Below are 72,089 nucleotides of genomic sequence, written 5' to 3' on the forward strand. Positions count from 1 at the left end.
ACCATGCCCGCACGCCAAGTCAACCATGCCCGCACGCCAAGTCAACCATGCCCGCACGCCAAGTCAACCATGCCCGCACCCCAAGTCAACCATGCCCGCACCCCAAGTCAACCATGCCCGCACCCCAAGTCAACCATGCCCGCACCCCAAGTCAACCATGCCCGCACCCCAAGTCAACCATGCCCGCACCCCAAGTCAACCATGCCCACACGCCAAGTCAACCATGCCCACACGCCAAGTCAACCATGCCCACACGCCAAGTCAACCATGCCCACACGCCAAGTCAACCATGCCCACACGCCAAGTCAACCATGCCCACACGCCAAGTCAACCATGCCCACACGCCAAGTCAACCATGCCCACACGCCAAGTCAACCATGCCCACACGCCAAGTCAACCATGCCCACACGCCAAGTCAACCATGCCCACACGCCAAGTCAACCATGCCCACACGCCAAGTCAACCATGTCCACACGCCAAGTCAACCATGCCCGCACCCCAAGTCAACCATGCCAACACCCCAATGCCAACACCCCAACAACCCCATGGTTGACGTGGCGTGTGGGCATGGTTGACGTGGCGTGTGGGCATGGTTGACGTGGCGTGTGGGCATGGTTGACGTGGCGTGTGGGCATGGTTGACGTGGCGTGTGGGCATGGTTGACTTGGCGTGTGGGCATGGTTGACTTGGGGTGCGGGCATGGTTGACTTGGCGTGCGGGCATGGTTGACTTGGCGTGTGGGCATGGTTGACTTGGCGTGTGGGCATGGTTGACTTGGGGTGTGGGCATGGTTGACGTGGCGTGTGGGCATGGTTGACTTGGCGTGTGGGCATGGTTGACTTGGCGTGTGGGCATGGTTGACTTGGCGTGTGGGCATGGTTGACTTGGCGTGTGGGCATGGTTGACTTGGGGTGTGGGCATGGTTGACGTGGCGTGTGGGCATGGTTGACTTGGCGTGTGGGCATGGTTGACTTGGCGTGTTGGCATGGTTGACTTGGCGTGTGGGCATGGTTGACGTGGGGTGTGGGCATGGTTGACGTGGCGTGTGGGCATGGTTGACTTGGCGTGTGGGCATGGTTGACTTGGCGTGTTGGCATGGTTGACTTGGCGTGTGGGCATGGTTGACTTGGCGTGTGGGCATGGTTGACTTGGCGTGTGGGCATGGTTGACTTGGCGTGTGGGCATGGTTGACTTGGCGTGTGGGCATGGTTGACTTGGCGTGTGGGCATGGTTGACTTGGCGTGTGGGCATGGTTGACTTGGTGTGGGCATGGTTGACTTGGCGTGTGGGCATGGTTGACTTGGCGTGTGGGCATGGTTGACTTGGCGTGTGGGCATGGTTGACTTGGCGTGTGGGCATGGTTGACTTGGGGTGTGGGCATGGTTGACGTGGCGTGTGGGCATGGTTGACTTGGCGTGTGGGCATGGTTGACGTGGCGTGTGGGCATGGTTGACGTGGCGTGTGGGCATGGTTGACTTGGCGTGTGGGCATGGTTGACTTGGCGTGTGGGCATGGTTGACTTGGCGTGTGGGCATGGTTGACGTGGCGTGTGGGCATGTCTCTCTCTGTAGAGGTTGTTTTGTCAATAAACAGGACCTTCCTGGATCCCTAAATAAAGAGGGATCATATTGCTAATTAGGGCTGGGAATCGCCAGGGACCTCACGATAAGATATTATCACGATACTTAGGTGCCGATACGATATCTATTGCGATTCTCACAATTTTATATTGCGATTCGATACTGTAATTTTATTGTGATTGGATGTTCCAAACACATTGCTCAACATAATGTCTGCTGCAGAAGGACAAGAGAGAGCCACGAGAAAACAAGTTTTGATCAGCCATGGAAATATAGTGGCCCCAAAAACAAATGTACCTCCTTTTTTAAACAGAAAATGGAGAACAAGTAATGAATGAAAAATAATGGAATTTTAGTGCAGGAAAAGCAAACTAAGGCAAAAAATAATATTGTGATATTGTCAAAACGATACGATATAAAATATCCCGGTCTGTAACTGAATCAATTTGTTCCCCATTACTATACGAGGTGAGAATACACACACACACACACACACACACACACACACAGAACCCACCCTACACACAGGGTTTTTATCCATGGGTTGGTCAGTAATACTTGCCTGATACCCTCCGTTTCGACTTTATGCCTAATACGTGCATTCACCTCAAACCCCGTGTGTGTGTAGGCCCTAGATGACATTTATACCCACCGCTGGTGGATCACCGGCTGCAGTGCTGTGACAGGAGAGAACCTACTGACAGGAGTAGACTGGCTACTGGACAACCCTGGGTGTAGGTGTGTGTCATTACAGCTGAACCTAGGGTATGGCAAAGTGACAGGGGTGGATGATGGGGGGGGGGGGGTATCCCCTCCCAAGGATTTTATTATCAAATATAAGCTCATTTATTGCATTTCTATACCATTTAAGTTGCCTTTTAAATCGGGATCGGAATGATTTTAGTAGCCTATTGTAAATGGTTGGTGTTGAGCTAGGGTCGCGTCTCTGGCAACAGAACCGATAGAACGTGGCAACCCAACCGATAGAACGTGGCAACCCAACCGATAGAACGTGGCAACCCAACCGATAGAACGTGGCAACCCAACCGATAGAACGTGGCAAGCCAACCGATAGAACGTGGCAACCCAACCGATAGAACGTGGCAACCCAACCGATAGAACGTGGCAAGCCAACCGATAGAACGTGGCAAGCCAACCGATAGAACGTGGCAACCCAACCGATAGAACGTGGCAACCCAACCGATAGAACGTGGCAACCCAACCGATAGAACGTGGCAACAGAAACGATAGAACGTGGCAACCCAACCGATAGAACGTGGCAACAGAAACGATAGAACGTGGCAACCCAACCGATAGAACGTGGCAACCCAACCGATAGAACGTGGCAACAGAAACGATAGAACGTGGCAACCCAACCGATAGAACGTGGCAACAGAAACGATAGAACGTGGCAACAGAAACGATAGAACGTGGCAACAGAAACGATAGAACGTGGCAAGCCAACCGATAGAACGTGGCAACCCAACTGATAGAACGTGATCCTCCAGAAAGTGGAGAGCAACACTTATGCAGCTCCACTACACAAGACATATTTTTTTTAAAGCCGCGTTCAACAGGATCACCAACACAGAGTGACGAGCTTCTATGGCAGACCAATCCGAACTCCTCTCTCTCGGCATTGTCCAGCCCACTCATTATCTCAGCCAATCATGGCTAGTGGGAAGGTTGCTCTCTTTATCTGTGGCTTATAACCAACAAGGCTCGTAATTTAACTATTTTATTTGTATTTACAGATGGCGTACAAGTTAGTTATTAAGGCACATGGATGTTCACATGTTCAAGAAGGCATTTCTGCCCCCCCAAAAAATACGCATCTTGACCCCAAAAATATTTTTTACGTTCAAACGGCTCTCCTGTGAAGTCGTGTGACATACGGCTAGATTCCTGAATCGGGTCACGTGCTGTATCTTGCCCTAACAGTGGAGGGGGTGTCAAACCAGGAAACAAGTCCCAGAAGTGCCAGAGGAGCACTTTCAAACGACATCTATTTCAACATAAAGGACAACTGTTGTCCATTGGGAGGTTTTAAGCTTGTCATTAGGAGGTTTTTGTTGTCTTATTAAGTCATAAATTATGGACAACTAACCTAAGCACTACATATCTTACGGCATAACGATGATTTCTATTGTATTTTGTGGGTCACAAAGCAATGCACAATATTAATGAGACATTTAGGAAACAGTTTTATGTTTTATCAATTTATTAAATTAATGACATTACTATACTGATCAACAAAATGTATTAAACAAAACATTAACTACATTACTGCATTGATCAACAAACAAACATTAATACTCCTCCAAAACATAAACAAAAAACATGAATAACATTACTGTACTAATCAACTAAATAGTAACAACATTTATTAAACAAAACATGAATTACATGACTGTCAACAACATATGACAACAGATGGTAAATATAGTAACATCTATTTCCCACTAAGGTGTAAGATGTTTTGCTTACCTGTAATTGAAAAAAATATATATTAAAAAGACTACTAGGAAACGAGGTAACACTTCTTTTGTTTCCTCAGTCTTCAGTAAGGGTGAAACGGCTGTGTGTGTCCTGGGCTGCAAACTCAGAATGTTCTCCTTGCACTTCTCACATTGTCCACTACGGGAAAGTAGAACATGGGCTGTACCATTCCCACCTCTTGACTGGCTTCTAACGCCACTACTGGTAAGTTATGAGAAGAATATAACATAGTCTCTACACTACTTTGAATATTAAATAAAAAAAGACCTACACCAAAATCAGATATAACATTGAAGTGAGGTCCTTTAGAATCAAAGCCATTTTCTCAGTCGTTGAGATACAGACCATGACACCCCACCAATTTCCTATGAATACCTGGGAGTTCAATCTTGGTGGAGGACAATAAAGTATATCATATAACATATCTCATCTCTTCCACTCATTCCAATCTATGGAGACAAAGGATGCCAGGAGAAAAGGTTAAGGTGAGTCCATGTGTTCAAGTACATCAAGTAAGATGCAAATAAACCCTTAAAGGGATAGTTCACCAAAATGTCGAAAATACATATTGGTTTCCTAATATCGGGATATTGACTTGCATTGGTTTTGCGCCACAAATGCTAAAAAGTGGCAGTGGCCAGGTAAGCAAAAACAAAGCATGGATTGCTGTCTTAGCTTTGTCCATAGACTGCTTACAGGGTAAGGAAACCAATATGTAATTATATAATTTGGGTGAACTGTCCCTTTAACCCCTTCAATAAATAACATTGGTTCATCAAGCAAGACTCAAATGCACCTCTCCCCCTTCGTCACAGACGCACACAAGACAGCTGGGAATGGGACCCTTAACATGTCATTGAGGGACACGGTCTGGTATGTTCAGATCTAGAAGCTAATTACAGAGGCCCGAGGTTGAAGCTAGGCACAGGTGTGAAGTTGTAAGAGTCAAACGGACTCCAAGAGTTTACAGAAGAAAATACAGGGCATTAACCCCCTGCACACACAGGTCTCGAAGGAGGTAACTTTCTTTCCAGCTATGTCAACCCCCACATTACTATCATGTAGACAGCTTCACACTTTCACTGTCTCGAAGGAGGTCACTTTCATTCCAGCTATGTCAACCCCCACATTACAATCATGTAGACAGCTTCACACTTTCACTGTCTCGAAGGAGGTCACTTTCTTTCCAGCTATGTCAACCCCCACATTACAATCATGTAGACAGCTTCACACTTTCACTGTCTCGAAGGAGGTCACTTTCTTTCCAGCTATGTCAACCCCCACATTACTATCATGTAGACAGCTTCACACTTTCACTGTCTCGAAGGAGGTAACTTTCATTCCAGCTATGTCAACCCCCACATTACTATCATGTAGACAGCTTCACACTTTCACTGTCTCGAAGGAGGTCACTTTCTTTCCAGCTATGTCAACCCCCACATTACTATCATGTAGACAGCTTCACACTTTCACTGTCTCGAAGGAGGTCACTTTCATTCCAGCTATGTCAACCCCCACATTACAATCATGTAGACAGCTTCACACTTTCACTGTCTCGAAGGAGGTCACTTTCTTTCCAGCTATGTCAACCCCCACATTACTATCATGTAGACAGCTTCACACTTTCACTGTCTCGAAGGAGGTCACTTTCATTCCAGCTATGTCAACCCCCACATTACTATCATGTAGACAGCTTCACACTTTCACTAGTGTCTTCTCACAGCCGCCGCGTCTCAGACAAAATTATTACGTTTAACATGCACACTGATAATTAGATATTTATCTGATTATGGCAGTAGGGCCGATTTATGACACTAGTCATGTAAACACCTTACTCTGCTTTAAATCGGTGTTCCAGCGGTGTATTTGATCTGAGCATGTGCAGCGAGTGAAGTGAATTATGGAAAAACTTAAATTATGCATCTTAGAAATTATTTTCACAAACAAACTTTATACGTCCAAACTCAGAATAAAATAGGCTTCTCAACAACAAAAAAATCGACTTGTATTTTGATTTAACATTTATCCGAGTGCCGCCATGACTTCAGACGTGTCCATGGAAACAGTTTTAAGCATGTAAACGTTTTACTATTAACTATTAATCTGACTTCCCACAATGATCGCATTATTGTGTGCATATAAATCATACTCAATTGAGACCCCTAGTTGTTTTCTTCTGAATAACAACCTTGCCTGGGACCTTGTGGCACACAGGTCAAAAACATTTGTTACTCACCTGATATTGTATTGGCCACCAGATAATGTAACAACTTAGGACATTATCCAGGAAACAGTTACATATCAGCTCAACCGCTTTATTAAATTAACTGGCTTTTTATGACATTATCCAGTGTTATTACATTATAAAATAATACGTTATTAAATTATTCAGTTATTGGATAATGTTGACGTTGGCCCAATTAAAATTATCTTAATGTCCAGATTAATGAATGTCCTGTCTGTCTGTCTGACTCCCTGCCTGTCTTTCTGACTCCCTGTCTGTCTGTTTGACTCCCAGCCTGTCTGTTTGACTCCCAGCCTGTCTGTCTGACTCCCTGCCTGTCTGTCTCTGTCTGTCTCCCTGCCTGTCTGTCTCTGTCTGACTCCCTGCCTGTCTGTGTCTGTCTGACTCCCTGTCTGTCTTTCTGTGTCTGTCTGACTCCCTGCCTGTCTGTCTGTCTGACTCCCTGCCTGTCTGTGTCTGTCTGACTCCCAGCCTGTCTGTCTGTCTGTCTGTCTGTCTGACTCCCTGTCTGTCTGACTCCCAGCCTGTCTGTTTGACTCCCAGCCTGTCTTTCTGACTCTCTGCCTGTCTGTCTGACTCCCTGCCTGTCTGACTCCCTGCCTGTCTGACTCCCTGTCTGTCTGTCTGACTCCCTGTCTGTCTGTGTCTGTCTGACTCCCTGCCTGTCTGTCTGACTCCCTGTCTGACTCCCTGCCTGTCTGACTCCCTGCCTGTCTGTCTCCCTGCTTGTCTGCCTGTCTGTCTCCTTGCCTGTCTGCCTGTCTCCTGCTTTTCTCACACTCTTTACTCTTTGTACTGTGTGAAACTACACAATGTCTTGCGTGAACCTGCACAATGTTATTACAATACATTATTTCTATACATTATTTTGATATATTGTTCATCTCAGACACCATCCAGAAAATCATTCTGGACTGCACTAATTTGGGAAGGCGTGTTTTTGGAGAGAGATGGAAGGAGATGGACCAAACTCATTTACATGCATACATTGGGGTTCTTCTCCTTGCTGGTGTTTTCAGATCCAATGGGGAAATCCACTGAATCCCTGTGTGATGCAGAAACTGGCAGATAACTTTTCAGTGCAACAATGTCTCTGGAAAACTTCCACATTATTTCCAGGATTATCCGCTTCGATAATCGAGACACCGGACCAGCTCGGCGGCAGAGAGAGAAGCTAGCTGAAATCAGGTCAGTGTGGGACAAGTGGGTGGACTGCCTTCCCCTGTTTTACAACCCAGGGCCCAACGTTACTGTGCAGCTTATGCCCTTCAGGCAATACATACCGTCTAAACCCGAAAAATATGGAATCAAGATCTGGGCTGCCTGTGATGCTGCTTCATCATATGTGTGGAACTTGCAAGTGTATACGGGGAAGCCAGATGGAGGAGCCCCTGAGAAGAACCAAGGGATGTGGGTTGTCCTGGACGTGACACAGGGACTCCGTGGCCACAACATCACATGCAATAACTTTTTTACTTCGCACAAGCTGGGACAGGAGCTCCTCAAGAGGAAGCTGACGAGGGTAGGAACAGTACGGAAAAACAATGGTCGGAACAGTACGGAAAAACAAGCTCCCACCTCAGCTGTTGAATACACTGAACAGGCCTATCAATTCCTCGAAGTTTGTGTTCACCGCCGACACATCCCTAGTGTCCTACGTGCCAAAGAAAGGCAACAATGTGGTATTCATGAGTACGCTGCACAGGGATGGGAGAATCTGTGGCCAGGAACATCAAAAACCAGAACTCATAATGGATTACAATGCCTCAAAAGGAGAGGTGGACAATTTAGACAAGCTGGTGACTGGCTATAGCTGCAAAAGAAGAACCCTACGCTGGCATCTTGTGATATTCTTCAACATCTTGGACATCTCGGCGTAGAACGCATTTGTCATCTGGATGGCGTTGAACCCAGATTGGAACAGAGGGAAGCTCCAGAGGAGACGTCTCTTTCTCGAGGAGTTGGGCAAGGCATTGGTAAGACCTCAAATCCAGAGGAGGCAACATATCCCAAGGACCCCAGCTTCTGCAGCCATCGTGAGGAGGATTCAGGAGGAGGATGCTGGTGCCCCATCCGCCCCGACCCACAGAACCAACAACTACAATACAGGAAGTAAGTGTGAGTGATGTTGTTGCATGTGTGTGAGTCTGACTCTTCAACCTTGGCCTGCTGTAACTACATAAACTCAGCAAAAAAAGAAACGTCCCTTTTTCAGGACCCTGTCTTTCAAAGATAATTCGTAAAAATCCAAATAACTTCACAGATCTTCATTGTAAAGGGTTTAAACACTGTTTTCCCATGCTTGTTCAATGAACCATAAACAATTAATGAACATGCACCTGTGGAACGGTCGTTAAGACACTAACAGCTTACAGACGGTAGGCAATTAAGGTCACAGTTATGAAAACTTAGGACACTAAAGAGACCTTTCTACTGACTCTGAAAAACACCAAAAGAAAGATGCCCAGGGTCCCTGCTCATCGGCGTGAACATGCCTTAGGCATGAGGACTGCAGATGTGGCCAGGGCAATAAATTGCAATGTCCGTACTGTGGGATGCCTAAGACAGTGCTACAGGGAGACAAGACGGACAGCTTATCGTCCTCGCAGTGGCAGACCACGTGTAACAACACCTGCACAGGATCAGTACATCCGAACATCACACCTGCGGGACAGGTACAGGATGGCAACAACTACCCTAGTTACACCAGGAATGCACAATCCCTCCATCAGTGCTCAGACTGTCCACAATAGGCTGAGAGAGGCTGGACTGAGGGCTTGTAGGCCTGTGGTAAGGCAGGTCCTCACCAGACATCACCGGCAACAACGTCACCTATGGGCACAAACCCACCGTCGCTGGACCAGACAGGACTGGCAAAATGTGCTATTCACTGACGAGTCGCGGTTTTGTCTCACCGGGGGTGATGGTCGGATTTGCATTTATCGTCGAAGGACCGAGGCCTGTACTCTGGAGCGGGATCGATTTGGAGGTGCAGGGTCCGTCATTGTCTGGGGCGGTGTGTCACAGCATCATCGGAGCTTGTTGTCATTGCAGGCAATCTCAACACTGTGCGTTACAGGGAAGACATCCTCCTCCCTCATGTGGTACTCTTCCTGCAGGCTCATCCTGACATGACCCTCCAGCATGACAATGCTACCAGCCATGCTGCTCGTTCTGTGTGTGATTTCCTGCAAGACAGGAATGTCAGTGTTCTGCCATGGCCAGCGAAGAGCCCGGATCTCAATCCCATTGAGCACGTCTGGGACCTGTTGGATCGGAGGGTGAGGGCCATTGCCCCCAGAAATGTCCAGGAACTTGCAGGTTGTCACGCCCTGACCTTAGAGTTCCTTTTTATGTCTCTATTTTGGTTGGTCAGGGCGTGAGTTGGGGTGGGCATTCTATGTTTTTGTTCTATGTTTTCTATTTCTATGTGTTTGGCCGGGTGTGGTTCTCAATCAGAGGCAGCTGTCTATCGTTGTCTCTGATTGAGAACCATACTTAGGTAGCCTTTTTCCACCTGTGTTTTGTGTGTAGTTGTTTTCTGTTTTGTGTCTGCACCTGACAGGACTGTTTCCCTTTCGTTTTCCTGTTTGTTGTTTTTGTTCAATGTGGTTTTTTGGATTAAATCATGAACACTTGAAACGCTGCACCTTGGTCCACTCTTCCTTCAGCCCACGAGAACCGTTACACAGGTGCCTTGGTGGAAGAGTGGGGTAACATCTCACAGCAAGAACTGGCAAATCTGGTGCAGTCCATGAGGAGGAGGTGCACTGCAGTACTTAATGCAGCTGGTGGCCACACCAGATACTGACTGTTACTTTTGATTTTGACCCTCCCTTCGTTCAGGGACACATTATTCCATTTCTGTTAGTCACATGTCTGTGGAACTTGTTCAGTTTATGTCTCAGTTGTTGAATCTGGTTATGTTCATACAAATATTTACACGTTAAGTTTGCTGAAAATAAACGCAGTTGACAGTGAGAGGACGTTTCTTTTTTTGCTGAGTTTATATACGTGAGTGAATGAATGAGGTGTTAGTAAAATGCCTGAACTCAGGGTTTTTATCATTCTAGATTGCAGCCGGTAGCAACAAGAAGAAGAAGCGCTGTGATGTGAAGGAAGAAGAAGAAGAAGGACAGGAAGACACAGTACACATGCATCAAGTACAAGAAATACATTTGCAATACACACACAGTAAAACTCTGTCCCTCATGTGGGGTGTCGACCGGCCTTAATTTGTGTTCAATTTGTGCTCATTTTTCATTTCCATAAAATACTGTACGTAAAATTTGTCCTTCAAATTTGTTCAGTTCAAAGCAATAAAAATCAATTGTGATGAAAACCTTGTTTAATTTATATTTGTTCAAGATAAACATGATTTATTCCACCCCTGTCTTGATTATAATTAATTTGTTTACAAAAATCTAATTTGATCAACAACAAAAAAAAACGAATAGCGCTTTTATTGATTGATGTGATCTAGCAGGTAAATGGCAAATATTAACCTTGTAATGCTGTCTATATTGCTTGTAATTGATATAAGTCAACATCTAAGTATGAAGTATTTTGATGTAAATTGTTATGGCTGTATTGTTTTAAAAACCCTATAATGTTGTGGGTGAATAACAAGCACGTGAACACCACACAAGGGTTAAGGAAGGCGCCAAGTGTTCTTTCACGTATGGCCTAGATGTATTTATGTGAGACCTTTGCGAACAGGCCACGGCTATCACAATGTCAGATGGCGAGGCCCAGACAGTCAAACACATTGAAGTGCCTCAGTTGGAATCCAAGAACAATTTCACAGGTTTATCTTTGTCCTCAAGGATAAAGGGAAGGGACAAAGACACGTAAACAAGATGGGGCCTAGGGTTATACTTACAGTGGCTGTTACTCTGTGACAATGGATCGGACGGTGACCTTGTCTTGGCGAACAAAGGAGTACAGATGCAGTTGTCTTGAAATAATCTGAAATGTCCTCTTGTCAACATGAAACCATCTCATAGTGACAGTGCAAATTAGGAGGGTCCTTCTTGAATTGTGGTGGTAATGCTGTGCCTGGACTTTAGCACCATGTGGAAAAAACACTTTAAAATGTAAAAAGAATGACAATACTGTTATTTAATAAGAAAACATATATGTAAGTCATTTATACTTGGGGGCGGCAGGTAGCCTAGTGGTTAGAGCGTTAGGCCAATAACCGAAAGGTTGCTGGATTGAATCCCCGAGCTGACAAAGTCTTCCTTGAATAAGGCAGTTAACCCACTGTTCCCTGGTAGGCTGTCAATTTAAATAAGAATTTGTTCTTAACTGACTTGCCTGGTTAAATAAATAAATACAATTATACTGTAAAAACTGGTGGGTAACAAATTGTCTTATCCCGATGCTGATGTGTAGATATGTAGTGACACGATTTGATTAGATACTTATTTAATGAATTAAACAAAAGCATTTTATTTACGGAAAATATATCGAGAAAAAAGTCAACAATTCTTACAAAATAGTTTAAATAATTTGTGTCAAGTCATTGGTGTTACATTGTGTCAGTGGTGTTACAGCACAGGTTATTGGTGTTTTGGAAGGGGGCCACATTCTATGTTGCACAATACAATTTTACTTTACACATACTGTTCCTGATTAAGATCAAATACATTTCCTGGTGGCTAAAATTCTAATAGATCACATCATTTCAGTTTGTGACAAAAGCAATTATAGTGTTGAGAATCATTGTACCATCGAAACCACTTCGAAATATATTTTCCATAACCAATAATATTGTATTTTTCCAGCTGTTTTGAAGCTGGTGTACAAAACTGAAAGTAAAAGATGCAAAAACAAAACTTAAGAACGGGAAACATAGAAATAGCGGAGATAGAACAGATCTACCACGTCTTAGACTTGCTTTCGATGAGAACGACAGCTCTATAACAGATATTTCTATGTGCATTTGGTCTGGGTCGCCCAAAAAGTGACGTACCGCAGCTTTAAGCTAGAGATATCGTTCCTTCCGCACCTGCGGTGGAAGACGGCCGAGCAACAGGAAGTCATCCCAAAAACAGGAAGTCTTCTCACAGAAAGTGTTGTGCCCCTCCCAATAAAAGGGATAAACGTGTCAAAGAACAAAAAAACTATTTCCTAAGCATTTTTATATATCTCCTAGAATTAACACTTCAAACCTGTATTCCTTATTATTTATGATTTGACTGTCTTTTTGCCATTTATGAATGTGCTATTCAATGCGTTTCTATGTGCTATAGTAGTAAAGGCAAAATTCAATATTTGATCAAATACATTTTTTATTATTATACCTACAGGGGTCCTAAAATTCTAAATCAAATAGATAAATGATCCGTGGTATGACCATTAGGAGTGCTTTAAAAAAAAAAAAAAAGCACTATTATATAATACAAATGAACATGAGATTGTCATTCTGTCCTTGCTCAAACATTACATACCATACATGCACCATACTTGGATGTACATGGTGTCAGACTGACCTTCGGAGGAGGGTGCTATTGTCATCGTGAAGCCATAAACAAAGGGTTACGCACCCTGGGGGATTTTGTCCCCTCCTCTGCCCTCATGGATAGCCTGCCTTATACACACACCTCTGCTTCCAAATACAGATCTTTTAAAATAATCAGAGTAACTTTTGCATCGGCCCATCTCCATATAGGGCTGAGCAACAGCCTTTATAAAGAGGCATGCAGGTCTGGAGAGAAACAGACCAGGGAGACACAAAGCACCGGACTGGCATCCTAAAGGTAAGCACATAGTCTGCTGAGGAAGACTCATGATTAAAGGACCTAACAACTATGATTCCCACAGCATCACAAGGCACCAATCAGCAAATACATAACTGGTCAGGTGATTGATGTTGATCTTTGTATTTGTCTATTTCATTCTCAGCAGAGATCCTTTCTACCAAACCAAGAGGTGACCACTGACCAACAACAGGTAAGGAACGTGACCTTCCACACTAAGGTTGTGGAGTGTAGATACACTCTCTTGACTAAGGCTCAGGCCTACCTATATATATTTAAAGTCATGGCATGCATTTTCTTGTTTGTTGAAGTTGTTGTTGTGAAATAGGTTTTATAGTGGTTTACAGCAGTACATTTTGCCTTACCTGTATCTGCAATGAATTGAATTTGGGCCATCAAAAAGCCTGACTGGGATGAAGGTGATTAAATGTGTAAATCATTATACTAGAGCACGTGTTGAGGATTGAAGACAGCAGTCTCTCTAGCTTGAGATAAACTTGTTATTCAGGTCAGTCTCTCTAGCTTGAGACCAACTTGTTATTCAGGTCAGTCTCTCTAGCTTGAGATAAACTTGTTATTCAGGTCAGTCTCTCTAGCTTGAGATAAACTTGTTATTCAGGTCAGTCTCTCTATCTTGAGACCAACTTGTTATTCAGGTCAGTCTCTCTAGCTTGAGATAAACTTGTTATTCAGGCCAGGTCAGTCTCTCTATCTTGAGATAAACGTGTTATTCAGGCCAGGTCAGTCTCTCTATCTTGAGATAAACGTGTTATTCAGGCCAGGTCAGTCTCTCTATCTTGAGATAAACGTGTTATTCAGGCCAGGTCAGTCTCTCTATCTTGAGACCAACTTGTTATTCAGGTCAGTCTCTCTATCTTGAGACCAACTTGTTATTCAGGTCAGTCTCTCTAGCTTGAAATCTACTTGTTATTCAGGTCAGTCTCTCTATCTTGAGACCAACTTGTTATTCAGGTCAGTCTCTCTATCTTGAGACCAACTTGTTATTCAGGTCAGTCTCTCTATCTTGAGATCAACTTGTATTTCAGGCCAGGTCAGTCTCTCTATCTTGAGACCAACTTGTATTTCAGGCCAGGTCAGTCTCTCTATCTTGAGATAAACTTGTTATTCAGGCCAGGTCAGTCTCTCTATCTTGAGATCAACTTGTATTTCAGGCCAGGTCAGTCTCTCTATCTTGAGACCAACTTGTATTTCAGGCCAGGTCAGTCTCTCTATCTTGAGATAAACTTGTTATTCAGGCCAGGTCAGTCTCTCTATCTTGAGATCAACTTGTATTTCAGGCCAGGTCAGTCTCTCTATCTTGAGACCAACTTGTATTTCAGCCAGGTCAGTCTCTCTAGCTGGAGATCAACTTGTATTTCAGCCAGGTCACCAATTGAGAATCCTAGCCAAGAGTAACATTTTATTGAAGCCATACAAATATTATTATGACACGATCATTAAGCATTATAAGACTTGTCATAAGTGACTATGAACTGCTTATAATATGTAAGTATTGTTGCGAACAGCGGGGCAGGGAAGCGAACCCGGGTCGCTGGGGAGAACGTCAAACACATCACACTGATAGGGTTAACTCACTTAGGGGTGAATTGTAACACGGCTCACATTAGTGAGGATCGTTACACATCCCGCTGATAGGGTTAACTCACTTAGGGGTGAATTGTAACACGGCTCACATTAGTGAGGATCGTTACACATCCCGCTGATAGGGTTAACTCACTTAGGGGTGAATTGTAACACGGCTCACATTAGTGAGGATCGTTACACATCCCGCTGATAGGGTTAACTCACTTAGGGGTGAATTGTAACACGGCTCACATTAGTGAGGATCGTTACACATCCCGCTCCGAACAGGAAAGAAGCATCCCAATGCTTCGACCACATCAGCCCCCTCACACGTCTGTCTATGCGTTCCCATGGCACCCATCCCACTTCTAACACCAGTGTTGACCTACTTGGTGAGAATTGTAACGTGGCTCATATTAGCGAGAATCTCTACAGTATTCTATTACAAGAAGCTAGAGTTATTATCAGTCATTTAGAACCTATTATAAATTGGCACATAGAAAGACAACATATATGTTAAGTTATGAAACATTGTAAGGACTCATACATATAACAGTCATAACAATACATTATAACTGTACACCACAACCCATTAACACTAAATAAACCATGTCAGAATCTGTCAGCATCTCATTCAAAATGGAGTTTGCTAATACGGGGGTGGCAGGGTAGCCTAGTGGTTAGAGCTTTGGGCTAATAACCGAAAGGTTGCAAGTTCAAATCCCCGAGCTGACAAGGTACAAATCTGTCGTTCTGCCCCTGAACAAGGCTGTTAACCCACTGTTCCTAGGCCGTCATTGAAAATAAGAATTTGTTCTTAACTGACTTGCCTAGTTAAATAAAGGTAAAACAAACATACAGTATTAACCATTACTTAATGATTCTAAGGTCCAATCCAGGTCCAGTCCCTGTGATGTAAAAAAAAATAACTCCCTTCTTTAGCATGTACCCAACAAAAACACGTATTCCCTGTGAAACAAAACGAAAGGAACATACAACTGCATATCAATTCAAAAAAGCACAGGATAAATACTATTTTAAAACTATCCTGAGCAAGACAGTTTTCAATTTTGATTCAACAGACAATTTTCAGGTTTACTAACTAATGTTAATGTCAGAATGGGATCTTTTGAATGACACTGTGGATGGATGTAGATATTCTCTGTTCCTCCCTGAACAGATTTCAGGATGGGATCTTTTGAATGACACTGTGGATGGATGTAGATATTCTCTGTTCCTCCCTGTACAGATTTCAGGATGGGATCTTTTGAATGACACTGTGGATGGATGTAGATATTCTCTGTTCCTCCCTGTACAGATTTCAGGATGGGGGATATGGTTATGGAGGAGTTCGGGGCAGCAGCTCCCTTTCTGCGTAAACCAGACAAGGAGAGGATGGAATGCCAGACTAGACCTTTTGACATAAAGAGGGAGTGCTATGTTCCTGACCCCGAGGTTGAGTACGTCAAGGGCACAATCACCACCAGAGACGGGGACAAAATCACAGTTAACACGGAGTTTGGGAAGGTGAATGTTTTAATAAAAAAGATTTTTAACGTGGATAGACAACAGGAACAATATGTAGTCTATATAATGATTCGTGTTCTATTTCCTTTACCGATATTAAATAGAATAGTACTTTGAAAAATGAAATGAAACAAACTGTGGAAATGTAATTTGCTCTTCTTTCAGACTGTTGTCGTGAAGGAGATTGACTGCCACCCCCAAAACCCGCCAAAGTTTGATAAAATTGAGGACATGGCAATGTTCACCTTCCTGCACGAGCCCGCCGTGCTGTTTAACCTCAAAGAGCGTTACGCAGCCTGGATGATTTACGTAAGTCATGACCTGCCTGCTGATATCTCCATTATATCTAAACATGGATTCAAATGAATATAACTTAAATCTGCACCTCTCTCGTCTTCCACAGACCTACTCAGGGCTGTTCTGTGTCACTGTCAACCCCTACAAGTGGCTGCCAGTGTACGATCAGTCTGTTGTCAATGCTTACAGAGGCAAGAAGAGGACAGAAGCTCCTCCTCACGTATTCTCCGTCTCTGACAATGCCTACCAGTACATGCTATCAGGTCAAATGCAACTGTTGTATTCTAAGTAGATTCAAAACATCAAACTATATTTGGAAAAGGGCTATTTACTGATACTTCCTTTCCTTTCAACAGACAGGGAAAACCAGTCTGTCCTCATCACGTAAGTACCTCGACCAAAGGTTATATCAATTGGAGGCTATTTCCAATTAGGAGAAATGTTCAATCATCAACGTTTGTATTTCCATTCCCAGTGGAGAATCCGGTGCTGGAAAGACTGTGAACACCAAGAGAGTCATTCAGTACTTTGCCAGCATTGCTGCCGTCGCTGGAAAGAAAAGTGCAGCAGAAGAGAAAAAGGTCGACAGAATGTCCATCCTAAATGAAACCCACTTCCTGGTTGTATGAGCATGTTGACAAAGATATTCACGACAGAAATGTAACACTGTATGCGATGTTGGTTTGTAGGGGACCTTGGAGGATCAAATCATCCAGGCCAATCCTGCCCTGGAGGCGTTTGGTAACGCAAAGACCATCAGGAATGACAACTCCTCCCGATTCGTACGTTCCCCCTCTTGTTTGAGAACACGTCTTTATTATCAAATCCTATCATCATATTATCTGGTGTATATACACCCATTCATTAATATGTTGGTAAAACCTTTACAGGGTAAATTCATCCGAATTCATTTTGGAGTCACTGGGAAACTTTCCTCTGCTGACATTGAGACTTGTAAGTAAAAGTTACATTTGATCAGGTTTGAAGAAATCTCTTTGACAACAGATTCAATAAAATACACATGTACTTTTTCATGCATATCAGATCTTCTGGAAAAGTCACGTGTCACTTTCCAGCTCAAGGCTGAGAGAGACTACCACATCTTCTACCAGATTCTGTCCCAAAAGAAACCAGAACTGCTGGGTGAGTAATACAACACTCAACGAGGTACTGAACACTATATCAGTGTCTCTCAACCTCAGGTCTGTGGACTAGCACCAGTCCTTGGAATGTTACTGATCGTTGTCAGTAAATTAGCTGCCACAAAAAAGATTGAGAAACACTGCATAATAAACAGTACCATAGACACATTCAACTGTTCTTTTCAGAGATGCTCCTCATCACCAGCAATCCCTACGACTACGCCTTCATCTCCCAAGGAGAGATTAAAGTCACTTCCATTGATGATTCTGATGAGCTAATGGCTACTGATGTAAGTCAATTTTCATGACAATTTCCATTTATCTCTCCTCGTTTATCTGTCCAACTTTCTATCCAATGCAAAAAAAAAAATACTTTATTCTGCACTAGGATGCCTTTAATGTGCTGGGCTTCTCTCAAGAAGAGATTAATGGCATTTACAAGCTGACCGGGGCCATAATGCATTACGGCAACATGAAGTTTAAGAACAAGCAGAGGGAGGAGCAAGCAGAATCTGATGGCACTGAGGGTGAGGATATAAAACCTCTCGCTTTAATATATAGTAATCTTAGAAAAATCTGACGGTCAGAATGCCTCCTCCTACAACCATTAAAACCTCTCCTTTCCAGATGTCGACAAAGTCGCATATCTGATGTGCCTGAACTCTGCGGACATAGTCAAGGGGCTGTGTCACCCAAGGGTCAAAGTAGGAAATGAATGGGTCACCAAAGGTCAGAGTGTCGATCAGGTGAGTCGAAAAAAAAAAATTGTACATTTCCAAGAGCTAATAATTGTGAGTATAAAAACTTCTGTTTAGAGTTGCTAATATTTTAAATGAGTGATTCCCCCATTGAGCAGGATGTTTAGTCCAGGACTAGGCCTAATCTGTGTCTGGGAAATAGTCCCAATTCGTTCATGTTGAACCTATGTTTTAGTAATTCATTCTCTCAATATTTTGTAGGTGTACTACTCTATTGGTGCACTGTCAAAGAAAATTTACGAGAACATGTTCCTGTGGATGGTGATAAGAATCAACCTGACTCTGGACACTAAGAACGCTCGGCAGCATTACATTGGTGTGCTGGACATTGCTGGCTTTGAGATCTTTGATGTGAGTGTTTGATGTAGGCTATATTTCATAAAAATAACCAATCGTGGGCCTCCCGAGTGGCGCAGCGGTCTAACGCACTGCATCGCAGCGCTTGAGGTGTCACTACAGACACGGGTTCGATCCCAGGCTGTGTCACAACCGTCCATGATCGGGAGTCCCATAGCGCGGCGCACAGTTGGCCCAGTGTTCGGCCGGGTTACGGGAGGGTTCGTCCGGGGTTACGGGAGGGTTCGGCCCGGGTTACGGGAGGGTTCGGCCCGGGTTACGGGAGGGTTCGGCCGGGTTACGGGAGGGTTCGGCCCGGGTTACGGGAGGGTTCGGCCGGGTTACGGGAGGGTTCGGCCCGGGTTACGGGAGGGTTCGGCCGGGTTACGGGAGGGTTCGGCCGGGTTACGGGAGGGTTCGGCCCGGTTACGGGAGGGTTCGGCCGGGTTACGGGAGGGTTCGGCCCGGGTTACGGGAGGGTTCGGCCGGGTTACGGGTGGGTTCGGCCGGGTTACGGGAGGGTTCGGCCCGGGTTACGGGAGGGTTCGTCCGGGTTACGGGAGGGTTCGGCCGGGTTACGGGAGGGTTCGGCCGGGTTACGGGAGGGTTCGGCCCGGGTTACGGGAGGGTTCGTCCGGGTTACGGGAGGGTTCGTCCGGGTTACGGGAGGGTTCGGCCGGGTTACGGGAGGGTTCGGCCCGGGTTACGGGAGGGTTCGGCCGGGTTACGGGAGGGTTTGGCCGGGGGGGGGGTTTACTTGGCTCATTACGCTGAAGCGACTCCTTTTGGAGAATGACTCGACCTTCACCTCTCCCAAGCCCCTCTGGGAAATGCAGCGATGAGACAAGATCACAATTGGATATCACAAAATTGTGGAGAAAATGGGGGGTAAAATACAACAACAACAAAAAGAAGAAAAAAAAAAACCCCACATCAAACGATTTATCTAAAACATTACAGCTGACAAAAATAAAGTAACTGTGAACTTGTATTTCAGTTCAACACCTTTGAGCAGCTGTGCATCAACTTCACTAATGAGAAGCTGCAGCAGTTCTTCAACCACCACATGTTTGTGCTGGAGCAGGAAGAGTACAAGAAAGAGGGCATCGTCTGGGAGTTCATTGACTTCGGCATGGACTTGGCTGCCTGCATTGACCTCATTGAAAGGGTTGGTGTCTTCAGTCTTTGGTAGTCGTTTATATGAAGTGTCCTGAGATATCTTTGAGATTTCAAACATTTAATGTGAGTACTTTTAAAATGAGCATTACGAAGGGGAAAATCTTCATAGACAAAATGGTTCTGATATTTATTCACTATGCTTTTCTCTTGGTACTAATGGATTTTCATTCCTTCCACCAGCCCATGGGTATCATGTCCATCCTTGAAGAGGAGTGCATGTTCCCCAAGGCCAGTGATTCTACATTCAAGGCTAAGCTGTATGACACCCATCTGGGCAAAAACGCATGCTTCCAGAAGCCCAAGATTGTTAAGGGAAGACCGGAAGCCCATTTCTCCCTGGTTCACTATGCTGGCACTGTTGACTACAACATTGGTAACTGGCTGGTGAAGAACAAGGACCCGCTGAATGAGACTGTGGTCGGACTGTTCCAGAAGTCAAGTCTTAAGTTCTTGTCCAATCTCTTTGCGAGCTACGCTGGTGCAGAAGGAGGTACTATATGTTTCTATCTGCAAAGACTACAAACCACTAAAGTAAATGACATTTGACATGATAGAACTGAGGAGTGGCAAGTAGCCTTGTGGTTAGAGTGTTGGGGCAGTTAACGAAAGGTTACATGTTCGAATACCTCAACCGACATGGAGCAAGGCACTTAAAACTAATTTACAACAAAACATTTCACTGCACCTATCCGGTGTATGTGACAATAACAACATGTATAATCTAATGGTTATCAGGTGAGGACAATAACAACATGTATAATCTAATGGTTATCAGGTGAAGACAATAACAACATGTATAATCTAATGGTTATCAGGTGAGGACAATAACAACATGTATAATCTAATGGTTATCAGGTGAGGACAATAACAACATGTATAATCTAATGGTTATCAGGTGAGGACAATAACAACATGTATAATCTGATTGTTATCAGGTGAGGACAATAACAACATGTATAATCTAATTGTTATCAGGTGAAGACAATAACAACATGTATAATCTAATTGTTATCAGGTGAGGACAATAACAACATGTATAATCTAATTGTTATCAGGTGAAGACAATAACAACCTGTATATTCTAATTGTCATGTGGTTATCAGGTGAGGACAATAACAACCTGTATAATCTAATTGTTATCAGGTGAGGACAATAACAACATGTATAATCTAATTGTTATCAGGTGAGGACAATAACAACATGTATAATCTAATGGTTATCAGGTGAGGACAATAACAACATGTATAATCTAATTGTTATCAGGTGAGGACAATAACAACATGTATAATCTAATTGTTATCAGGTGAAGACAATAACAACATGTATATTCTAATTGTTATCAGGTGAGGACAATAACAACATGTATAATCTAATTGTTATCAGGTGAGGACAATAACAACATGTATAATCTAATTGTTATCAGGTGAGGACAATAACAACATGTATAATCTAATTGTTATCAGGTGAGGACAATAACAACCTGTATAATCTAATGGTTATCAGGTGAGGACAATAACAACATGTATAATCTAATTGTTATCAGGTGAGGACAATAACAACATGTATAATCTAATGGTTATCAGGTGAGGACAATAACAACATGTATAATCTAATTGTTATCAGGTGAGGACAATAACAACCTGTATAATCTAATTGTTATCAGGTGAGGACAATAACAACATGTATAATCTAATGGTTATCAGGTGAGGACAATAACAACATGTATAATCTAATGGTTATCAGGTGAGGACAATAACAACCTGTATAATCTAATGGTTATCAGGTGAGGACAATAACAACATGTATAATCTAATTGTTATCAGGTGAAGACAATAACAACATGTATAATCTAATTGTTATCAGGTGAAGACAATAACAACATGTATAATCTAATTGTTATCAGGTGAGGACAATAACAACATGTATAATCTAATTGTTATCAGGTGAGGACAATAACAACATGTATATTCTAATTGTTATCAGGTGAGGACAATAACAACATGTATAATCTAATTGTTATCAGGTGAGGACAATAACAACATGTATAATCTAATTGTCATGTGGTCATCAGGTGAGGACAAAGCGGCTGGAGGAAAGAAGAAGAAAGGTTCTTCCTTCCAGACTGTGTCTGCACTGCACAGGGTAGATCCCACATTAGATCAATCTATCTTTTCACATAGCATTACATTACATTTGAGATGTGAGTATGTTGTGGATTGGCACGTCAGCATTTAATGCCGTTGTGACTCGTGAGGTACTCTGAGACTCATGCACTGACGGAGAATTTCTACATTTGTCATACTCACAGGAGAACTTGGGTAAACTCATGACCAACTTGAGGTCTACTCACCCTCACTTTGTGCGTTGCCTCATCCCCAACGAGACCAAGACTCCCGGGGCCATGGAGAATCCTCTGGTCATGCACCAGCTGCGCTGTAACGGTGTGCTGGAAGGCATCAGGATCTGCAGAAAGGGCTTCCCCAACAGGATCCTGTATGCTGATTTCAAACAAAGGTAAAATAAAAAAAAAGGTTATACATTTTCTTTCTAACAGGAAAGAAGGGCCTTTTGAGTCCCTTTGACTATTTAAGTAGAACTAGTTTTAAGCTTGTTATATTAAATGAAGTGCCCTTTAATATAGACCACATGGAAAATTCAATAAATCAGATTTGCAAAAGTACAACATTCCTGAAGCTGTGCATCCTATGCGCCCTCTCGGGAAGATTTTAACCCACTTAATAGCAAAATGAATCCAAGTTTTCACCATCATTCTAAAGCCCTAGTTAATTTGTTTCTTTGACAAAGTAATATCTCAAGAGTATTATTTATTTAATGTGATTAGTGATTCATAAAAAAATGTAATAATAATAAATATCCCTAACATTAAGGTCAACTCTGTTACGTGAACTAAACTGAAACTGTTCCTTAAAAATGAAGAAAATTAAAACATGGACATCCAATAGTCAAATCATAGTGTAAATGAACTGGTTCTACTCTTTTTGGTCATTTTCTGATGTTTTGTGGTGGAAAACTGAGTGGGTCGAGCACAACATGTCAACACTGTTAGCCGTAGATAAACAGGCTAGAAATGTCCATTTCCTTGTGAAGCTTTGCATTCATTTGCCACTCCCTGTTGTACACAATGAGCTTCCTTTCCCCCCTCACAAGGCGAATTATGGATGATTTAAGATTAGGTCGTCAACCCTATGACGATAACCCTGTTCCTTTATTTGGTACTTATGATAGTATTTTTATTTATTTATTTAACCTTTTTGAGATGGGAAAACATGTTTTTCTTAAGTTGAATATGTGCTCTTTAGGAAAGAATAAATTAAAATGTACACTACCAGTCAAAAGGTTGGACACACCTACTCATTCAGGTTATTTTTGAAACTATTTTCTACATTGTAGAATAGTAGTGAAGACATCAAAACTATGAAATAACACATATGGAATTCTGTAGTAGCCAAAAAAAAGTGTTAAACAATATATTTTAGATTTTTCAAAGTAGCCACCCTTTGCCTTGATGACAGCTTTGCACACTCTTGGCATTCTCTCAACCAGCTTCATGAGGACTTATTTTCCAACAGTCTTGAAGGAGTTCCCACATATGCTGAGCACTTGTTGGCTGCTTTTCCTTCACTCTGCGGTCCAACTCATCCCAGACCATCTCAACTGGGTTGAGGTCGGGTGATTGTGGAGGCCAGGTCATCTGATGCAGCACTCCATCACTCTCCTTCTTGGTCAAATAGCCTTTACACAGCCTGGATGTGTGTTGGGTCATTGCCCTGTTGAAAAACAAATGATAGCCCCACTAAGCACAAACCAGATGGGATGGCGTATCGCTGCAGAATACTGTGGTAGCCATGCTGGTTAAGTGTGTCTTTAAATTCTAAGTAAATCACTGACAGTGTCACCAGCAAAGCACCCCCACACCATCACACCTCCTCCTCCATGCTTCACGGTGGGAACCACACATGCAGAGATCATCCGTTCACCTACTCTGCGTCTCACAAAGACACAGCGGTTGGAACCAAAAATCTAAAATTTGGACTCATCAGACCAAAGGGCAGATTTCCACCGGTCTAATGTCCATTGCTCGTGTTTCTTGGCCAAAGCAAGTCTCTTCTTCTTATTGGTGTCCTTTAGTAGTGGTTTCTTTGCAGCAATTCGACCATGAAGGCCTGATTCACGCAGTCTCCTCTGAACAGTTGATGTTGAGATGTGTCTCTTACTTGAACTCTGTGAAGCATTTATTTGGGCTGCAATCTGAGGTGCAGCTAACTCTAATGAACGTAGCCTCTGCAGCAGAGGTAACTTTGGGTCTTCCTTTCCTGTGGCGGTCCTCATGAGAGCCAGTTTCATCATAGCGCTTGATGGTTTTTGCGACTACACTTGAAGAAACATTCAAAGTTCTTGACATTTTCCGGATTGACTTACCTTCATGTCTTAAAGTAATGATGGACTGTCGTTTCTTTTTGCTTATTTGAGCTGTTCTTGCCATAATATGGACTTGGTCTTTTACCAAATAAGGCTATCTTCTGTTTACCACCCCTACCTTATCACAATACAACTGAATGGCGCAAATACATTTAAAAGGAAAGAAATTCCACAAACTAACTTTTAACAAGACACACCTGTAAATTTAAATGCATTCCAGGTGACTACCTCATGAAGCTGGTTGAGAATGTCAAGAGTATGCAAAGCTGTCATCAAGACAAAGGGTGGCTACTATCTCAAACATAAAATATATTTTGATTTATTTAACACTTTTTTGGTTACTACATGATTCCATATGTTTTATTTCATAGTTTTGATGTAGAAAATAGTAAAAAAATAAAGAAAAACCCTGGAATGAGTTAATGTGTCCTAACTTTTGACTTGTAATGTCTATTGAAGATAATTGTTTGGTGATTTTAATTCAGATACCGCATCCTCAACCCAAATGCTATCCCCGAGGGTCAGTTCATTGACAACGTGAAGGCGGCAGAAAAACTGCTGGGCTCTCTGGACATTGACCACACCCAGTACAGATTAGGACACACTAAGGTAAGTTCTCTAAATAGATGGAAGGCAATATGGCCTGTCGGATCAGGAGGGAAAGATAGGACCAACAAAAAGGGTCCTAGCAACATATTGCCATTACACCACTATCACCAAAACCAGGCCAAACTGAGCAATACCCATAGAGTTGTACTAGAGAACTGATGCACGCCCACTTCTATGACAGAATGGCCAGCGCCATTGAGGACTATCTATTTTAAAGAAGTCAATTACGTTTTCTTATATTTCCATGAGTGTATTATTGGAAGTTTGTAAATAAACTGAAAAGGTTCATACAAGCGCCTACTGAGCTAGAGTGCATCACCTAGAGGTATAAAAACCACCTGGTTGGTGATTTACTGCCCCCTGCTGTTATTGAGTGCTCAGGAATATAATTAATTGGCTGGCCCCTCCAGCTGATCTGAATGGAATTCTGTGATTCGTCCTTAACCATATACACGGTAAAATCATTGATCTGTCTGTCTGTCTGTCTGTGTCTGTCTGTCTGTCTGTCTGTCTGTCTGTCTGTCTGTCTGTCTGTCTGTCTATTCACCTTTATATGTCTCTGTATATCTTTATTAGGTGTTCTTTAAGGCTGGTCTCCTGGGTACCCTTGAGGAGATGAGAGACGACCGTCTCGCTCTCATCATCACTGGCATGCAGGCCAGATCACGTGGTCTACTTGCCAGGATTGAGTTCCAGAAAATTGTTGACCGCAGGTTGGAAAAACAATAAATAGAACTTCTGCAGACAATATGGTGGAGGTGGAAAAGGTTGTATAACAAGCTAATTTTATAACAATTCACAGGGATGCTTTGCTTGTGATCCAATGGAACATTCGTGCCTTCATGGGTGTCAAGAATTGGCCCTGGATGAAAATGTTCTTCAAGATCAAACCTCTGCTGGTTTCAGCAGAGACTGAGAAAGAGATGGCCAACATGAAGGAAGAATTCCTGAAGCTTAAAGAGCTTTTTGCTAAAACGGACGCCCGTAGAAAGGAGCTGGAAGAGAAGATGGTCTCCCTTCTCCAAGAGAAGAATGACCTGCAAATGGCAGTCCTATCTGTGAGTAAAAGTCACATTTCTAAACGACTTTGATGTAACTTTAACTCGTCCCTTTGCTGCAGTCACATCCTGTGTAAATAATGGCCTTTCGAGTTCTTAGCATGACTGAGGTCCAATCCCAAACCAGCCTTAACTCCTTTGAAGGTTCATCTGTTGCCACACTTGCTGGCAAACCTCAAAGGGTGCCTTCCAGAGCGGCATGGAATTAACCCGGTCCAACTACAGGACACATTCGTGACTTCAACGATGCAATTTAAGGAAAAAAGTACAATAATGAAAATGTATTTTATAAATTCTTTCAAAGATATAACAAGATACAAGATGAACAAAATCTTTAACCTCAATAACAGTTAAACATTTTCATTTTGTTACATGTTTCACACCTCGATAATAAGCCAAACAAATGCACATGTCATATCATTAGGCAAGACTTTCCATTTTTTCATATGAAATTGGGCCAAGTCCAAACATGATGCATGTTGGGATAGCACTTTGCCCTGGAGCCTACAGCAGTGCTGGTTAAAGTGGCTATCGGAGGGTCTCTAATTAGCCCTTACCCCCTTGATAATTCTCACTCCCTCAGCTTTGTGAATATGGCGGAAACACTTGTGAACGTGCAAATCGAGGGCTTTACGGGAAGGGACTGGTTTGGGATTCAGCAAGAGACATGGAAAAACAAAGAGAGGGATAAGACATGATTTGATAAATCAATATGTCATACAATTAATGAATACAGAATATTTTACAACCAACCAAATTTCTGAAATTTGAAGGATTTGATATATGCTTACAATATGTTGACACGTTGACAGTCAGAAGACACTCTTGGTGACGCTGAAGAGAGATGTGAGGGGCTGATCAAGAATAAGATCCAGCTTGAGGCCAAAGCCAAAGAGCTGACAGAGAGACTGGAGGATGAGGAGGAGATGAATTCAGAGCTGACTGCTAAGAAGAGGAAGCTGGAAGATGAGTGCTCAGAACTCAAGAAGGACATTGATGATCTGGAGCTCACTCTGGCTAAAGTGGAGAAGGAGAAGCATGCCACAGAGAACAAGGTCAAAGTTTCTCTTCATTCTTGGGTTGTTAAAACTACAAATAATTGGTGTGGATGAAAGTGTAATGACACTAGTGTATTCTTTAGGTTAAAAACCTGACTGAGGAGATGGCAGCTCTGGACGAAATCATTGCCAAGCTGACCAAGGAGAAGAAGGCTCTGCAGGAGGCTCATCAACAAACGTTGGATGACCTACAGAGTGAGGAGGACAAAGTCAACACGCTGACCAAGGCCAAAGCCAAACTGGAACAGCAAGTTGATGACGTGAGTATCGAAATTAGTATTGATAAAAATGACTACATATTTAGTCATATCCTAAAGAAATAGGCTACAGCAAATGGTTTACTCCTAGTATTGTTTAAATATATCCTTTATCAGCTTGAAGGGTCTCTGGAGCAAGAGAAGAAGGTGAGGATGGACCTTGAGAGAGCCAAGAGAAAGCTGGAGGGAGATTTGAAGTTGACCCAGGAGAGCCTAATGGACCTGGAGAACGACAAGCAACAGATGGAGGAGAGGATGAAGAAGTAAGATCACAAATACATTTAACTGTTTACATACTAATATTATTTTATAGCAGAAAAGACCACAACTCACAAAAAATCATTAAAATATTTCAAATAAACCTTTTTTTTTTACTCATCAGGAAGGACTTTGAGATGAGCCAACTCAACAGCAAGATTGAGGATGAGCAGGCCATGAGCGCCCAGCTTCAGAAGAAACTGAAGGAGTTGCAGGTATTTCATTATTGTTGAAAATATACTCTTTCTGTTACACTTGATTATGTTCTGCTCTTACCAGAAAAGTTTAATTCCGACCATTTCAGGCCCGCATTGAGGAGCTGGAGGAAGAGCTGGAGGCTGAGAGAGCTGCCCGTGCCAAAGTGGAGAAACAGAGGGCAGACTTGGCCAGGGAGCTGGAGGAGATCAGCGAGAGGCTAGAGGAGGCTGGTGGAGCCACTGCTTCCCAGATTGAGATGAACAAGAAGAGGGAGGCTGAGTTCCAGAAGGTGCGCAGAGACCTCGAAGAGGCTACTCTGCAGCATGAGGCTACAGCTGCCTCTCTGAGGAAGAAAAATGCTGACAGTGTGGCTGACCTGGGAGAGCAGATTGATAACCTTCAGAGAGTGAAGCAGAAGCTGGAGAAGGAGAAGAGTGAGCTCAGGCTGGAGCTGGATGACGTGGTCTCCAACATGGAGCAGATTGTCAAGACTAAGGTCAGTGGATTAATGATGAAATACAAGCATTTTCTGAGATCAGATAGATATCGCACATGGCACTGCACATGGCACTGCACATGGCACTGCACATGGCACTGCACATGGCTCTGCACATGGCTCTGCACATGGCTCTGCACATGGCTCTGCACATGGCTCTACACATGGCTCTACACATGGCTCTGCACATGGCTCTGCACATGGCTCTGCACATGGCTCTGCACATGGCACTACACATGGCTCTACACATGGCACTACACATGGCTCTACACATGGCACTACACATGGCACTGAGTTTCAGAAATATGATCTATCAAGGTTGCGCCGCATTATATATATTTTTAAAACATGTTTTCAGACAAACTTGGAGAAAATGTGCCGCACTCTGGAGGACCAGATGAGTGAATACAGGACGAAAGCTGAGGAAGGACAGCGATCCATCAATGATTTCACCATGCAGAAAGCAAAGCTTCAAACTGAGAACGGTATAACAACTTTAACATGAACATTCACATAAACAGCCACGTCCACAATAAGAGACTCATTGAAATGATCAAAAATTCGATGAAAACAGGTGAACTTGCCAGACAACTGGAGGAGAAGGACTCTCTGGTCTCCCAACTGACCAGGGGCAAGCAGTCCAACGTTCAGCAGATTGAAGACCTCAAAAGACAACTGGAGGAGGAAGTCAAGGTATTTATACAAAAAATGTAGAATCTGTTATCCGACTACATTCATCCTCCGGGATAACTACGTATTCTTTTTTTTACCGTTATTTTCCAGGCAAAGAACGCACTTGCCCATGCAGTGCAGTCTGCTCGCCATGACTCAGACCTGCTGAGGGAGCAGTATGAGGAGGAGCAGGAGGCCAAGGCTGAGCTGCAGCGTGGCATGTCCAAGGCCAACGCTGAGGTGGCTCAGTGGAGAACCAAGTATGAAACTGATGCCATCCAGAAGACCGAGGAGCTTGAAGAGGCAAAGTAAGGATGTTTTCTTACTTTCAAGGCTATTCAACCTTGGCTGAATGAGCGATACACAACAGTATATGATGAATGATACATGAATTACCTGATATACAACCATTATATATATATATATATATAGAAAAATAAAGTCAGCTGTTCTGAAATGAGTTTCCCCATCTATGTCAATCTAGGAAGAAGCTGGCTCAGCGTCTGCAGGATGCCGAGGAAGCTGTGGAAGCTGTTAACGCTAAATGCTCCTCCTTGGAGAAGACTAAACACAGACTCCAGAATGAGATTGAAGATCTCATGGTGGATGTGGAGAGATCGAATGCAGCTGCTGCCGCTCTGGACAAGAAGCAGAGGAACTTCGACAAGGTATTATTATGTGACATTCTTCTTAACTTTCATTATAATACATGATAATTCATATGCTGTTTATTCAAGACCATTTACAATACATGTATGATTCTACTAGGTCCTGGCTGAATGGAAGCAGAAGTTTGAGGAGTCTCAGACTGAGTTGGAGAGCTCCCAGAAAGAGGCCAGATCCCTCAGCACTGAGCTCTTTAAACTCAAGAACTCTTATGAGGAGTCTCTGGATCATCTGGAGACCATGAAGAGGGAGAACAAGAACCTACAAGGTCAGAGCATCAGTATTATTGGCCTGCATTTCAGGCAATCGTTTAAATATTATTAAAGAGATTTGTTATCACATGATACTGACGTGCACATTTTTTTTTCTCCCCCCCACAGAGGAAATTTCTGATCTGACTGAGCAACTTGGTGAGGGAGGAAAGAGCGTCCATGAGCTGGAGAAGATCCGTAAACAGCTAGAGCAGGAGAAGGCTGAGATACAGACTGCACTAGAGGAAGCTGAGGTGAGACTGGGAAATATTTACTGGTAGGGATAGACACCATTTACTGAGAGTAAAATATTAGAAGATTTTACATACAATGTGTGTTGTGTTCCCATAGGGCTCCCTGGAGCACGAGGAGGGCAAGATCCTGAGAGCACAGCTGGAGTACAACCAGGTCAAAGCTGACATTGAGCGCAAACTGGTGGAGAAGGATGAGGAGATGGAGATGAATAAGAGGAACCAGCAGAGAGTGGTGGATACCCTGCAGAGCTCCCTGGAGTCAGAGACTCGCAGCAGGAATGAAGCTCTCAGGCTGAAGAAGAAGATGGAGGGAGATCTCAATGAGATGGAGATCCAGCTCAGCCAGGCCAACAGGCAGGCAGGAGAGGCCCAGAAGCAACTTAAGGGTCTTCATGCCCATCTGAAGGTAACACTTCCACAGCATCTAATCCATGGTTGGGGTCAATTCCAATTTAATTCGAAATTACAATTCAATTCTTGAATTTAGGTTGTAATTAAATTCGAATTTCTAATTCGAATGGAATTAGACTACTAGGACTGTTTGAATTGGAATTGAATTGGAAATCAATTTAATATTTGTGTAAGAGGGCGGCAGGTAGCCTAGTGGTTAGAGCATTGGACTAGTAACCGAAAGATTGCTAGATCAAATCCCCGAGCTGACAAGGTACAACTCTGTCGTTCTGCCCCTGAACAAGGCAGTTAACCCACTGTTCCCCAGTAGGCCGTCATTGTAAATAAGAATTTGTTCTTAACTGACTTGCCTCGTTAAATAAAGGTAAAACAAATATAATTGTTTGGGATAATATTGAATTGGGAATTACATTCTTGGAAATGAATTATCTCTGATTTTAAAGACTAACCTTGAATTTTAATTGAATTAAATTTACAGGGAGATGGAATTGATTAAGAATTTAATTAGTGGAATTGATCGCAACCCTGATTTAATCTGACCTACTACATTTTTATTATAAAGATGAAGCCCAAAAAATAATTGTTAAACAGATCTTGGGGTATTTCTGGGACCTCTTTCTAACAATATCGAAATTCTCTCCACAGGATTCTCAACTGCAGCTGGATGATGCTCTACGTGGCGGTGACGACCTGAAGGAGAACATTGCCATTGTGGAGAGACGCAACAACCTGATGCAGGCTGAACTGGATGAGCTGAGGTCCCTGGTGGAGCAGACGGAGAGAGGCCGCAAACTGGCCGAGCAGGAACTGCTGGATGTTAGTGAGAGAGTTCAGCTACTGCACTCTCAGGTAAAAGGCATCGATAGACAACCATAGATTATTATTAAATAGATTATTAAATATACACCACTTGAAAATGTTGAAGATAATATGAAAGTAATTCCTGAAACACATATGTAGAACACCAGCCTGCTGAGCCAGAAGAAGAAGCTAGAGGGTGACACATCCCAGCTTTCGACTGAAGTGGAAGAGGCTGTGCAGGAGTGCAGAAACGCTGAGGAGAAGGCCAAGAAGGCCATTACTGATGCTGCCATGATGGCAGAGGAGCTGAAGAAGGAGCAGGACACCAGTTCTCACCTGGAGCGCATGAAGAAGAACATGGAGCAGACCATCAAGGACCTGCAGCACCGCCTGGATGAAGCTGAACAAATCGCCATGAAGGGGGGCAAGAAGCAGATCCAGAAGCTGGAGGCCAGAGTAAGTATTTGAGACTAACCTACTTTCTCTTCTATAAATGAACATAAAACATTTCTAGCTTCAATGTTGAATGTAGTTGTGACGACATAATATTGTAAATAGTGTTAACATCCATCACATCTTTCCAGGTGAGGGAGCTAGAGACTGAAGTGGAACTGGAGCAAAGGAGGAGTGGCGATTCTGTGAAAGGAGTCCGTAAATATGAGAGACGCATCAAGGAACTCACCTACCAGGTACATCAGAGTTGCACTATGAACATGCTCAGAATAAAACTAAGGTTCATATATATGACCCTATTCCCCCCCCCCCCTTTGTTTTCTGGTGCAGACTGAGGAAGACCGTAAGAATTTGAGCCGTCTGCAGGACCTGGTGGACAAACTGCAGCTCAAGGTCAAATCCTTCAAGAGAACTGCAGAGGAGGCTGTAAGTAGAAAACCTTCCATCATCCAACTGATGCATCTGTCATTTATGAATTGTTGCCTTTTGCTAGAGACTAAAATCATCCATATTTTTCACAGGAGGAACAAGCCAATTCCAATTTGGGCAAATTCCGCAAGATTCAGCATGAACTGGACGAGGCAGAGGAGAGGGCTGATATTGCTGAGTCTCAGGTCAATAAGATGAGAGCCAAGAGTCGGGACGTCGGTTCCAAGGTCAGTATCTGCTGCTTCAATCTTCAATTCATTATAATTTAATGACTTCCCCCCCCATGTAATGTATGGCTGAAGCCTTTACGTTGAATAGTTTTAAGGCATATAATATCCAATAGCCATAATATCATTAATATCTGAATATCTACATTTATATGAATTAATTTGCGGGCTGTCCATTGTGTTCTGAAACTATACAAGACAGGATCAACTCTAAATGTAATAGCTTACTGCTAACGGTCCCGATGGGTTCATAGATACATTTCCTGAAGAAGAAAAAAAAGTCCCCACTTTACATTTAATGTATTTCCATGGTAGTTTTATAAGTAGGTACAGTGTAATAACAGTCAACGATTATACTGTATACCTGTTGCAGTTTTATACATCCATTCATTTGATAAACAAATTCAAATTAAAGGACAACTTCAATTTCAACTTTGGTATTTCAACCTTGTCTCTCTACCATAGCCTCAAGTCATTTCCTCGGTAGCAAATCACTAAAAGTTATTATGTTATAGGGTAATATATTATTAACAATTATACTGTATGTAATAACCACTCCTCAACATTGATATTCATTACATGCTTTGACTTACAGAGTTTTGTCTTCCGTAAGAATATGTACCTACACTACAAACTGAAACACTGTACCTTCCTATGTAGCTACTACCATGGTAATACATGGGATCTAAAGAAACTGGGACCATTTATTTTATTTTTTTTTACAGATTTTATGTAATACCTACAGTTTAAGAATCAAATGAATCTACTGTTCATTTCATTTTAATTGTTCATTGGACAATATTGCAACTATAAAATGTTTTGCAAACTTTTACTTGATTACGTAGTAGATCTAAGGAGAATCAGGACCATTACAGGTTTGGTATCTGTATGGGGACAACATGATGTTCATAGTTTATAAGTGTATACTACTTACCTGTTGAAGCTTATTGTAATTTTAACTAGAGCACATCGTATATGGCAATATCAAGGTTTTCCAGTAGGATTACAATGTTCTTATAATCAAGGACCAGTAACCCAAAGGTTGCTAGATCGAATCCCCGAGCTGACAAGGTAAAATTCTGTCGTTCTGCCTCTGAACAAGGCAGTTAACCCACTGTTCCTAGGCCATCATTGTAAATAAGAATTTGTTCTTAAACTGACTTGCCTAGTTAAATAAAGGTATATTTTTAAAAATATATATTAAAAATCTATCTTCTCTGTCACAGAAAGGAAAGGATGAGGAGTGAGACCAAGAGACCAAGAGTTGTGACCCAGCTCCCAGGTCAGTTGCTTTGGTTATAATTTGCACACTTCCTGGTTTCAGTGGTCACTTACAATGCAATTACATCATTTTTGGAGATGTTTATTGTAATAAGGACAGTAGTTGAAATTAAAGCAAAAGCCAAATTAATTTAATGATTTTATTTGACATCATTGCACCTTTAAAATTTGTTTTTTTAAGTGTGTTTACTAGCAAACACAGTTGTAATGTTCGGACCATTTTATGAATGAGTGTTTTAGTGCAGCATAAACACTCATTGGAGTTGCCCCATTGTGTAATTTACATTTCAAGACCCAACGTATATAATACAAATGTTTCCAGAATATAGAGCTACTTTTCACAACCTTTTATCCACCTTCTGCCACAGAAAGGACATGATGAAGAGTGAAGCTCTCAGATGGACCTTTCTGAAAATCTCCCGAATGTAGTGCTTTAGTGTCTCTCTATTCTCCATGTAACATGAGCCGAATAAAGACAATTGAAATTGCATCTCCGTGTATTGCTTGTAATATGTTACGCTGTGTGGCAAAGGGTTTTCATGTCTGGTATAGACATGAGGTTGATGCTATTATGAATAGGAATTCCAGACATTTTGGAAGAAGGAAATTCACATTTTTTTTTTTTTTTTTACACAATTATGTAAACACTGATTTTAATAGAATATATTGATAACTTACTTCAAGTGGTACCATAGAAAAAGACAAACGTTTAACATATACATGTATCGCCTACATTTTTATAAAATTGGAAGTAATACAGTGAGCTCCAAAAAGTATTGGGACAGTGCATGTTTTATTTGTTTGTTTAGGCTCTGTATTCCAGCACTTTGGATTTGAAATGGTACAATGACTATGGGGTTAAAGTGCAGACTGTCAGCTTTCATTTGAGGGTATTTCTATCCATATCGGGTGAACCGTTTAGAAATTACAGCACTTTTTGTACATAGTTCCCCCATTTTAGGGGACCAATAGTTTTGGGCCAAATTCACTTGTGTGTATTAAAGTAAAACAAGTAAAATATTGGGTCCCATATTCATAGCACACAATAATTTTAATATGACTCTTGAAATATTGTATTTTCACTGTGTGTTTCAAATATGTGACTCACCCCTTGGATTCGGTCTTATGAAGCAAAATGGTGAAATGGTGTTTTTTACATTGGATAAAAGTAGAGACTCAGAGTTACAAAATGGTATATCATACACTACAGTTGAGGAACAATGGGAAAGTAATTCTGCTTTCACTTTTGAGAAAATGGCCTTTGAATGTTTTGGTATCTAGTGAAGAGCTCTTCTTTGTCTACAGCCATTCAGCACCGTTCAAACCTTCTTAAGCTTTAGCCCCACCCATCTTGTTTCGCTCTCGGACACTTGATGCTCTGGCCGATGATTTGTTTACCTCTGGATAACATGAAAATAGCCTAACCAGCTCTGCTGGCAACAATTTCATTGCGCTTTTTTTCAGACGTTTACTGACACCGGCCATATTCAACGGGTGTTATACACAGGTCACGTAACGTTAGCTAACGAGCCAGCCAGTCAACGTTAGCTAGTTAAACAACAATGAACACAGTGCCAAATCATGTCGTTACTACCCTGCATGAATACGGCTCTGGGTTACGAATAATAACGTCAGCTAGGGAGCCAGCCAGCTAACGTTAGCTAGCTAGCTAACAGTACACTTGAAATGCTTGAAATGAAAGCACTTTATCAAAATTAGAAACGTGTAATATCTGAAAATGTAGCTAGCTAACGCTAGACTATCACACCTGTATACATCATCATGCATGATGGAAGTGTCTCCCTGTCAGGAATGCCATACCACATAGACAGAACCCCTCTATATGGCAGACCAATCCGAACTCATCTCTCGGCATGTCCAGCCCACTCATTATCTCAGCCAAATCATGGCTAGTGGGAAGGTTGCTCCCTTTTTCTTTGGCTTAGGATCGGCCCCCTTTATTTCCCTCAGCAAGATTTCTTTGGTCGAATATCTATGGTGATATACAATGGGAGAAAGCATGGAAAATCCAACAAATATTGTATCAGAAACAAAGGTAAATGAAGTTTCATATAAAATGGTACATAGAATTTATCTTGTGAAACATGTTTTGTTAAGATTCAAGCTGAATATTGACTATAATTGTGATTTCTGTGGAATGGAGAAGGAGACCATTTTTCATTTGTTTTTTGTATCTGTATTTATAGGATAATTTTTTGGAGTGACATACAGAACTTTGTTACAAAGAAAACAGGACAGATTTAATGGTGTTGATATAATTATTTATTTCAGAAATTCTGACATTGATAAATTGATATATTTAATTCAACTGCTAATAATATTAGGTACATTTCATATTTATAAATCAATTTAAACAATACGGCACTACTTTAACTAAAATGAAAAACAAAAAGGCCATTAAAACTTGTTGTATTAATAATGAATTCTTTTAGGATTCCTGGCAATGTAAATAGTTTGTATGTATGCTTGTTTGCTGCACCTCTTGGGCTCCTGAGTGGAACAGTGGTCTAAGACACTGCATTTCACTGCAGTACCTGGTTTGAATCCAGGCTGCATCACATCTGGCTGTGATTGGGAGTCCCATAGGGCAGTGCACAATTGGCCCAGTGTTGTCCGGGGTAAGACTTTGTTCTTAACTGACTTGCCTATTAAAATAACGGTTCAATAAAACAATTTTGCATGTGACTATTCCTCTTTAGTTTTTTTGTTCACTTTTTTTTTTGTATTAACAAATTGTGCTAACATCTAGGTTGGGCCACGTATAAACAAGAAAATACTAAACACAAACAAAATAAAATAATAATTTGTAAAAGAAAATATGAAAAAATGCAATTGTATTCACTCAGATTTTTTTTTAAATATAAATGATTCAGGAAGATGTTATTATTTTTGTTATTCACTATGGATAATGTCTTTGCAAGATGATTAAATTCAATCAAAAATATTTGTAATTTTGGTATAGAATTCTGGCATTTTGTTTTTATTTGGCAACAAGAGTAACAAAAATGCATAATCATTTCAATGGTTGTGTTATCATAGCAATAGTAATATATTATATCCATCATGGGTATAGGTTGACCCAATAATTCATTGCCAGCTGCTGTCTCCTAATCTGCAATGCCATATCCCCCATCTCCACCTGTAGTGCAGCCACTGGGGAGGTCAGAAACGCCCCACTACATATTCCGAGTCCTTGCCCCTGTATGACATCAAGCCTTTCCAATGAGGTCCGGGCTACCGAACCATACGCTATACTGCCATAGTCTATTACAGATCAGATCAATGCGGAGCTGGTTTTTACATATTGTGTATATTTATTTATTCTCAAAGCATTTCCGTTTGTTGACAATGTCAATTCTTGCTAATTTTTTCAAAATACTTACTTTTATGTTTGGTAGCTGGACAAGCAAACGTGTGTATTATCCATTGTACTAGCTCTGCTGATCACATCTGCCAATCACTTTATCCGTATGTAATGTAGTAGACAGCTGATTACATCTCGAGAGGGATCTCCGTCCGAAAAGCTGCTATGGGGGGTGTGGGGGGGTGGGGGAGGGGGGGCAAATACATGAATATTAAATATTCATGTATTCATGTATTCATGTCTCAAATATTCATGAGTGTCCGAGGAGGGCTTGACACAACACACCGACGTCACGCACAGATGCGCGCGACTCTTGGCGGGAGTAAGAAAGACATCGCCATCTGCGCCCATTCAACATCGCCTAGATTTAAGTTATTACTTCTAAACAAAATAACTTTTGGGGGGGGGGGGGTTCTCATACGCTTACAATGATATTTTGATTCTTGCTTGTAACAGTCGCTAAGATTATATTTGGTTGTGATCTTTGCAATATAACTATTTTGGGTGCAGTAGTTGTTAGCTAGAATGCTAACGCCCACTGATATAGGTTGTAGACAAAGCTAGCCATGGAAGTTTAAGTGTTTTTAAAGTGTAACGCAGTTGGTTTGCGATGATGACACAACCATTATATTAAGCATGGACCAGTGATATTAAGCAAAACATTCATACGAGCCTTAAAATCCAATTATAATTCAAAAGTAGTGTGAAATGCACTCATAAGAGGCTTTATTAGCTGGCGTTCTATAAGAACTCCCCCTTTGTTCTGCCAACAAATTGAGCACATCGCTCTCGTGCGGTAATGTTTGTAAACACAGGTCTATAGGGTTTGATTCAGAACCGGCCATTTTCTTTTAAACAGCTCAGCTAGTTATGTTGATAAAACGTTTACTGGAGACAGGAGATCAAGTTGAGACATAGGACGAGGTGTATAATTGTATAATAAGGCAGTTTTATTCAAGTGTAAAAATATCAGGCAAAGCGTGCAGCACGGCCCCTTCTGTCTGATTCGTATGGAATCGTCGGAAAAGAGGGCGCTCTAAACAGTTCATACAGATTATATAGGCAACAAGCAAAGTAGGTTGATCTTGTAGTCTGGCCTTCCGATTGGTCGATCTGGGTCGTGGGTAGTCCTGTCCGGGCCTGATGTCGACATTCCATTGGCTCTTCACACAGTTCTTTGTCTTAGTCTCATCCAAAAGCATCCTGCATGTGCGTTTGTTTTCACAGGGCCCTATTCATGGGGGAGGGGAGTGTGTGTGTGTGTCTGCGGTTATTTATAAGGGTACAAAGTAGTGGGGGTATAGTGGGGATGGGTGCATGTTGTGCCAAGTATAGCTTGTGTTGAGAAGTTGTAAAACAAGTTACCAGTATCTAATACAATTTCTTACAAATCCCCCTCTTCACGTCTTATAGACGTGAATAAACTAGTTAAAATTTGTCAGAAGACAAATTTTTGATTCCCCCTCTTCACGTCTCACAAGAGACGTGACATAAAAGTAAAAAAGACAAAGCTATGGGATAAAATTTGTCAGAAGACAAATTTTTAATTCCCCCTCTTCACGTCTCACAAGAGACGTGACATAAAAGTTTCTTAGTCCTCAAATAGATAGACAGGTCCAGCTTCCCCATCATCAAGCAATGGGAACATTTGGGCCCTTTCCTGATTAGGGTCTATGGCGGCAGTGATAACACGGCTAGCAAGCGTGCGCGCACATGGAATGCAACAGCATCCACAAAGTACAAGAATGCCTGCAAAAACGGAAATAGATACTAGGATAGAGGAAACCAGCGTCTTATATTTACCAAAAGCATCCATCCATGAGTCCCACATAGAAGTGTCCACTCCAGAATGCTGTTTCATCTTACCATTAAGGGTACGAAGTCCCTCCAATGCTACAGTCAGACTCCCATCCGTAGCTGTGTTGTTGGGAATGAAAGTACAACACTGCTCACCAAACATTGCACAGACCCCCCCCCGTTCAGCCAATAACATATCAACCGCGATTCTATTTTGAAATGCCATCAGGGACGTAGCTGCCAATTGTCCATGGACCGCCTCGAAGCCTTGTTGAGTCCAATTCACACATTATTAACCAAAAAACGAGAAAATGTTAAACCCTCAGGTCCATCCCTCTATACAACCTGTACCAGGTGGGCTCGTCGCCACCCGGGAACTTCAAACCTTCACAACAGGGAGGACAAACATCACTTTTTATTCATTCGACAACCTCTACTACAGCAAACCAAGGGTCCTCCTCTGTCAGGCCCACTCTCCTGCGAAAGCTTGATTCCGTATCAGCCTCCTTGCCACATCTGTAACAGACTTCTTCAAACAAGGTATGATACAGGCAGCACAGCACATGAGCATAAGAAAAACAACAACTAGAGTCAGAAATCCAGTAACCATCATTGTAGTGTACTTACCAAACCAACCACCCAGCCAGAGAACAGTCCACTCTCCTCCACACCTGCAAGACCCTTCATCTCCACTGATAACCTTGCCAACCCACTCAGAGCTTTTGAAATGCTCCCATCCGGACTAGTATTGTTAGGATCAAACGTGCAACACTGTTCTCCAATCATTTTACATACACCTCCCTGGTTGGCCAGAATCATGTCCAGTTCTAGTCTATTTTGTCTACTGGTTTGAGAGGTAGCATCCAATCGTTCAGCCATCCCCGTACGTACTGTGTGGGTGTAGTTAACAAATCATTGTTGATTATAGTAGATATAATTGATCCAGGCATTCTGCTTAGCATCAACAATAGCTGGGCCAAAAATGGGCAATAAATGCCACAGGCCATCATTCCTGTTTGATGTCTGGTATTCGTGGGGGACCCCTATTGGGACCCCAACAGGTTGGTGTGCATGTTATCTGTACCCTCGGACCAAGGAGCGTCACGGTTCTGCCGTCTCCTGAGTTGGTACCGAGTCTCTGTGTCATGTGCAGCTCCCAGAAGTTGGTTAGCTATAACCTCAATAATAGGCAATGGTGGTATCAGACTGGCCAAAACACATGTGCAACGACAATTTCCTTTCAAAATGGGGTCAACCGCCTGGCAGGTCCACACATCCACCATACATCAGCAACACCTCTAGTTAATAGTGGCATTAGTGATGCAGGTAGTAGTAGGGAGCCTCCCATAGTCTATACCCCTACCTGTACCAGTGATACAGCTGTAATATCCCCCATATGCCTTAACTCCCCACGGTACCTTCTGGGGAGGGACTTCTGGGAACACAAAACTCAGAGTTTTACACAGGGTTGAATTTAGCTTAAACTTTCCGATATACACATCCAACCTTCCCCATTACTTAGGGCAAATGGGTGAGCAGCCAGAATAGGTCTGGCATGTCCACATACGACACAGTCCTATTAAGTGTTTTGTAGGCCAACCACATATTCTCCCTTTCCTCATAACCAGTTTCAGTCCCCAATTGTTCACTATCTGAGATGTCTTTTATATTTATTACCTGTACCGGATTGGAGAGCTTAGGTGGTGGTGTGGGACTTGGTCTTGAAGTGGTGGAGGAGGCCGGCTGAACCCTGGTCCGTTGGAACTGGTGGTGGTTCTGGCAGCACTGTGATGGTAACATCCCCATCGTATCCTAATCAGACAGCTCAGGACTACAAGCAGTCCTGTAAAACCCCACCCTCTCCCAGAGAACACATCATCAGCCAGAGATCAAACAACACTTTCACTTCTATGAACGTACACAGTGTTGAGAGGTCGGGGTCAGGGATTCTTCATTAAGGAGTTGATCCCCGAGCTCTATTAGCAACGGTTCTTCTCCTTAACTCTGTGATCATTCGGCAGTGTCAGTGTGTCTCACCCTCCAAGTGCGATATGCCCCCAGGTCGAGTGATTCACCTTCTCCTTTAATTCACCTGCAACGCATAGAATCCTGGACATACAGGTTTGGCTAACATACAGTTTCTCATTTGTTCTATCTGATTATATATTTAACTTCTATACCCATTTGTTAGCTAGTAATTTGTAATTTTTAATTCGTTTATTATCCAATAGGCCCCAATCCTATCCTAGACCACAATGTACCCCTCTTCCGTTTGATACCTGGCTCTGGCCAGGTATCAACCTTACCTACTCTTAATAATGACTTAGGTAAGATTAGCAAAAGGAATAACAGCCCATTCAAAACCGTCATAGCCAATGTTTAAAAACAGAAACCTGACTCCTCTGAGGTTAATTGCAATTATGGTCAAGAGTTATAAACTCTATTATAATCAATTTACCTCAAAATTAGTATTCCAAATGACCACAATTTCATTATCCTCACTACATTTCCCCGTGGGTGATCAAACCACATGAAAATGCAATGAAGATAGGTCAAAAGGTTACATCACCTCCTTACATTCGTGTTCCATACTATATCTAGACATACTAAAAGAACCCTTTATCTTAAAAAATCCCTTGTCTAAATAAAACTCAGAAAATAATCCTCCTAATATATATATAAGTGTACTCCTTTAAGATATCTTATCTCTGGGAACACGGAAACCCTTAACCTTAATGTTTACTCCAAAAAACAAAATTATGTCACCAGCATTCAACCAGGCTCCCCGTCGGCTGGGAGACCGTTGAGTGCTGCAATACTGCCATCTTCTGTCCATTCTCTGCACAGCTCTCCACCCGCTCTTATTCAACCTTCTCAATTTGAGCCATATTAGTTTCTTATTTTAACTATTGTTTTCTAATTTTTGATTTTTTGATTTTTTTAATCTGTTATTACCTAGTTAGACTAGAGTGTCCGTGACATACATCCATGGGGATCCGGTTATAGTTATTCTATTAACCATGTGAAAGTGCCCAGGGACACCCCAAATATCAGTAGGAATATCACAAATAGGGGCCAGATATCCCTAGCCTTGCCCAGGGAGGGAGAAATGTCCCTCTAACTGGGCGAGGTTCCTTTTTCAGGGGAGGCGGAGTTTGATGCCGCATCACCTGAGTCAGGAATGTCTTCATTTGGAATCGAATTTAAGCTGTTTAAATCAGCTCTGACTTCTGTCAGTGTTCTAGAAGGGATTGGGGCTGGAGTGCAATGTGTGAGGTGGTGCCAAGGTGCGCCTGATTTACCTTTGACCTGGACTGAGTGTGAAGTAACCTCCCTCACTTCGTACGGTCCAGTCCACCTGGGTTCTAGCCACTTTCTCTTGTGGACTTTAACCCCACCCAGTCACCAATTTTTTACCTTCAGTGGTGGCGGATCTCCCGTCAGCTCCCGTTCTTGGACCTTGTGAATCTGTGTGGAGAGAGCTGCAGAAAGTTCCATCAATTATCAGACATTACAATTTGTTGTACATCAAGGGCGGGCATATGACCTCCCTCCCTTGGTGGACCAAGCATGACTCTACCAGTCATTATCTCATGAGGAGAGAGATGGGTGCCTGCACCTGGCGAGGCTCTCATGGCCATCAATGCCAGGGGCAGGGCTTCAACCCAAATCAACTTCAAACCTGCACATACATTTGATTGGCGCGTTTCACGAGGCTTTTGAGATTGTGGCCTGTACACTAACCCAAACTTGTGCACAATACCCAATCTTTCCTCCACCTGTCTCAGGTGTTGGTTACTGAAATGGGACCCGTTTGTCGGATCGGATTTGCCTTGGAACTCCATACCTTGGTATGAGTTCAGTCTGCAGCCACTTAATGACTGACCTGGCATCCTCACGTGCTGTTGGTATTGCCTCGACCCATTTGGAAAACCTGTCTACCATTACCAAAAGGTTATTTTTGATTTTTTGATTATTTTTATTATTATTATTTATTTTTTTAAACAGTGCTGAACGTGAATTCTTTGCACATCAGATATGCTGCAACTCCATGGTGGGTGTGGATTTCCAATGGATGGCACATTACCAGATGAGCTGTTTTTTCCAATAGCTTTTGCCACTGCAGCCACATACCTGGAGCATGTGGTTTGTCCTAGTTCAATGTGGTCCAGTTTGGAGGAGTGATACATCAACACTCTACTCTCCCCCTCTTAGTTCTGGAAAAGGATGGATGATGTAAATCCTTCCCTTTCAGAAACATCCAGATGGAACTAGTTTTTTTTTTTAGTCAGGTGCTGTTAAGGCTGCTGCCACTTAGAGATCTGTTTTCAAGAGTGCAAAAGCCTTTGATGCTTCAGTAGTCCAGGTCAATGATGAGTGTAGGTTAGTGGTGGCCAGCTTCAGGGCCATGGGGCATATTCGTCAGACATGCCCTGGAAAGGGGGAGGTGATTGCTGATTTGGGTCTAGATTCGGGTGGTTGTATGCGGGTTGAAGGGCCGCACGTGGTTGATACATCATTGGCCTGACTCCCCCTCTTGGTCTAGGGGCGTATCCTCGTCCCCTATTGGCCAGAAACTGGCTTTGGGCCGGGGTTATTGGGTGCGGACACTGTCGCACCATGTGCCCAGCTTGTTTACAATTATGACAGCTTCCATAAGATCCAGAGTACCTCTGGGGCTGTCCCCATGTGGGTGAATAGTTTGATTGTGGTAGTGGGTAGTAGGGTTGTAGTGGTGGTTCCGACGAAGGGTATGGCTGAAGCGGGTAGGCATACGGCAGTTGGAATGGCTGCTCCTGGGGTGGGTGTATAGGTGGTCCCTGCTGGGTAAAGATGGGTAGTTGTTGTTGCTGTATCATTCGGGAAACAGTTTTTTCAATAATTTGTGAGATTTCTTGTTGGTCTTCAGCCACCATCTGTTTCTTGGGTTTCTCCCCCTTCTGAGCCTCTTTCAGTTGCAGTTTCAAAAGTTGTACCTGTAGGGACTGGACTTGTGTTTCCGCCCCTCCCTTATCCTTGTTGTATTGGGTGATGTGGTGATGCACATGGGAGTTGAACTGAGCCTGGGGAAGTGCCATTAACCCCACAGTGCCCCTGAGATGGGTTGGGGCCGATGGGGCTGCTGTGGTGGTAGGTGGGGCGTCATTATTGTTGGACATGCCCTCTTTGGTGTCAGTTAGGGCTCCAGTGACCACCCCCATCATGTCAGGTTTCCTGTAAGGGAGTGCTCTTCTGATTTCTTCAATTGCCCACATGCCTATTTTTAGTTCTGCCTCTGCTTTCTCCCTATGTTTTGTACCTTCCTTTGTGAATAAGTGGTTCTTATTCCTTTCAACTTCACTTTCTATCCCTTCCTTCACTACTTCCTCTAATTCTTTCTCCATAGTGAGGAGTTGCCCTTTTGATGGGGCCGCCCCACTAAGGTAACCTGCCTGCGTCCATTTTAGCCTCACATCCTCCCATACTTTTTTATGGTTTTATATTGTATTTTTCCCCCTGCTCTGTCCTTCATTCTCTGATCTAAGTATTCATTGAATTTGTGTTTGGGGACGGTGGTCGTGGCCATTTTTGTCGTTAAGTTATGTCTGGGTCTATACTATTTTGGTGTACTTAGCCCGTCACTTGGTCGAAACCAGCGATGTAATTTCCGTATCTTCAATAAATTATTTTTCCGTTTTCCAACAATATTTCAGCTATATCCTTTTGGAACAATATATTAGTATATTCAAGCGCTCCCAAAATAATTGAAATAATATCCTTAGGAACTATTTTCCAAAATATATTATTGTTATTCGCTTATTTGATTAATTAAATATTTTGCCAAAACACTTCAGAAATTTCCTTTTGGAACAATATACTAGTACATTCAAGCGCTTCTAAAATAATTGTCAAATTAATTCTAACCCTTAAGGATTTACCAACAGCACGAGAGGGAAAAATCAGGTCAACTTTCAGCGCGGCGGCTGGACAACGACCTAAGCCTTTTAACTCGGCGGTCACTTTCAACACAGTCTCAATTTAGCATATCAGTAATTAGTAGCAATCAGTCTCGTGGAACGTTCAATCACTCACATTAATTTGGAGAGTTTCAGGTTTAATACCATTACTCCTAGTTCAAGCTTAGATTTCTCACCGATGCTCCTAGTGGAAGAATATTTCGACTAGTCCCAGATTACTAATGCGACTTGAATCCCGAAATGTCAAGCTTAGATTTCTCACCGATGCTCCTAGTGGGGTGCCATTTCCACTAGCCCCAGATTACTAATACGACTTGAACAGATTACATTACATTTCAACACTTCATCAAGCTTAGATTTCTCACCGATACTCCTAGTTGAAGAACAATTCAACTAGTTCCAGATTACTAATTCGACTTGAACAGATCAAGCTTAGATTTATCCCCGATACTCCTAGTTGAAGAACAATTCAACTAGTTCCAGATTACTAATACGACTTGAACAGCATCAAGCTTAGATTTATCCCCGATACTCCTAGTTGAAGAACAATTCAACTAGTTCCAGATTACTAATACGACTTGATTTTATACTTCGCAGATATCTTTACACAATGCCTTAGATTCTAAACAATTCCACATAAATTTAACAACAATTCACACTCACCCCAGTACTCCTGATCACAATTTAGATATTGGCTATAATACAATATACAGATTTTGATTAAACAGGCATCTGCTTACCTTATAGTTTCGAGCTCTTTGATCAGTTTCCTGGGTGAGTTGAATCGCGATATCTCCTTCGGACAGGTCACCTCTCCTTTTGGAATCTTTCTCCCACACGTCTCCTGTCTGATCAATTTTCTATGGACCGAATTCAAAGGTGTCTATACCATCCTCTGCTTACCAAGTTTTGTTGATAAAACGTTTACTGGAGACAGGAGATCAAGTTGAGACATAGGACGAGGTGTATAATTGTATAATAAGGCAGTTTTATTCAAGTGTAAAAATATCAGGCAAAGCGTGCAGCACGGCCCCTTCTGTCTGATTCGTATGGAATCGTCGGAAAAGAGGGCGCTCTAAACAGTTCATACAGATTATATAGGCAACAAGCAAAGTAGGTTGATCTTGTAGTCTGGCCTTCCGATTGGTCGATCTGGGTCGTGGGTAGTCCTGTCCGGGCCTGATGTCGACATTCCATTGGCTCTTCACACAGTTCTTTGTCTTAGTCTCATCCAAAAGCATCCTGCATGTGCGTTTGTTTTCACAGGGCCCTATTCATGGGGGAGGGGAGTGTGTGTGTGTGTCTGCGGTTATTTATAAGGGTACAAAGTAGTGGGGGTATAGTGGGGATGGGTGCATGTTGTGCCAAGTATAGCTTGTGTTGAGAAGTTGTAAAACAAGTTACCAGTATCTAATACAATTTCTTACAGTTAGCGAAATGCTAATTCGCAATGCTAGCTAGCTAACGTTAGCTAGACTCGGGAGCTCATGTGGACACATAGGCTTCAGGAGCCAGCGGGCTAGATATGATTCCACCAACTGGCTACTAGATCGTTTTCAGCCAAATACTGTATGTTCAACTCATAGCTAGTTTATCCACTGACCACCGCATTTAGGAGGATAGCTAATTACTGAAATGTAGCTAGCTAGCTAGATCCCTGGACAGGCAGTAGCCACTAACTAATCCTAGACAAATGACCTATTCTTTGATACATTTGTGTTAACTTGCTCATATCAAGCAACACCGTTTGTGGAAAGATAAAAAAAAGAACAATATGTGAGCTGAGCTCGTTTTTTTGAATGATCAGACAGTGAAACTAAAATATACTGAATTAAAATATAAACACAACATGCAACAATTTCAAAGATTTTTCAGAGTTAGAGTTCACATACGGAAATCAGTCAATTGGAGAAAATAAATAAAATTGGGCCCTAATTTATGGATTTTCAAATGACTGGGAATACAGATATGCATCTGTTGGTTACAGATACATGAAGGAAAAAAGTAGGTGTGTGAATCAGAAAACCAGTCAGTATCTGGTGTGACCATTTGCCTAATGCAGCCCGACACTTCTCCTTCACATAGAGTTGATCAGGCTGTTGATTGTGGCCTGTGGAATGTTGTCCTACTCCTCTTCAATGGCTGTGAGAAGTTGCTGGATATTGGAACTGGAACACGCTGTTGTACACGTTGATCCAGAGCATCCCAAACATGCTCAATGGGTGACATGTCTGGTGAGTATGCAGGTCATGGAAGAACTGGGACATTTTCAGCTTCCAGGAATTGTGTACAGACAGATCCTTGCAACATGGGGCCGTGCATTATCATGCTGAAACATGAGGTGATGGCGGTGGATGAATGGCACAACAATGAGCCTCAGAATCTCTTCATGGTATCTCTGTGCATTCAAATTGTGTTGTTGTCCGTAGCTTAACCCCACCGCCACCATGGGGCACTCTGTCATCAACGTTGACATCAGCAAACCGCTTGCCCACGACGCCATACACACTGTCTGCGGTTGTGATGCTGGTTGGACGTGCTGCCAAATTATTTAAAACGACGTTGGAGGCAGCTTATGGTAGAGAAATTAACATTAAATTCTCTGGCAACAGCGCTGGTGGACATTCTTGCAGTCTGCATACCAATTGCACACTCCCTCAAAACTTGAGACATCTGTGGCATTGTGTTGTGTGACAAAACGGCACATTTTAGAGTGGACTTTTATTGTCCCCAGCACAAGGTAATGATCATGCTGTTTAATCAGCTTCTTAATATGCCACACCTGTCAGGTGGATGGATTATCTTGGCGAAGCAGAAATGCTCAATAACGTGCTTCTACACCTGCATTGCTTGCTGTTTGGGGTTTCAGGCTGGGTTTCTGTACAGCACTTTGAGATATCAGCTGATGTAAGAAGGGCTATATAAATACATTTGATTTGATTTTGGATGTAAACAAATATTTGAGCACAATTTCAGAGAAATAAGCTTTTTGAGCATATGGAACATTTCTGGGATTTATTTTATTTATTTCTGGACGTTCTTTTATTTCAGCTCATGATACATGGGACCAACACTTTACATGTTGCGTTTATATTTAGTTCAGGGTAGCTAGCTAGTGAGGCTTTCATTTATTACCCAATTAATTTGGTAAAGCTGAGTTTTCCAACACGTGCAGTCGTTGCTATCTACTCATGCCTGCGGCACGAGTTAGCTAAACAGGCGGCTCTGTAGATGACATGATGATCCCATCTTTAACCTATGGTGCCTTCAAGACAACTGGGAACTCGGAAATAACCGAGGTCAAATCATGACATCGGTGATCTTCAGGTCTAAAAGTCGGAGTTCTAGAAAGAGTTGGATGAATTGGTTCAAGCCGATTTTTTCCAGTCGGAAGGCATGGAAGTCGGAGATTTCCCAGTTCCCATTTTGTTTTGAACACGGCACTAGTCTGTAGCGCATCTGTGTGAGGTCACACACTCAAAAAGGCTCAACTAATCACCCGATGTGTTTGAATGTCAAGACTCATGAATATTCATGAAATTATCCCCCTCCCCGCCTTCCAACGGAAGGACTTTAAGCTTCCAGGGACGATGAACGTTTTAGCTTTCCGTTTATTCCAAAATCTTTAGGACAAGTAGTGTAAATCTAACATAGTCATGAAGGCAGGACCCACTAATTTCATTCATACTGACAAACAGGAAATGCCACATTATCCCTGTCAACAGTTGGATAACTGCAGAGCACCCTGCCTCAGTCAGGATGTTCGTTTTCTAGCTCAAACTACATTCCTTTATTGTGATGATCATTCTTGTCTCTCACTTTTGTCACACATGATCTATTCAGCTCTCGTGTGTGTCCTGTTCCCAGAGATCAACCAAGCTGATTCACTCACCTGTGAGAGAGTTTAGAGTTAAAGAACACACACTACAGATGCATTGTCTCTCACTTTGTCTCACAAAAGTCCTGCAGTTTGAGCTAGCCCCGTCATCACTATTTAGACATTAAGATCACATACTGTATGCATTTATTTGCCTGTTGTCTTTGTGGGTTTTGTCTTACACAGCCTTGTCAGGGTGGCAGGTAGCCTTGCGGTTGAAAGCATTGGGCCAGTAACCGAAAGGTTACTGGTTCAAATCCCAGAGCAGACTAGGTGAAAACTTTGTCGATGTGCCCTTGAGCAAGGCACTTAAATCCTAGTTCCTCCTGTAAATTGCTCTGGCTAATTGACTTAAATGTAATGTAAATGTCTTGCTACATTGGTGAACAGGGTGGGATCCTTCAGATATACCTATGTGTCCCAGGCACAGAAATTCTCCTAGAGAGATGAGTTCTATAACAGTCTACATCAGAGGCCCAGGCTTTTTCACATAGACAGTAAAGCTCTCATTTCTGGACTACAACATTGTAAGATTGTGCCCTCCACGGCACTCGATATACGTTGATTGGTAGGTTAAACTATATTTCAAATATTACCTGAGACACCTTTGCTATTTGCCACCGTACTCATTAAATGGTGAAACACTATTCGTGATGGTGTTCTTTGTTCGTATCTGCAGTGCCTTCGGAAAGTATTCAGACCCCTTGACTTTTTCCACATTTTGTTACGTTACAGCCTTATTCTAAAATGGATTAAATCATTATTTTTTTCAATCTACACACAATACAAAAGATTTTCTTCACCAGGTTACACATCTTTTAAAGGCACTGAATTGGTGTCACGACCCATGCCATGTCAACAAGATGAGGTCCGGTGTCATACTTACAATAGCTTGATGAGTAGTTATTCTTTTCTTGTTTACGTGAGCTGTTTACCCACAGAAATACCACGTTGTTAATCTTTCACTTAAACGTAGGGGGAGATAGTTTTTACTGAAAACAAACAAAAAAAATCATCAACTAGCCGATGGGGCAACAACAGACCAGGCTCAACTTGCCCAACTGTTCTGTTGACACGTAATGTCAATCTCTGTGCTAACAAATGGAATACTGATATCTCAGACACACAGACAGACAATCCAGGGCAGTATACTGGAAATCCAGTTTCTCTTTATTATAAACTGGTGGACCTTCTGCCATCGACATTCTGTGGAGGTATCTTCCTTTTTTAAACAATATATTTTGTGACATTTCCAAATTCAAACAAAACATCAGCAAACACGGAAGGTGTGACATCAACGGTATGCTTATAATCACATGATTGTTCTGGAACAGAGTCAATAGACAATAAAAGCACATTCAAGGATGATACTAGGATCCCAAGCTACAGGAAATGCATGTGAATTTATATAAACCGTGGAGCAGTGATGTCTGGGAAAAAGTAAATGTATCAACTACATGAGTAGCTATTTCATTGACCAAGGCATGTTTCTACAAAGACCAAATCAACTACCATACTGTGTCGTTGGACAGTTCAGTTGGGAGACACCGACAGTGGGCTGCTTTTGCATCTGGGTTTTGAACAGACCTGGGTTCAAGAACTATTCGAAATAATTCTAAATACTTTTGCTGTGCTTGATTGAGCTTGCCTGTTGCAATCAGTAGAAAAATCACTAAATGTTAAAAAAAAACCTGCCCACCTAGCACGCTTAAGCAAACGCTGAAAGAATCTGAAGGATTTCGAATAGTATTTGAACCCAGGTCTGGTTTTGATTCCATGTTGTACGGGCAGCATCAGGAGTCAGGGGACCTTAGACCTCTTTCCCCTCCAGTTTTATAACGACTCCTCTCCCTCCCAGTTTATCGATGAACACAGAGCTGTCTTTGGCGTCTGACATGTCGTTCACCTGCCACTCAAACTTCAGACCTGTGAAACACACGAGAACACAGCCAGTCAGTCATTTCTCTTTTTTTTTTTAAAGGAATGGTGCAGTCTCACTCACATATTTTAGTTAGTTTATTGGAGCTGGTCCAGACAGCATCATTATTTATTGGTCCAGACAGCATCAGATAATAACAAAGTGGACACCCCGTCTCTGTTTTGGTAAAAATCTGATGGATGGGCCTGGAGAAATGCAACCACTCAAATTCATAAACAGCATCAGATACAAGGTCTACACATACTGAGACAGAGAGGTGCTGTTTCACTGTCCAGACAGCATCAGATAAATGGTCTACACATACTGAGACAGAGAGGTGCTGTTTCACTGTCCAGACAGCATCAGATAAATGGTCTACACATACTGAGACAGAGAGGTGCTGTTTCACTGTCCAGACAGCATCAGATACATGGTCTACACATACTGAGACAGAGAGGTGCTGTTTCACTGTCCAGACAGCATCAGATACATGGTCTACACATACTGAGACAGAGAGGTGCTGTTTCACTGTCCAGACAGCATCAGATACATGGTCTACACATACTGAGACAGAGAGGTGCTGTTTCACTGTCCAGACAGCATCAGATACATGGTCTACACATACTGAGACAGAGAGGAGCTGTTTCACTGTCCAGACAGCATCAGATACATGGTCTACACATACTGAGACAGAGAGGTGCTGTTTCACTGTCCAGACAGCATCAGATACATGGTCTACACATACTGAGACAGAGAGGTGCTGTTTCACTGTCCAGACAGCATCAGATAAATGGACTACACATACTGAGACAGAGAGGTGCTGTTTCACTGTCCAGACAGCATCAGATACATGGTCTACACATACTGAGACAGAGAGGTGCTGTTTCACTGTCCAGACAGCATCAGATACATGGTCTACACATACTGAGACAGAGAGGTGCTGTTTCACTGTCCAGACAGCATCAGATACATGGTCTACACATACTGAGACAGAGAGGTGCTGTTTCACTGTCCAGACAGCATCAGATACATGGTCTACACATACTGAGACATAGAGGTGCTGTTTCACTGTCCAGACAGCATCAGATACATGGTCTACACATACTGAGACATAGAGGTGCTATTTCACTGTCCAGACAGCATCAGATACATGGTCTACACATACTGAGACAGAGGGGAGCTGTTTCACTGTCCAGACAGCATCAGATACGTGGTCTACACATACTGAGACAGAGAGGTGCTGTTTCACTGTCCAGACAGCATCAGATACATGGTCTACACACAATGAGACAGAGAGGTGCTGTTTCACTGTCCAGACAGCATCAGATACATGGTCTACACATACTGAGACAGAGAGGTGCTGTTTCACTGTCCAGACAGCATCAGATACATGGTCTACACATACTGAGACAGAGAGGTGCTGTTTCACTGTCCAGACAGCATCAGATACATGGTCTACATATACTGAGACAGAGAGGAGCTGTTTCACTGTCCAGACAGCATCAGATACATGGTCTACACATACTGAGACAGAGAGGTGCTGTTTCACTGTCCAGACAGCATCAGATACATGGTCTACACATACTGAGACAGAGAGGTGCTGTTTCCCTGTCCAGACAGCACCAGATACATGGTCTACCCATAGAGAGACAGAGAGGTGCTGTTTCACTGTCCAGACAGCATCAGATACATGGTCTACACATACTGATACAGAGAGGTGCTGTTTCACTGTCCAGACAGCATCAGATACATGGTCTACACATACTGAGACAGAGAGGTGCTGTTTCCCTGTCCAGACAGCATCAGATACATGGTCTACACATACTGAGACAGAGAGGTGCTGTTTCCCTGTCCAGACAGCATCAGATACATGGTCTACACATACTGAGACAGAGAGGTGCTGTTTCACTGACCAGACAGCATCAGATACATGGTCTACACATACTGAGACAGAGAGGTGCTGTTTCACTGTCCAGACAGCATCAGATACATGGTCTACACATACTGAGACAGAGAGGTGCTGTTTCACTGACCAGACAGCACCAGATACATGGTCTACACATACTGAGACAGAGAGGTGCTGTTTCACTGTCCAGACAGCATCAGATACATGGTCTACACATATTGAGACAGAGAGGTGCTGTTTCACTGTCCAGACAGCACCAGATACATGGTCTACACATACTGAGACAGAGAGGTGCTGTTTCCCTGTCCAGACAGCATCAGATACATGGTCTACACATACTGAGACAGAGAGGTGCTGTTTCACTGTCCAGACAGCATCAGATACATGGTCTACACATACTGAGACAGAGAGGTGCTGTTTCCCTGTCCAGACAGCATCAGATACATGGTCTACACATACTGAGACAGAGAGGTGCTGTTTCCCTGTCCAGACAGCATCAGATACATGGTCTACACATACTGAGACAGAGAGGTGCTGTTTCCCTGTCCAGACAGCATCAGATACATGGTCTACACATACTGAGACAGAGAGGTGCTGTTTCACTGTCCAGACAGCATCAGATACATGGTCTACACATACTGAGACAGAGAGGTGCTGTTTCACTGTCCAGACAGCATCAGATACATGGTCTACACATACTGAGACAGAGGGGAGCTGTTTCACTGTCCAGACAGCATCAGATACATGGTCTACACATACTGAGACAGAGAGGTGCTGTTTCACTGTCCAGACAGCATCAGATACATGGTCTACACATACTGAGACAGAGAGGTGCTGTTTCACTGTCCAGACAGCATCAGATACATGGTCTACACATACTGAGACAGAGCGGTGCTGTTTCACTGTCCAGACAGCATCAGATACATGGTCTACACATACTGAGACAGAGAGGTGCTGTTTCACTGTCCAGACAGCATCAGATACATGGTCTACACATACTGAGACAGAGAGGTGCTGTTTCACTGTCCAGACAGCATCAGATACATGGTCTACACATACTGAGACAGAGAGGTGCTGTTTCACTGTCCAGACAGCATCAGATACATGGTCTACACATACTGAGACAGAGAGGTGCTGTTTCACTGTCCAGACAGCATCAGATACATGGTCTACACATACTGAGACAGAGAGGTGCTGTTTCACTGTCCAGACAGCATCAGATACATGGTCTACACATACTGAGACAGAGAGGTGCTGTTTCACTGTCCAGACAGCATCAGATACATGGTCTACACATACTGAGACAGAGGTGCTGTTTCACTGTCCAGACAGCATCAGATACATGGTCTACACATACTGAGACAGAGAGGTGCTGTTTCACTGTCCAGACAGCATCAGATAGATGGTCTACACATACTGAGACAGAGAGGTGCTGTTTCCCTGTCCAGACAGCATCAGATACATGGTCTACACATACTGAGACATAGGTGCTGTTTCACTGTCCAGACAGCATCAGATACATGGTCTACACATACTGAGACAGAGAGGTGCTGTTTCCCTGTCCAGACAGCATCAGATACATGGTCTACACATACTGAGACAGAGAGGTGCTGTTTCACTGTCCAGACAGCATCAGATACATGGTCTACACATACTGAGACAGAGAGGTGCTGTTTCCCTGTCCAGACAGCATCAGATACATGGTCTACACATACTGAGACAGAGAGGTGCTGTTTCACTGTCCAGACAGCATCAGATACATGGTCTACACATACTGAGACAGAGAGGTGCTGTTTCCCTGTCCAGACAGCATCAGATACATGGTCTACACATACTGAGAGAGAGAGGTGCTGTTTCACTGTCCAGACAGCATCAGATACATGGTCTACACATACTGAGACAGAGAGGTACTGTCCAGACAGCATCAGATACATGGTCTACACATACTGAGACAGAGAGGTGCTGTTTCACTGACCAGACAGCATCAGATACATGGTCTACACATACTGAGACAGAGAGGTGCTGTTTCACTGTCCAGACAGCATCAGATACATGGTCTACACATACTGAGACAGAGAGGTGCTGTTTCACTGACCAGACAGCATCAGATACATGGTCTACACATACTGAGACAGAGAGGTGCTGTTTCACTGTCCAGACAGCATCAGATACATGGTCTACACATACTGAGACAGAGAGGTGCTGTTTCACTGTCCAGACAGCATCAGATACATGGTCTACACATACTGAGACAGAGAGGTGCTGTTTCACTGTCCAGACAGCATCAGATACATGGTCTACACATACTGAGACAGAGAGGTGCTGTTTCACTGTCCAGACAGCATCAGATACATGGTCTACACATACTGAGACAGAGAGGTGCTGTTTCACTGACCAGACAGCATCAGATACATGGTCTACACATACTGAGACAGAGAGGTGCTGTTTCACTGTCCAGACAGCATCAGATACATGGTCTACACATACTGAGACAGAGAGGTGCTGTTTCACTGTCCAGACAGCATCAGATACATGGTCTACACATACTGAGACAGAGAGGTGCTGTTTCACTGTCCAGACAGCATCAGATACATGGTCTACACATACTGAGACAGAGAGGTGCTGTTTCACTGTCCAGACAGCATCAGATACATGGTCTACACATACTGAGACAGAGAGGTGCTGTTTCACTGTCCAGACAGCATCAGATACATGGTCTACACATACTGAGACAGAGAGGTGCTGTTTCCCTGTCCAGACAGCATCAGATACATGGTCTACACATACTGAGACAGAGAGGTGCTGTTTCACTGTCCAGACAGCATCAGATACATGGTCTACACATACTGAGACAGAGGGGTGCTGTTTCACTGTCCAGACAGCATCAGATACATGGTCTACACATACTGAGACAGAGAGGTGCTGTTTCACTGTCCAGACAGCATCAGATACATGGTCTACACATACTGAGACAGAGAGGTGCTGTTTCACTGTCCAGACAGCATCAGATACATGGTCTACACATACTGAGACAGAGAGGTGCTGTTTCACTGTCCAGACAGCATCAGATACATGGTCTACACATACTGAGACAGAGAGGTGCTGTTTCACTGTCCAGACAGCATCAGATACATGGTCTACACATACTGAGACAGAGAGGTGCTGTTTCCCTGTCCAGACAGCATCAGATACATGGTCTACACATACTGAGACAGAGAGGTGCTGTTTCACTGTCCAGACAGCATCAGATACATGGTCTACACATACTGAGACAGAGAGGTGCTGTTTCACTGTCCAGACAGCATCAGATACATGGTCTACACATACTGAGACAGAGAGGTGCTGTTTCACTGTCCAGACAGCATCAGATACATGGTCTACACAAACTGAGACAGAGAGGTGCTGTTTCACTGTCCAGACAGCATCAGATACATGGTCTACACATACTGAGACAGAGGGGTGCTGTTTCACTGTCCAGACAGCATCAGATACATGGTCTACACATACTGAGACAGAGAGGTGCTGTTTCACTGTCCAGACAGCATCAGATACATGGTCTACACATACTGAGACAGAGAGGTGCTGTTTCACTGTCCAGACAGCATCGGATACATGGTCTACACATACTGAGACAGAGAGGTGCTGTTTCACTGTCCAGACAGCATCAGATACATGGTCTACACATACTGAGACAGAGAGGTGCTGTTTCACTGTCCAGACAGCATCAGATACATGGTCTACACATACTGAGACAGAGAGGTGCTGTTTCACTGTCCAGACAGCATCAGATACATGGTCTACACATACTGAGACAGATAGGGGATGCTGTTTTTCGCGCTCGGATGCTTTCTCTGGTGAAATGGATTCAGCCTCTAGTGAATTGAATGAAAATTATGAAACACGGATTTAAGTAAGTTCCTTTTTTATTGTAAAATATTTTGGGGAAGCCTGGTTTCCCTTGGCATCCATGAATACACATTACTTTGTAGACCGAATGTCATTCCACTGATGGTGTTTTAATAGATGTCCCTTTCTATTCAAATGGCAGGTAAACAGTTCACTGTTTGGCGGCTGGACTTATTTAGGAGTAGACGAAGGTGACCTATTTCACCTGCTTTCTGAAGGGATGTGTTTGACAATCAGATGAAAACATGACGAGTGGTTTGTGTTCATGACACAGTCAAAGATAAGATACAGTAAATTAGGCTAAATGTCCTTACCATATAAAGCCCATCAAAATGGTGCAAGCGTGTGTAAAACTAGGATGTCCCGTTAAAAACATAGAGATGCTCAAATGTCACGGGATAATTCTGCACTTTCAAGTGAATTTACTGCTGTACATTAATATCCTTATAAAAACACTAACAATACTTTTAGAATTGGTTTATGATGACTTTGGAGAGGGAAATGTACCAAACCTAAGATGAAGCATTAAATACGTTGAACCTTCATAATTATATTGAAACAAATCCACCTTGTATCGATTTAAAATTCCTCATTTTATGGCCCCCCTAAACTGGGTCTGTGCCCCGCCCTGGCCTCCTCATTTCGCCCCGGCCTCCTCATTTCGCCCCGGCCTCCTCATTTCGCCCCGGCCTCCTCATTTCGCCCCGGCCTCCTCATTTCGCCCCGGCCTCCTCATTTCGCCCCGGCCTCCTCATTTCGCCCCGGCCACCTCATTTCGCCCCGGCCACCTCATTCGCCCCGGCCACCTCATTCGCCCCGGCCTCCTCAATCGCCCCGGCCACCTCAATCGCCCCGGCCACCTCAATCGCCCCGGCCACCTCAATCGCCCCGGCCACCTCATTCACTCTGGCCACCTCATTCAACACACTACTGGGTACGACAGTTGAACTCAGTTATATTGTTCAAGGGTCAATAGGTATGACCTCGTACCCCTGCACATGGACTCGTACTGGTACCCCATTTATATAGACAAGTTATTATCTACTAGGTACTGGTACCCTGTGTATATAGCCAAGTTATCATCGACTAGGTACTGGTACCCCATTTATATAGACTAGTTATTATCTACTAGGTACTGGTACCCTGTGTATATAGCCAAGTTATTACCTCGTACCCCTGCACATGGACTAGGTACTGGTACCCCATTTATATAGACTAGTTATCATCTACTAGGTACTGGTACCCCGTGTATATAGACAAGTTATCATCGACTAGGTACTGGTACCCTGTGTATATAGACAAGTTATCATCGACTAGGTACTGGTACCCTGTGTATATAGACAAGTTATCATCGACTAGGTACTGGTACCCTGTGTATATAGACAAGTTATTACCTCGTACCCCTGCACATGGACTAGGTACTGGTACCCTGTGTATATAGACAAGTTATCATCGACTAGGTACTGGTACCCCGTGTATATAGCCAAGTTATTACCTCGTACCCCTGCACATGGACTAGGTACTGGTACCCCGTGTATATAGACAAGTTATCATCGACTAGGTACTGGTACCCTGTGTATATAGACAAGTTATTATCTACTAGGTACTGGTACCCTGTGTATATAGCCAAGTTATTACCTCGTACCCCTGCACATGGACTAGGTACTGGTACCCCGTGTATATAGACTAGTTATTATCTACTAGGTACTGGTACCCTGTGTATATAGACTAGTTATTATCTACTAGGTACTGGTACCCTGTGTATATAGCCAAGTTATTACCTCGTACCCCTGCACATGGACTAGGTACTGGTACCCCATTTATATAGACAAGTTATTATCTACTAGGTACTGGTACCCTGTGTATATAGACAAGTTATTACCTCGTACCCCTGCACATGGACTAGGTACTGGTACCCCGTGTATATAGCCAAGTTATTACCTCGTACCCCTGCACATGGACTAGGTACTGGTACCCTGTGTATATAGCCAAGTTATTACCTCGTACCCCTGCACATGGACTAGGTACTGGTACCCCGTGTATATAGCCAAGTTATTACCTCGTACCCCTGCACATGGACTAGGTACTGGTACCCTGTGTATATAGACAAGTTATTATCTACTAGGTACTGGTACCCCGTGTATATAGCCAAGTTATTACCTCGTACCCCTGCACATGGACTAGGTACTGGTACCCTGTGTATATAGACAAGTTATTATCTACTAGGTACTGGTACCCCGTGTATATAGACAAGTTATTACCTCGTACCCCTGCACATGGACTAGGTACTGGTACCCCGTGTATATAGACAAGTTATTATCTACTAGGTACTGGTACCCTGTGTATATAGCCAAGTTATTACCTCGTACCCCTGCACATGGACTAGGTACTGGTACCCCGTGTATATAGACAAGTTATTACCTCGTACCCCTGCACATGGACTAGGTACTGGTACCCTGTGTATATAGCCAAGTTATTACCTCGTACCCCTGCACATGGACTAGGTACTGGTACCCTGTGTATATAGACAAGTTATTATCTACTAGGTACTGGTACCCTGTGTATATAGCCAAGTTATTACCTCGTACCCCTGCACATGGACTAGGTACTGGTACCCCATTTATATAGACACGTTATTATCTACTAGGTACTGGTACCCCGTGTATATAGCCAAGTTATTACCTCGTACCCCTGCACATGGACTAGGTACTGGTACCCTGTGTATATAGACAAGTTATTATCTACTAGGTACTGGTACCCTGTGTATATAGCCAAGTTATTACCTCGTACCCCTGCACATGGACTAGGTACTGGTACCCCATTTATATAGACACGTTATTATCTACTAGGTACTGGTACCCTGTGTATATAGACAAGTTATTACCTCGTACCCCTGCACATGGACTAGGTACTGGTACCCCATTTATATAGACAAGTTATTATCTACTAGGTACTGGTACCCTGTGTATATAGCCAAGTTATTACCTCGTACCCCTGCACATGGACTAGGTACTGGTACCCCGTGAATATAGCCAAGTTATTACCTCGTACCCCTGCACATGGACTAGGTACTGGTACCCCGTGTATATAGACAAGTTATCATCTACTAGGTACTGGTACCCCGTGTATATAGCCAAGTTATTACCTCGTACCCCTGCACATGGACTAGGTACTGGTACCCTGTGTATATAGACAAGTTATTATCTACTAGGTACTGGTACCCCGTGTATATAGCCAAGTTATTACCTCGTACCCCTGCACATGGACTAGGTACTGGTACCCTGTGTATATAGACAAGTTATCATCGACTAGGTACTGGTACCCTGTGTATATAGCCAAGTTATTACCTCGTACCCCTGCACATGGACTAGGTACTGGTACCCCGTGTATATAGACAAGTTATTACCTCGTACCCCTGCACATGGACTCGTACTGGTACCCCATTTATATAGACAAGTTATTATCTACTAGGTACTGGTACCCTGTGTATATAGCCAAGTTATTACCTCGTACCCCTGCACATGGACTAGGTACTGGTACCCTGTGTATATAGACAAGTTATTATCTACTAGGTACTGGTACCCTGTGTATATAGCCAAGTTATTACCTCGTACCCCTGCACATGGACTAGGTACTGGTACCCCGTGTATATAGACAAGTTATTACCTCGTACCCCTGCACATGGACTCGTACTGGTACCCCGTGTATATAGACAAGTTATTATCTACTAGGTACTGGTACCCCGTGTATATAGACAAGTTATTACCTCGTACCCCTGCACATGGACTCGTACTGGTACCCCATTTATATAGACAAGTTATTATCTACTAGGTACTGGTACCCTGTGTATATAGACAAGTTATTACCTCGTACCCCTGCACATGGACTAGGTACTGGTACCCTGTGTATATAGCCAAGTTATTACCTCGTACCCCTGCACATGGACTCGTACTGGTACCCCATTTATATAGACAAGTTATTATCTACTAGGTACTGGTACCCTGTGTATATAGCCAAGTTATTACCTCGTACCCCTGCACATGGACTAGGTACTGGTACCCTGTGTATATAGACAAGTTATTATCTACTAGGTACTGGTACCCCGTGTATATAGCCAAGTTATTACCTCGTACCCCTGCACATGGACTCGTACTGGTACCCCATTTATATAGACAAGTTATTATCTACTAGGTACTGGTACCCTGTGTATATAGCCAAGTTATTACCTCGTACCCCTGCACATGGACTAGGTACTGGTACCCCGTGTATATAGCCAAGTTATTACCTCGTACCCCTGCACATGGACTAGGTACTGGTACCCTGTGTATATAGACAAGTTATTATCTACTAGGTACTGGTACCCCATTTATATAGACAAGTTATTATCTACTAGGTACTGGTACCCTGTGTATATAGACAAGTTATTACCTCGTACCCCTGCACATGGACTAGGTACTGGTACCCCGTGTATATAGCCAAGTTATTACCTCGTACCCCTGCACATGGACTCGTACTGGTACCCCATTTATATAGACTAGTTATCATCTACTAGGTACTGGTACCCCGTGTATATAGACAAGTTATCATCGACTAGGTACTGGTACCCTGTGTATATAGACAAGTTATCATCGACTAGGTACTGGTACCCTGTGTATATAGACAAGTTATCATCGACTAGGTACTGGTACCCTGTGTATATAGACAAGTTATTACCTCGTACCCCTGCACATGGACTAGGTACTGGTACCCTGTGTATATAGACAAGTTATCATCGACTAGGTACTGGTACCCCGTGTATATAGCCAAGTTATTACCTCGTACCCCTGCACATGGACTAGGTACTGGTACCCCGTGTATATAGACAAGTTATCATCGACTAGGTACTGGTACCCTGTGTATATAGACAAGTTATTATCTACTAGGTACTGGTACCCTGTGTATATAGCCAAGTTATTACCTCGTACCCCTGCACATGGACTAGGTACTGGTACCCCGTGTATATAGACTAGTTATTATCTACTAGGTACTGGTACCCTGTGTATATAGACTAGTTATTATCTACTAGGTACTGGTACCCTGTGTATATAGCCAAGTTATTACCTCGTACCCCTGCACATGGACTAGGTACTGGTACCCCATTTATATAGACAAGTTATTATCTACTAGGTACTGGTACCCTGTGTATATAGACAAGTTATTACCTCGTACCCCTGCACATGGACTAGGTACTGGTACCCCGTGTATATAGCCAAGTTATTACCTCGTACCCCTGCACATGGACTAGGTACTGGTACCCTGTGTATATAGCCAAGTTATTACCTCGTACCCCTGCACATGGACTAGGTACTGGTACCCCGTGTATATAGCCAAGTTATTACCTCGTACCCCTGCACATGGACTAGGTACTGGTACCCTGTGTATATAGACAAGTTATTATCTACTAGGTACTGGTACCCCGTGTATATAGCCAAGTTATTACCTCGTACCCCTGCACATGGACTAGGTACTGGTACCCTGTGTATATAGACAAGTTATTATCTACTAGGTACTGGTACCCCGTGTATATAGACAAGTTATTACCTCGTACCCCTGCACATGGACTAGGTACTGGTACCCCGTGTATATAGACAAGTTATTATCTACTAGGTACTGGTACCCTGTGTATATAGCCAAGTTATTACCTCGTACCCCTGCACATGGACTAGGTACTGGTACCCCGTGTATATAGACAAGTTATTACCTCGTACCCCTGCACATGGACTAGGTACTGGTACCCTGTGTATATAGCCAAGTTATTACCTCGTACCCCTGCACATGGACTAGGTACTGGTACCCTGTGTATATAGACAAGTTATTATCTACTAGGTACTGGTACCCTGTGTATATAGCCAAGTTATTACCTCGTACCCCTGCACATGGACTAGGTACTGGTACCCCATTTATATAGACACGTTATTATCTACTAGGTACTGGTACCCCGTGTATATAGCCAAGTTATTACCTCGTACCCCTGCACATGGACTAGGTACTGGTACCCTGTGTATATAGACAAGTTATTATCTACTAGGTACTGGTACCCTGTGTATATAGCCAAGTTATTACCTCGTACCCCTGCACATGGACTAGGTACTGGTACCCCATTTATATAGACACGTTATTATCTACTAGGTACTGGTACCCTGTGTATATAGACAAGTTATTACCTCGTACCCCTGCACATGGACTAGGTACTGGTACCCCATTTATATAGACAAGTTATTATCTACTAGGTACTGGTACCCTGTGTATATAGCCAAGTTATTACCTCGTACCCCTGCACATGGACTAGGTACTGGTACCCCGTGAATATAGCCAGGTTATTACCTCGTACCCCTGCACATGGACTAGGTACTGGTACCCCGTGTATATAGACAAGTTATCATCTACTAGGTACTGGTACCCCGTGTATATAGCCAAGTTATTACCTCGTACCCCTGCACATGGACTAGGTACTGGTACCCTGTGTATATAGACAAGTTATTATCTACTAGGTACTGGTACCCCGTGTATATAGCCAAGTTATTACCTCGTACCCCTGCACATGGACTAGGTACTGGTACCCTGTGTATATAGACAAGTTATTATCTACTAGGTACTGGTACCCTGTGTATATAGCCAAGTTATTACCTCGTACCCCTGCACATGGACTAGGTACTGGTACCCCGTGTATATAGACAAGTTATTACCTCGTACCCCTGCACATGGACTCGTACTGGTACCCCATTTATATAGACAAGTTATTATCTACTAGGTACTGGTACCCTGTGTATATAGCCAAGTTATTACCTCGTACCCCTGCACATGGACTAGGTACTGGTACCCTGTGTATATAGACAAGTTATTATCTACTAGGTACTGGTACCCTGTGTATATAGCCAAGTTATTACCTCGTACCCCTGCACATGGACTAGGTACTGGTACCCCGTGTATATAGACAAGTTATTACCTCGTACCCCTGCACATGGACTCGTACTGGTACCCCGTGTATATAGACAAGTTATTATCTACTAGGTACTGGTACCCCGTGTATATAGACAAGTTATTACCTCGTACCCCTGCACATGGACTCGTACTGGTACCCCATTTATATAGACAAGTTATTATCTACTAGGTACTGGTACCCTGTGTATATAGACAAGTTATTACCTCGTACCCCTGCACATGGACTAGGTACTGGTACCCTGTGTATATAGCCAAGTTATTACCTCGTACCCCTGCACATGGACTCGTACTGGTACCCCATTTATATAGACAAGTTATTATCTACTAGGTACTGGTACCCTGTGTATATAGCCAAGTTATTACCTCGTACCCCTGCACATGGACTAGGTACTGGTACCCTGTGTATATAGACAAGTTATTATCTACTAGGTACTGGTACCCCGTGTATATAGCCAAGTTATTACCTCGTACCCCTGCACATGGACTCGTACTGGTACCCCATTTATATAGACAAGTTATTATCTACTAGGTACTGGTACCCTGTGTATATAGCCAAGTTATTACCTCGTACCCCTGCACATGGACTAGGTACTGGTACCCCGTGTATATAGCCAAGTTATTACCTCGTACCCCTGCACATGGACTAGGTACTGGTACCCTGTGTATATAGACAAGTTATTATCTACTAGGTACTGGTACCCCATTTATATAGACAAGTTATTATCTACTAGGTACTGGTACCCTGTGTATATAGACAAGTTATTACCTCGTACCCCTGCACATGGACTAGGTACTGGTACCCCGTGTATATAGACAAGTTATTACCTCGTACCCCTGCACATGGACTAGGTACTGGTACCCTGTGTATATAGACAAGTTATCATCTACTAGGTACTGGTACCCCGTGTATATAGACAAGTTATTACCTCGTACCCCTGCACATGGACTCGTACTGGTACCCCATTTATATAGACAAGTTATTATCTACTAGGTACTGGTACCCTGTGTATATAGCCAAGTTATTACCTCGTACCCCTGCACATGGACTAGGTACTGGTACCCCGTGTATATAGACAAGTTATTGTTACTCATTGTGTATTTATTATTATTAAGTTTTACTTTTCTATTATTTCTCTATTTTCTTTCTCTCTGTATTGTTGGGAAACATTTCACTGTTAGTCCACACCTGTTTACCAAGCATGTGATGAATAACATTTGATTTGTAAAATGATTCATCTATAAATCCAACTGTGGATTATGGCTTTACGTCATGTGACAGAAGGCTTTTGAAAATGAGAGTATCTTATTGGACAAGCCAGTCTTCCCTGTTTCAGTCCATTTTCTTCCGTCTGGTACCTAATGAACATATCCATCTGATTGTGGAAAGGAGATAGGTTGAACGTTTTGAAAGACACCTAAACTCTTACCTTGGAACTTTGCTTTAATGTATTGCTTTGAGCTGGCGTATTTCATTTTCTTTTTGATGGTTGAGTGTTCTGGGGCCCTGCAATTCAAACAGAAGAATATTACATTGAGTGTTCTGGAGCCCTGTAATTCAAACAGAAAAATATTACATTGAGTGTTCTGGGGCCCTGTAATTCAAACAGAAGAATATTACATTGAGTGTTCTGGGGCCCTGTAATTCAAACAGAAGAATATTACATTGAGTGTTCTGGGGCCCTGTAATTCAAACAGAAAAAATTACATTGAGTGTTCTGGGGCCCTGTAATTCAAACAGAAACATATTACATTGAGTGTTCTGGGGCCCTGTAATTCAAACAGAAGAATATTACATTGAGTGTTCTGGGGCCCTGTAATTCAAACAGAATAATATTACATTGAGTGTTCTGGGGCCCTGTAATTCAAACAGAAGAATATTACATTGAGTGTTCTGGGGCCCTGTAATTCAAACAGAAAAATATTACATTGAGTGTTCTGGGGCCCTGTAATTCAAACAGAATAATATTACATTGAGTGTTCTGGGGCCCTGTAATTCAAACAGAATAATATTACATTGAGTGTTCTGGGGCCCTGTAATTCAAACAGAAGAATATTACATTGAGTGTTCTGGGGCCCTGTAATTCAAACAGAAGAATATTACATTGAGTGTTCTGGGGCCCTGTAATTCAAACAGAATAATATTACATTGAGTGTTCTGGGGCCCTGTAATTCAAACAGAATAATATTACATTGAGTGTTCTGGGGCCCTGTAATTCAAACAGAAGAATATTACATTTAAAAAAGTGTTCCAAACATTTTGCCTTGAGTCAATTAACAAATCCCCTCTCTCACACACATGCCCTCCATTCAATATGGCTGACATGGTATTGTTACTCATGGTGTACAGTCCATGTAATTCTAACTCTATGGTCCAACCTACCACATGATGAAGACCAGGTCCTCAGTGTTAGTTATTACAAGTCTAGTTATTCTATCTCTGTGGTCCAACCTACCACATGATGAAGACCAGGTCCTCAGTGTTAGTTATTACAAGTCTAGTTATTCTATCTCTATGGTCCAACCTACCCCATGATGAAGACCAGGTCCTCAGTGTTAGTTATTACAAGTCTAGTTATTCTAACTCTGTGGTCCAACCTACCACATGATGAAGACCAGGTCCTAAGGGTTAGTGTTAGTTATTACAAACAAGTCTAGTTATTCTAACTCTATGGTCCAACCTACCACATGATGAAGACCAGGTCCTAAGTGTTAGTTATTACAAGTCTAGTTATTCTATCTCTATGGTCCAACCTACCACATGATGAAGACCAGGTCCTAAGTGTTAGTTATTACAAGTCTAGTTATTCTATCTCTATGGTCCAACCTACCACATGATGAAGACCAGGTCCTAAGTGTTAGTTATTACAAGTCTAGTTATTCTAACTCTGTGGTCCAACCTACCACATGATGAAGACCAGGTCCTCAGTGTTAGTTATTACAAGTCTAGTTATTCGAACTCTATGGTCCAACCTACCACATGATGAAGACCAGGTCCTAAGTGTTAGTTATTACAAGTCTAGTTATTCTAACTCTGTGGTCCAACCTACCACATGATGAAGACCAGGTCCTCTTTGGGGCTGTCCTTGCTCTCCCAGGAACAGTCGTACAGGGCATAGCGGCAGTCATCCGTCGGCATCATGTTGACGATCTTCCTGAATACGTCCTCCTCCCCGTTCAGGTCCTTGACCTTCATTGATTGGTAATTGATTAATTGATAACAAATTATATAGCGCTTTTTCCAGATGTGCACGTTACTAACCCTAATCCCAATTATAATAGTAAGAAAGTTTGGACATTGCGGTTTCTGCATTTTGATACATTAACATGACATAATTATAATGGCAGCCACGTTAGCTCCATATTACATGATTCAGAATGTTCTGAATTTTAAACAATGGGCCAGTAACCCCAAGATTGCAGGATCGAATCCCCGAGCTGACAAGGTCAAAATCTGTCCCTGTGCAAGGCTGTTAACCCACTGTTCCCCGGGCGCCGATGACTTGGACGTCAGTTAAGGCAGTCCCCCCCCACACCCCTCTGATTCAGAGGCGTTGGGTTAAATGAGGAAGACACATTTCAGGTGAATGCATTCGTTGACCACTGACCCCCCCCCCCTTTCCTATATAGTTCACTACTATTGACCAGAGCTTTAGGAGATTTAGGATGCAGCCCCTAAATTCTTTCCGTGATTCCTCGCATCCTACCTCCTTGACTCCATCTCAGTGGGGGGGGGGGGGAGGTCCCTCCCCTTGGACCTTATTCTCCAATTCATTTTGAGAACGAAGCGAGGAGAGAGGATGCAAGGAATCGAGGAAATAGGAATTGAGAAAGAGCTTAAAATGCCTAAATACTTGGTCCTCTGAATCTCAGTGGGTACAGCACGGCGCTTGCAACGCCAGAATAGAGGGCTTTGTATAAAAGTGACTGATAAATGTCCTATATTATTAAATTATAATTATATACTATTATATATGCCGCTTCTGACCTTCAGGCATTTGTCCTCGTCCACGATGATACATTTCCCGTCGTCGCTGATCTTGAAGAGCACCAGCTTCAGCTGCTCCTGCTTGTCAGCCCCCTGGAGGCGAACTCTGATCTTGTCAAACGTGTGAACGACATCATCGTGAACCGCTATTCCAGAGGCCTGGTCACAAAAGAGAGAAGAAGAAGAATACAATGGTCACAAAGGAGAGAAGAAGAAGAATACAATGGTCACAAAGGAGAGAAGAAGAAGAATACAATGGTCACAAAGGAGAGAAGAAGAATAATACAATGGTCACAAAGGGGAGAAGAAGAATAATACAATGGTCACAAAGGGGAGAAGAATAATAATACAATAAGAAGAAGAAGAAGAAGAAGAAGAATAATAATAATACTTCTTCTTACAGAGAAGAAGAAGAATACAATGGTCACAAAGGGGAGAAGAAGAATAATACAATGGTCACAAAGTTAGAGAAGAAGAATAATACAATGGTCACAAAGTTAGAGAAGAAGAAGAATACAATGGTCACAAAGTTAGAGAAGAAGAAGAATACAATGGTCACAAAGTTAGAGAAGAAGAAGAATACAATGGTCACAAAGTTAGAGAAGAAGAAGAATACAATGGTCACAAAGTTAGAGAAGAAGAAGAATACAATGGTCACAAAGTTAGAGAAGAAGAAGAATACAATGGTCACAAAGGAGAGAAGAAGAAGAATACAATGGTCACAAAGGAGAGAAGAAGAATTATACAATGGTCACAAAGGAGAGAAGAAGAAGAATACAATGGTCACAAAGGAGAGAAGAAGAAGAATACAATGGTCACAAAGTTAGAGAAGAAGAATACAATGGTCACAAAGGAGAGAAGAAGAAGAATACAATGGTCACAAAGGAGAGAAGAAGAAGAATACAATGGTCACAAAGGAGAGAAGAAGAAGAATACAATGGTCACAAAGGAGAGAAGAAGAAGAATACAATGGTCACAAAGGAGAGAAGAAGAATAATACAATGGTCACAAAGTTAGAGAAGAAGAATACAATGGTCACAAAGGAGAGAAGAAGAATAATACAATGGTCACAAAGGAGAGAAGAAGAATAATACAATGGTCACAAAGGGGAGAAGAAGAATAATACAATGGTCACAAAGTTAGAAAAGAAGAATACAATGGTCACAAAGGAGAGAAGAAGAAGAATACAATGGTCACAAAGGAGAGAAGAAGAAGAATTAGAATACAATGGTCACAAAGGAGAGAAGAAGAATAATTAGAATACAATGGTCACAAAGGAGAGAAGAAGAAGAATTAGAATACAATGGTCACAAAAGAGAGAAGAGGAAGAAGAATAATACAACCTTATGGTGAGACAGTTGTACTAAGCTCCTTAGAAATATATGATCTTGAAGAATCAATTAGAATATAAAAGTAAATTGAAATGACCATTGCTTGAACAGCAGGATATCTTATTTCCAAGTTAGGACCTTGTAACCTGACAGATGTATTTATATGCAGGGATTGACATTAAAGGGTTGACCGGGGCAACTGAACTCAGCAGTCGGGCAAGTGAGCCTGCTCTGGGTTGCCCAATTGGGCGAGTGAAATATATTCCTGAAAACAATCAAACTGCAAAGAATTCCATCAGCCTAAATGGATCTTTGTGCTTCCTTACCATTCACAGTAAGTGAACGACTGACAAGTTTGGGAATTTATGTGTGTAATTAGCTATTTTCACATTTTTCGGGCAAGTGACCATAATCTTTGGAACACCAAAAAATACTCCTGACTATTGATGGGAAGTTCAGCTCTTTTAACCAACTCTGATCTTTGACTGATTTGGTTCATTTGAGTCAGTAATGCCCAGACCCCCGGGACCCCCTACCGGTAAAAGATTCACTGAAAACTGGAGAGTCATGATTCTACAAGCCTCTTGTTTACATGTTGTTCAGCATATTGGAGCCGTCTTTTGTGACTGAGACTTGTAAAAATGTGCTTTAAAACAAATGTACACGTGTTGATCGCTAGGCATACAAATACGATTATTTCATGAAACATTTTAAACGAGGTCTAGTTGTGGCCACTGTCGACTAGATTGTGAACGACTCTTGGCGGGAATGCATTGCTGCCACGAGGGGATAAGTACAGTTGTTTGCGAACTGCAGCCCCCCCAAACCATTCGTTCTCCCCAAACCATTCGTTCTCCCCAAACCATTCGTTCTCCCCAAACCATTCGTTCTCCCCAAACCATTCGTTCTCCCCGAACCATTCGTCCTCCCCGAACGATTCGTTCTCCCCAAACGATTCGTTCTCCCCAAACGATTCGTTCTCCCCAAACCATTCGTCCTCCCCAAACGATTCGTTCTCCCCAAACGATTCGTCCCCCCCAAACGATTCGTCCTCCCCAAACGATTCGTCCCCCCCAAACGATTCGTCCTCCCCAAACGATTCGTTCTCCCCAAACGATTCGTTCTCCCCAAACGATTCGTTCTCCCCAAACGATTCGTTCTCCCCAAACGATTCGTTCTCAGGTTCCAGTTTGTTGAGCAGAGGCTGTGTCCATCATAACATTCAACAATCAATTCATTTCATTCATTCTTGCACCATGCGATCAATGATCAGTTCTAAACGTGTATTTTTTCGTCTCTGTGCTCATGATCAATTTCCCTGTATGCATAATGACAGACAGTTGGTGGTCGGAAGGACGTCTCTGGAGCCGACTGAGCCAGAGGAGCGTGTATTAATCCTACAGTAGGACTCATTGCACTAGCAGGTCAAACTAACGACTAAAATGAACAGGTCACTCAGAAAAATCATGACTCTCGAATCAGTAAAAAGAGTCGTTCAAAAAGAACGAATCGTTCGCAAACAGCCAATCCCTGATATGTAAAGAAATGTCAACTGCGTTTATTTTCAGAAAACTTAACATGTGTAAATATTTGTATAAACATAACAAGATTCAACAACTGAGACATAAACTGAACAAGTTCCACAGACATGTGACTAACAGACATGGAATAATGTGTCCCTGAACAAAGGGGGGGTCAATATCAAAAGTAACAGTCAGTATCTGCTGTGGCCACCAGCTGCATTAAGTACTGCAGTGCACCTCCTCCTCATGGACTGCACCAGATTTGCCAGTTCTTGCTGTGAGATGTTACCCCACTCTTCCACCAAGGCACCTGCAACCATCTGGGGGGAATGGCCCTAGCTCTCACCCTCCGATCCAACAGGTCCCAGACGTGCTCAATGGGATTGAGATCCGGGCTCTTCGCTGGCCATGGCAGAACACTGACATTCCTGTCTTGCAGGAAATCACGCACAGAACGAGCAGTATGGCTGGTGGCATTGTCATGCTGGAGGGTCATGTCAGGATGAGCCTGCAGGAAGGGTACCACATGAGGGAAGAGGATGTCTTCCCTGTAACGCACAGCGTTGAGATTGCCTGCAATGACAACAAGCTCAGTCTGATGATGCTGTGACACACCGCCCCAGACCATGACGGACCCTACACCTCCAAATCGATCCCGCTCCAGAGTACAGGCCTCGGTGTAACGCTCATTTCTTCGACGATAAACGCAAATCCGACCATCACCCCTGGTGAGACAAAACCACGAATCGTCAGTGAAGAGCACATTTTGCCAGTCCTGTCTGGTCCAGCGACGGTGGGTTTGAGCCCATAAGCAACGTTGTTGCCGGTGATGTCTGGTGAGGACCTGCCTTACAACAGGCCTACAAGCCCTCAGTCCAGCTTCTCTCAGCCTATTGCGGACAGTCTGAGCACTGATGGAGGGATTGTGCGTTCCTGGTGTAACTCGGGCAGTTGTTGTTGGCATCCTGTACCTGTCCCACAGGTGTGATGTTCGGATGTACTGATCCTGTGCAGGTGTTGTTACACGTGGTCTGCCACTGCGAGGACGATCAGCTGTCCATTCTGTCTCCCTGTAGCACTGTCTTAGGCGTCTCAACATATGAACATTGCAATTTATTGCCCTGGCCACATCTGCAGTCCTCATGCCTCCTTGCAGCATGCCTAAGGCACGTTCACGCAGATGAGCTGGGACCCTGGGCATCTTTCTTTTGGTGTTTTTCAAAGTCAGTAGAAAGGCCTCTTTAGTGTCCTAAGTTTTCATAACTGTGACCTTAATTGCCTACCTTCTGTAAGCTGTTAGTGTCCACAGGTGCATGTTCATGATTCATTAAACAAGCATGGGAAACAGTGTTTATACCCTTTACAATGAAGATCTGTGAAGTTATTTAGATTTTTACGAATTAACAAGCCAGTGTTGTAGTCGAGTCACTAAACCTTGAGTCTGAGTCTAGTCCCAAGTCTCCTGTGCTCTAATCCGAGTCAAGTCCCTATGGCTGAAGTCCAAGTGCTCAAGTCTGAGTCACTGGGTCTGAGTTTAAACAAAATATACCACATTAATATTGGTTTATGTGCACAAAGCAAAAACAAATGATTCATTTTTTTAAATTTTTTAACATATTTGGTTACCTCTGTTTTTTTTGCTTTGCTTATATTGCTTGTTGCTCGTCTGTTGTTAGATTCGTGCCTCTCTTGGTAGAAGAAATCTGCCCAGCAACAATGTCCTCCCGCTTGCTATTTTCTGCTTTCCCTACGCCCAAGGCTATAAATTCCTACCTGGCGGGCGAGCAGAGTTT

At 42.9% G+C, this 72,089-nt stretch overlaps 2 protein-coding genes across 4 annotated transcripts in view; one reads left to right on the plus strand and one right to left on the minus strand.

Annotated features, from left to right (window-relative positions):
* The first annotated feature begins 15,998 nt into the window (after positions 1-15,998).
* On the plus strand, positions 15,999-34,220 carry LOC120029758 (myosin-6-like). Of its 3 annotated transcripts, XM_038975027.1 has the most exons (38): positions 15,999-16,199; positions 16,365-16,508; positions 16,603-16,759; positions 16,853-16,880; positions 16,972-17,077; positions 17,186-17,278; positions 17,387-17,450; positions 17,541-17,639; positions 17,825-17,928; positions 18,027-18,165; positions 18,266-18,384; positions 18,598-18,747; positions 19,730-19,900; positions 20,092-20,401; positions 21,983-22,053; positions 22,220-22,425; positions 24,837-24,960; positions 25,537-25,673; positions 25,763-26,018; positions 26,831-27,073; positions 27,160-27,336; positions 27,451-27,596; positions 27,716-27,806; positions 27,896-28,285; positions 28,644-28,770; positions 28,860-28,978; positions 29,069-29,265; positions 29,442-29,625; positions 29,726-29,891; positions 30,004-30,128; positions 30,226-30,534; positions 31,185-31,388; positions 31,500-31,796; positions 31,925-32,029; positions 32,124-32,219; positions 32,315-32,449; positions 33,676-33,731; positions 34,099-34,220. In XM_038975027.1, exons 1-37 carry the CDS (start codon positions 15,999-16,001, stop codon positions 33,694-33,696), a joined length of 5,811 nt encoding a protein of 1,936 aa, XP_038830955.1. In that variant the 3' UTR covers positions 33,697-33,731; positions 34,099-34,220. The 3 variants fall into 3 exon arrangements, with proteins under 3 accessions (XP_038830955.1, XP_038830957.1, XP_038830956.1); XM_038975029.1 differs by lacking the exon at positions 33,676-33,731 and having other exon boundaries at positions 20,092-20,410; positions 21,995-22,053; positions 34,099-34,199; XM_038975028.1 differs by lacking the exon at positions 33,676-33,731 and having other exon boundaries at positions 34,099-34,199.
* A 15,675-nt stretch (positions 34,221-49,895) lies between these two features.
* The window catches only part of LOC120029844 (cofilin-2-like), a 28,853-nt gene continuing 6,659 nt past the window's right edge, over positions 49,896-72,089 (minus strand). The window contains exons 2-5 of the mRNA XM_038975152.1: positions 67,443-67,601; positions 66,505-66,644; positions 64,885-64,961; positions 49,896-50,672 (exon numbers count right to left, since the gene is read on the minus strand). Of these exons, the coding sequence (XP_038831080.1) occupies positions 50,557-50,672; positions 64,885-64,961; positions 66,505-66,644; positions 67,443-67,601 (492 nt within the window). The 3' untranslated portion in view covers positions 49,896-50,556. The remainder of the gene's footprint in view (positions 50,673-64,884; positions 64,962-66,504; positions 66,645-67,442; positions 67,602-72,089) is intronic.

This window comes from Salvelinus namaycush, chromosome 35 (assembly GCF_016432855.1).
Source record: "Salvelinus namaycush isolate Seneca chromosome 35, SaNama_1.0, whole genome shotgun sequence".
Classification (NCBI taxonomy): domain Eukaryota; kingdom Metazoa; phylum Chordata; class Actinopteri; order Salmoniformes; family Salmonidae; genus Salvelinus; species Salvelinus namaycush.

Bases quoted from the DNA above. Each gene is read 5' to 3' on its own strand.
- LOC120029758 (XM_038975027.1), top strand. From the start codon at position 15,999: ATGGGGGATATGGTTATGGAGGAGTTCGGGGCAGCAGCTCCCTTTCTG. The intron at 27,074-27,159 runs GTCAAAGTTTCT...TGTATTCTTTAG, and splicing joins AGCATGCCACAGAGAACAAG to GTTAAAAACCTGACTGAGGA. The intron at 31,797-31,924 runs GTAAGTATTTGA...ACATCTTTCCAG, and splicing joins TCCAGAAGCTGGAGGCCAGA to GTGAGGGAGCTAGAGACTGA.